Source organism: Cottoperca gobio, chromosome 11 (genome assembly GCF_900634415.1).
Source record: "Cottoperca gobio chromosome 11, fCotGob3.1, whole genome shotgun sequence".
NCBI classification, from domain to species: Eukaryota; Metazoa; Chordata; class Actinopteri; order Perciformes; family Bovichtidae; genus Cottoperca; species Cottoperca gobio.
In genome coordinates, this window is record NC_041365.1 from 15,362,717 (window position 1) to 15,434,049 (window position 71,333).

The 71,333-nt window shown below is 41.7% G+C and overlaps 2 protein-coding genes across 2 annotated transcripts in view; both read left to right on the plus strand.

The window, feature by feature from the left end:
* Positions 1-2,733, plus strand: part of pou2f2a (POU class 2 homeobox 2a) — a 71,305-nt gene extending 68,572 nt beyond the window's left edge. The window contains exon 16 of the mRNA XM_029442515.1: positions 173-2,733. Coding sequence (XP_029298375.1) covers positions 173-555 — 383 coding nt within the window. The 3' untranslated portion in view covers positions 556-2,733. The remainder of the gene's footprint in view (positions 1-172) is intronic.
* A 25,594-nt stretch (positions 2,734-28,327) lies between these two features.
* Positions 28,328-60,703, plus strand: erf (Ets2 repressor factor). Its single transcript, XM_029443039.1, has 5 exons — positions 28,328-29,146; positions 45,476-45,710; positions 52,186-52,298; positions 54,773-55,659; positions 55,821-60,703. Exons 1-5 carry the CDS (start codon positions 29,125-29,127, stop codon positions 56,433-56,435), a joined length of 1,872 nt encoding a protein of 623 aa, XP_029298899.1. The 5' UTR covers positions 28,328-29,124; the 3' UTR covers positions 56,436-60,703.
* Positions 60,704-71,333: the final 10,630 nt, after the last annotated feature.

Here is a 71,333-nt window from a genome sequence, read left to right on the forward strand (position 1 = left end):
CTTTCTCTTTGTCTCCTTTCTCCTTTTTTGCCGTGTCCCATCTCTGCACTTTATATCTTCTTCATTTCACACCGTCTTTTCTACCTCTCTTCATCATTTGTCACCTTGTATTTATCACTTTTAAAAAATCTTCACTGTGCACTCTCTTCTTCCTCTCTTCCATCCCTACCAGCCCTGGCATCCAGCAGCGGTCAGCTGTCCATCTCCAGCCTCGAGGGGGGAGCGGCCCACATGCTACTTGGGGGACCAGGGGGTCCCGCTATACCTCCTTCCCTCCGCTCCTCCCTCTTCCTCAACCACCCAGCCCTCCTCCCCATGGTGACTGGCTCCATGGTGACAGCCTCAACGCCTACCATGGCACTGGTCAGCGGCGTTGGAAGTGGTGTGTGCGGCCCAAGGCTCACTTTTCCCCACTCCTCGCCTCCTGGCGCCAGCAACCTCATGAGCCCGACCTCGTGCCACGAGGAGTCCGCATCTCCTTGTTCAAGTCCCGCCTCTTTCTGTTCCTTCAGCGAAGCCTCACCACCGCCCCTGGGAGGGGCCATGGCCGAGTGATCCCTGACTGACAGCCAAAGTATCCTATCAGAGGAGGACGAGGAGGAGGAAGAGTTAAAGGAGCTTTAAAAATCTAAATTTACAACCTCGCCTTTCAACCAAAGCCATCTCTCTGTCTGATCCATCTGTGATTTCGTCTCTCTCTTTCTCTGTCTCCCCACTGAAGTCTTCTGAAGCCAAAAATATACACCGATGGATGACAGGAGGAAGCAAAGAGAGAGGGAGGATGGAGAGGTTAGAGAGAACAGCAGAACAGAGGGGGGGAATTTGAAACCAAATAATGATCTACAGCTGGAGAGGTGGCATTGAGGAGTGTTTGTGCTTGGCATCGGGAAAACGAACAGCATGCTTTTTATCGGCTGGAGAAAAAATTAACTCGCTGAGGGCAGGGACGAGAAGCGAAACTGTGTGTGAGAAATGGGAGGCAAAAAGAAAAGACTTGTTTAACAAGCTTGGAAGGTCATGTGGTTGCAACCAAATAAAAAAAAAGAAAAGATGCTAGAAGAGAAACACATTTACTTACAAAGATGAAAACCAAAATCTCCAAATACCAAAAACTGTAAACCAAAAAAGACAAAAAAACAACAAACGGAGAGAAAAGCTTTAGTTCAAAAAGACTTTCTGATCTGTCCTGGTTCAGCTCAGTACTCCATCAACTTCATGCCAAACATTTTACATTTCACTCAGGATTTCCTTTATTCTCATTTTCAGTTTTACAAAACATCTATATTTATTTTATTTTGTATTTATCACTATTTATGCTACTTCTTGCCTAATGTGTGCGTTTAATGTTTTACAGCTGATCCCACATGCAGGATATCTACCTACCTCTCTCTTTACAGCTTTACAGCGAGGAACATGCTCACATTAGAGCAGACAGTGTTTGTTTTAACCAGCCTGGGGTGACAGACGGGTGGGGTTTACAACTATAATTACTAGAGCATCAGGTAAAAGGCCAATTCATGCACACTGTAGTTTAAAAATAACTCTCCTGTCAATGCCCCAGCTTTCTGGTATTCATTCAATCCTATTGTGTGGCAAAGCCCACCCTTCTGCAACGTGAATAGGATCAAACAGACACGCTCGTACCCAAGTAAATATATTGGTCCATTGTTTTGGTTGAAAACTTCTATCAGGATTTACATCACCATTATCATTATCAATGGTCTCATTGACATCTTTAATGTTTGCTCAAACCGAAGTATACACACTCAACAGTACTTATACTGCCTACAAAGAGGATACCACAGGCAGATGTGGACAGTCTTGGGATTTTATTCCGCATTATTTAGCTTCTTTTATTTATTATCACCCCCATACCATCATCATGTCATCTTCCAGACTGCTCATCTACCACCAGACAGTCGCTCTTGGATACCAAAGCATCGCCTCTGGCAGCGTTGTCTCTTGATTCGCCCGGGAGACGAGTGTCCAGACAAAACCTCAGCCGTGTCAAAGGAAACACACACACACACACACACACACACACACACACACACACACACACACACACACACTACAAGCATAAGGAGGAGTCCAAACCAAAAAAAAAAAAGAACAAAAGAAAGAGGTGAAGCACCGGCGTTCCCCTTACTGCCCCCAAACCCCTGCCCTCCATCCCTCCTTCCCATCTGCCCCTCTCCTTTGTCTCCAAAGATCAGATCAAAAGGCCAAAAGAAAAGAGGAGAAAAAGAAGAGGAGGAGAAGCGGTCAGGAGCGAAGGAGCCAAAGGTATGAAAAGCTGCAGGGGGAAAGCAAAAAGAAGAAGGAAGAGGAGCCGGAGGAGGTGCGCTCGAAGCGGCGGACCAAAAAACCAAAAAGTAACCCCAAACCAAAAGCTACTACTACTGCTACTAATTATGTATGAGTGACTGAACCGTAACTAAACCAAATACAAACAAAGAGGGGGAGGACGAGGGGAGAAAAGGGGGGAGTAAGGCCCTGTCTGTCTGTTTGTCTTTCGCTGTGATTGCTGTTCTTGTATCGACAGACAGAAATCATTCCCTCCCTCCCTCTGCCAGCGACCTCGGCTTTGTTCTCACTTTCTTTTTCCTGGATGGATAAAATATGGAATAACCTCAACAAACTGACTTTGAGAATATATATATTTTTGTTTTTGCTTTCCATAGTGTGTCTGTTAATGATGTATGAATTTGTGTCATTGCTTTCTACTTATTATGCGGCGGGAGGGAAGGAGGGAGGGAGGGAGGGGCGGGGCGGGGCGGGCAGGTGTCGGGGTTTTTGCGACGTGTTGCCTATTTTCATATCTTCTTGTCTCTTCGGTTGTGCTCCGGGTTTTTATTTTTCTTTATAGTTGGAAATAACTGTGAAAATGTAGCTTCCAAGATAAAAAAAAAATAATGTTTTTTTTAAGTTGATCCAGAATGTTGTGAAAAAGCCAAAACTGAAAACCAAAAGCAAAACCTTTTAAACATACAACCAAACCAAATAGAACAACCAAACCAATGCACAAGTTGTTCGAGAGGCTCAGCTGTGTGTGAGAGTGTGAACGTGTGTGTCTACGTGCATGTGTGGGTGCTTGTGTGAGCATGTGTCCGTATAAAGATAATTAAACTGTAAAACACAACAAGACACACAAACATGTAGGACTAAATGATATCACTAAAAGCTTATTTTAGACCGTTTAAAGCAGAACTCTGCTCATTTCCAACCTGAACCTGCTGCAGATCTCCTGTTGAAACTCATCTCTCACCTTCTAAAAGTCAGCTCAAATGTAGCTTTTAGTTTATTTATGATCAGATCACTTCTCAATATGTATACATAGCCTCTGAGGCTTGACTGTACGGTTGCTGTCATTCATATCTTTCAACAGATGTTATTTGACTATATGAAAAAGACTCTTTTGGCCACTAAGAGCTGAGTTTTAAGAGGTGGTTTAAAATGACATACATTAAGTGTCACACTGCCAACTATATCTTCCAGAGCTATACATGTTGTATTGTTTGTCATTCTTCACAGGCTCTGGTTGCTTTTCATTTCAGCCTGGAAACTGTAAACAAGATAAACAAGCAAATATATAGAGCTCATCATGATCCTCAGTCAAACCTCAAATCTGTCATTTCCACAAAGATAGTTTTTCATATGATTGAATCATGAAAGCAAATGTCTAAAAACAGGTGTTATACTTTGATAAATGATGACCAATAAAGTATGTTTGATTTTAAGTTAATGGTTAAAACATGTTTAAAATGCCTCTACAGTGAAGCATGTTTGTGAGAATTGATGGAAGAAACACACAAGGCCCAGGTTGAAAACAGAGTGAAGCTTTAATGTAACACACACACAGGAACTGAGGGCAACCAATGATAAAGATGATATGGTGGGGGGGGGGGGGGGGGGGTGTGACGTCTGACTGATTTAAGGCTTAAAACGTCCACTTTTAGAGGGAATGTATCCATTAGTTCTTCTAGGTTTTTGTAGTGGGAAATAATCTATGTTCAACTGCTCTTACTTGTTGCTGATGTATAAAAAGACTGGGACTATTATCCTTTGATGATGACGACCGAAGACCACGACTTGATTTAAGAACCAAAAGCTTTAAAACTCTTTATCTCTCACGGGCTCTTTGTTGGAAAATAATATTTGTATTTATTGTATGAGGGAGGTGTGTGATTTTTTCGGGGATGGGAAAAATGGTCCGTTTGTATTTTATTAACTTCTTTGTCTCTCACCTTTATTTATTGACTCTTTATTTATGTATTTATTGGATTCTATTTATGTCTTTCTGGATCTTTGTAATAGTTTTTCAGGGGTTGTTGTGAGGCTTGTATCTGCAGAGAGGGGGGTTCTTGAGATCAAGACAAGAAGAGAAAATGCCAAACGAATGTTTCAAAGCAAAACCAAACCTAAAGACTGTTGTAACCTGAGACGGAGCGAGAAAGTAGCCAGGAAAGTGTGACGGAGGAACATTATGTTTTTAAATAAGCTTTGTGGGGAAACTGTCTCTTGAACGTCGCTGGTCCATGAACCCGGAGTGTCTGTTACTGTGTTTAACTCACAGTTGGTGACGTTTACTTCCCTCTAACACTGACTTTATTTTTCATAAGAAGCATTTAAAACCTTGTGTTTCTCATTTTGGAGTCAGACTCATGTGGTCTTCAGCTGCACCAGCTCTTCGTTAATTCAAGCTAAGCCTTGTTAGCATTACTAAATGAAATGCTTCTGCCTCCCACAAACTAATTATTGGGTGGAGATCAGCATCACACCCAGTTACTGCCGGACGTAGCCGTTACATAGCTAACTGAACTATCTGACCAAGCTAGCTGATGTTAGCATGCTAATATGTGACCTGTTAAGTTTGACGAGTAAAAGAGCTAATATACAAAATGGTCGGAATAACTGACCGGACAATTGATCAAAATATTATAATTTTTTATTTAAAGAACAAAAATACCAAAATATAGCTACGTCTCATCACAAAACGCTACGCTAATAGCGACTAGTTAAAGAGCGTTGGTTAGAGTAGCACCACTGGATATGACTAATACAAATCTTTTCTTCGTGTATGAAGATATAAATTAAACAAAGTCCTACATTTACAAAGGATTGTCAGTTAAGTTTAATAAATAGATAAAGCCCCTAAAACGGATATTTCTGCCGGTTATGTCACAGCTTGTGATGCTAACAGGGGTTTCCTGATGACTCGGCGATACAGATGTTTCCTCTCAAACAAAGTCTTCATTCCTAAATTCTTCACTACTCAGACTTTTTATGGTGCAACCTTACTTAGTAAATCACTTGTCTACAAGTAGCTAGTAGTTTCTAAGAACTTGTATGGAAGCCCATTTCTGCCAAAGTGATTAAAAAATAGAAGATCCTGTAAGGATATTGAGAAACTTTCTCAAAATAATGACTTAGTATATACAAATAATGACTTAGTATATACAAATAATGGATTTTACAAATAGCTGGTGCTTCAGTCTGGTGTGCTGTCAGTCTTTGGGAAGTAAACTAATCTGACAGCTCAGTTTCACACACTCTAAAGTGATTCGCCTGGTCAGTGGGTGACACAAACTGAACGTTTGTCCTATGTTTTGGTTTAAAATCCAATATTACTGTCAAGTTGAGTGAGTTTCCTCCGTTCACGTCTCCTCCTCTGCTCTCTGAAAAAGCTTTCTGAATCCCTACGTCCCTTCTTCGGGGACGAGGGTCTTTTTACTCATACCTCTGCTACTCTGATGAACAAACCAAATAGACATTCAAGCTTTAAAAAAAAGAAAAAAATAACATACAAAAGAGACGTGACTTGCCTGAACTCAGGAGTGAGGGATGTAAAACTGGCACTAGCTAGTTTGATGGAGAAACAGTTGTTCTTATGGCTTTAACCTACAGAAGACACCCCCTCGTCCTCTCGCGCTCACTGTTCTCACGTGGTGCTGAGGATGTCGCTGTGTTTTGTAGAGAGGAAGGTGTGTGTACATTCATCACTGCTGTCGGAGGAAAACATTTGAACTGCGGGTTTTTACTCAAAATGTGTTGCTTGACCCTTGGGCTGTTAAAACATCCACTGCGGAGTTAAAAAAACTGTGTGGATGTCAAACTAAAACTTAAGAAGATACAAATTTATATTTTTAAGATTTGTGTTTTTTTTGTCTCCGACAGCAGTGCAAGCTCTGTCTGTTTGTGTGCCTGTGTAGTCCGACTCGGCTGTGGTGGACAGAGAATGATACCAAAGTTAAAACTACCGCAGTGAGACGCTACACTACAAACACAACACACACGCACACACACACACACACACACACACACACACACAGTTATTCCATGTGTATATAAACATTCAGGATTCTTGTTAGGGACTGTAACTGCTAAAATAAAAGCTATCCAGCGCCTGTCGTTAATATAATAACACTGTCAGATAATAAGAGCACTTCAGGCCTTGACAGTTTTCTACTGTAGTTCTTCTGTGGCTGTGAATGTTCATTTTACTACTCTGCTCAACTTTCCAAGTCACCGTGACACATAAAAGTCTCTTTTTTGGCCTTGAGAACACAAAATGTAAAACCTGACAACGGAGTGAAAACAAAAGAGAGAATAACTTCAGTCGATCTTGTTTGCCCCATTTTATCGTTTGTTTATTTAGGAGAACATTTAAAAGAGATGTTTTCCTTTCAATTTTTTCTACAATGCAGCTTAAATCCAAAGGTTAAGAGGACAGCAAAGATAGATTTTACTGCTAAAGAAAAAAACCTCAATAGTGAAAACCAAAGAGCTCCACTGTATCTTCTCACCTTGATTTTCTTTTTTCTCCGCATTGTACAACTCCCATGTTTTTATGATGGCTGTAATCTCCAAAAGTATTCTTTAATATAGCCTAATGATGATGATGGTGGCGATGAACGTAAAAGATGAAACAAACACTGCTCTGTAAGCTTTAGTATCTGTTTTTCGGGTCTTTTTTTCTGTTTTGAAGTATGCTTACAATATGCTGTTTTTTGACCTCCAGGCTCTCTCTGTCTGAGTTGATTCTATAACCTGATTCTGTTGGAAACGTTTGGGTTTGAAACTGTTCTCTACTGTCCCTGAACTCATCGCTATCTGTGTGCCTGTTGTTTTGGGGGCCAGGGAAACGGGGACAAAACCAACCTGTAAGTGTTAGGAATAAAGTGCGAATTTAGACCAAAGTCATCTCCTGTGTCTTTGTTGTTTTTTATTTATTTTCTTCTCATATTCAACAATGTCAACAAAGTATGTTATTTAGTATTTGTGTCATTTACTAGTTATATTTCTATTAAAGCTGCATTAATCAATGTCTTCATATTAATAATGAATAACTTGTAACCTACTTAAGTACTTACTGTACTTCCATTTTATAACTTTTACTCCACCATATTGTTTTGACAGTTTTAGTTACTTTGCAGTTTCAAATTATTAATACAAAATATAATCAAAATAATATATATCAAATATAATCAGTAACTAATAAATGATGATGTTTTATAATGGATTAAATTACAATAAGTAGTTTAAATGATCTCCACATTTACCAGCTACAACATTAGTGTCACACATTAATGCGTCACTACTAATAATCCAGTGATATTATGATTCTGAAATTAGACATTCTGCACACTTACACTTACTCCCACCACTGCTCTGCGGAGCGTTTTAGCCTCTTTCAGCTCGATTTTTGGTCTTTCCGTATAAAAATATACGTTTTGGTTCATATAAACAATAACTGAATGTGCCAACGCTTCGCCATTTCAGCTAAAGAGATAATATATCAATGTTGTGTTTCTGCTGCCCCCAAGTGGTCAAAGAATGACAAGAATGGGAGATTTTGGCATAAAAAAAGTGGAAAAAACCTCCGAACACAAAAAGGAGTTTAGAGGCCAAGTACTCAAACGGTTTCACATGCAGAGAATCAGAGGAATGTTAAGGTGCTCTTCAAGATGGAAAAAATAGTCCCAAAAAAAGACACATTCTTCAGGCACTCTTAGGCAGAGCGACAACAAAAGGTATATAAAAAGCCTTTGACCCTGATGCAGACACTGAGGTGGAAACCGGTCTTTGTTACACATCGATAATACTCTCAATAGAATAAAGAACAAAATGTTTAATATACTTTTTATCCTTAAGTGCCTGAGGAATACTTTTTTTGTTCGATGCCCGGACACTATCGTATATCGGCAACAAAAAATACTTTTATATGTCAAATCCCCAGGCGGCAAAGTTCTAGACCAAACTGTGTTTTTGCTTCCTGTTTCTTAACACTTGTATTATATTTGAACTTTCAGTAATTTTCTTATTCCAGACCAGCTCCACTAACAGGGTTAGGAGATTTGTGTCAGCTAAACATGCTGGTGTCAGTGCTGATAACAGACTCGCAGTATATATACACATCAGCACCATGTAGTGATATATACTGTATATATATATTACTACATGGTGCCGATCAGGTGGCCTGTGGGTGTTTTAGAAAAATAAATCCTTTCTCTCTCTTATTCCTACATTAAAACATTATCATTCTCAAGTTATGCTCCAGAGGTGGAAGAAGTGATTACATCTTTTGATTAAATAAAAGTAGTAACACTACAGTGTAAAATCCCCTGTTACAAGTAAAGGTCCTACATTCAAAATGTTACTTAAGTAAAAGTACAAAAAGTACTAGCATCAAAATATACTTAAACACATATACATTTCAGAATTGTATACATTATATTATTATACTCAAGTTATTTGTGCATTAATGTGTAATTTACCTCATTTTAATTACAGTCTATACTGCTGTTATTTTACCCTACAATTATCCCCAGAGATGAGAAATTCTAATCATTCATGGACAGTGATGAATAAAATGTACGTTAACACCGAATGAGTGTTATGTTCTTATATTATATGTGTGCCGTAAGTCTTTTGGAGCTTTAGTACCCGTGAAATCGCATGTGGCTTTGTGAAAGTGCCACTGACGGGTATAGCTTGTGAATTTCCACCGGAAGATCAAAAAGGTTTTATCCTCTAATAATACATCATAATTCATTTGTCGATTATATTTTCTATTAATATTCTGCAAAGTAACTAAAGGTTAATAAATGTAGTGGAGTCAAAAGTCCAATTATTCCGTCTGAATTGTAGCAGAAAAGGTCGTTAGTAAATAAGTAAAGTCTTTCCTCTGCACTGTTTCTCACAGTTTGGGTTTGTTGAGAGTTGCTGACATAGCAGGAGGAGTTTTACACACATGCACTTTACATTCTTGGAGTTACACATGTTCAGGGGGGCCATCTGGAAGGGAAGCCCCTGAATGATTCAGGGGGCCTGGAGCAGGACAGGGATTATAGATATTTCATGTGTTGCTGAGCTCAGAGGGGTCACGATTGTCTAGCGGCGCCCCTGCACGCATTCACAACCTATTTCTGCACGCATAGTACCAGCGTCCTCCACACTGTGTTGTTGTTGTTGTTGTTTAGGGAGAGAAGATCAAACTTGTTTTCTCTCCAAAAACTGCATCTTCTCACCCAGTTTCTACTTGCTTCCTCCTCGCCCTCGTCTCCTCGCCCTCGTCCCCCCGCCTTCTCCTTGCTCTTTTTTATTTCATGAGATGGATCCACAGTGGTTAGCAGCTTTGTAATGTCACACATCTGCCATACCAAAATCTCCACGGATCCTCCCATCTCCAGTAAATCATACTAGTGCATCCAACTCCACACACAGATAGCTGCAGGGTACAAATTAGTTTCCTCAGTTCTCTGTCCAGCAAATTACTGGGCTCTCAGACATACAGTCAAACCTATTGCACCAGTCACATAGTAATCTGGAAAACACACACTGTTTCATCTGAGACCTCAAATCAAAGCAAGTCATTTGGCTTTTTAATGTCACGATTTCTTTCCTCAAAGATGTTAAACCTCAGATGTTTTACGCTGTATTTAGTTTGACTTCACCCCAGAAACATTTTCTCCCAGCAGCTGCCAGCTGTGGTGAAATAAAAGCAGATATGAGGATTCTGTGTGAAACTGATGATGTGTAGTTTTGACATTCAGCCGCCTCCCTCATGAACTGATCTCATGAAATAATGATGCTGCTATTGGTCCTGGGTGGTTCAGATCTGGGTGGCCTGGTGTGTGTGTGTGTGTGTGTGTGTGTGTGTGTGTGTGTGTGTGTTTCCAGTCAGTCCCCGTCTCTCTTCGGGGAACTAACATGTTGTAACCCACAGGTCCCTGAGGAGTATCTTTGCCCGCTGCAAGGAAGAACCTAACTGTGTCTGTCTGTGTCTGACACACACTCCGTCCTAACTCCTTCTTCACTCTGTTGCTCTGTAACCGTGAATGAACCTCTGTGTTTGCACCTTTACACACTCTGCGTGCCAGATGTGAATGAGCCAAATGTTTGGGAACCGAAACTGAAATACCAGGTGTGAGGCAGCCGTGAAATGGGCAGCTTCACCCTGACCGGAGCACAGTGTAGAGACCGCAGAGCAGCAGGAACCACCGGCAGTGTATTCTTACTTCTACTACTATCTTGAGCATGTTGTTTGTCATTTTCATAATCTATTATGTTTTTGATATTCATTTACCCCCCCCCCCCCCCTCCCAACAAAAAACAAATCCACAAAAAAACATATATAACCAAGTTTCATAGGATATTAAATTCACAATAATGAATAAATACAATTTATATAAATAAGACCAAAACACATATTCTAAAAAAAAAACCAGAAAAAATATATAACATAAGGAAATGCAAATACTAAAATAATACTATAATACTGTTTTGTTAGTTTTTTTCTATTAGGGATTTTCCTTAAATTATCCAGATTGTTTTCATATGGGACAACTCATTGAACACACAGTTACAGAGAGGGAACTATTATTTTACAAATATTTTAATATTATACATTTTCAGTCAATATTAACCCTTCGTTTGAAAGGTACCACAATAATCTTATTTTAAATAAGATTTCATGGCGTCTTTTTTAAATGACTATAGTTTGTTTGTAATCATTTTTTATTGGCATTGAGCACTATGTTGAGTTGCAGTTTATCTCAGTCACCACTAGGAGGCGCCCGTTCACTATAGAAAGATCATGAAGCGACTCAAACACTTCAATGGGAACATGAACACTTGTTTTTCATTTTACACTGATGATGATCTGCAGCAGCAAAAATTCATTTAATTAAAATATTTGTCTGTATGGTAATATTTTTTTAATGTGGTCTTGATTTATAATAATTGATATGAATTCCTTGTCCTAGACATTACTCAGGAAGCACAAACAGATGCATTTCAGTAGCTGAATAATGAGTTAAAGAGTTAAAGAAAGTGCAATTCTTCATTTTTTCACTGCTACTTCAGTTTTTCCTTAATGTCTCATTTGAGACTTGGAGTACAAATTGAGATGTAAACAAAGAAATGCATGAAAAGTTTGACTTACCAGAGTGAGACAATGGAAGGGTTGTTTCTTTAGTAGCAGGAGTTCATGACAATGCCAAGGCTTAGGTAAACAGGATGTGAAGATTTGACAACCATAGATACTTGGCATCTTATCACAGTCAGAAAAAACTAAATCACTCTCTTTCATCTGCAAGATGAGAAACCTAAAACAAAAAACATCAAGTCCACTGAATCACTTTCCTTCTACAACATTTCTACTAAATCCTCTAATAGATTCAAAAACTACCTTTCAACTCTACAACTTCTTAGAACTGTTGTCATTTCCAAAGAATTGAATCTTTCTTAACTGCCTCACATCTCTGCAGGTCACTGAGGTGTGTTGCTGTGAAACAGGAGATGTTTGCGTTACGCAGTCTCAAGGAACATTTTCATCAGTGAGATGAACTCAAACCCGAGTTCTTGTTAAAGCTGTCATCTGTAAACCATCTATTCTATCTGCTGCCTCTGTTATAATAAACGGAGCTTGCGTCGAGGTGTTTTGCCACAATTCACATGTAGATTCTGTCTCAACAGTTAAACTGTCTGTGTTGTCAAACCGGTACAATGTCACACGGGTTTGATTTATGTTGAATACGTTTTAAAATTGCTGTGCAAACAGCTTCACGCGTAATGCTTTTGTGAGCCTGGACTGTTGATTTTGTATTTGTCTAGTTAATGATGTTTATTTAAGATGATCTTCAACTTATTTATGCTTCCATTGATAGCACTCAGGTCATGTACCACATATAAATGTACATGTCATAAAAAACTCCATTACAAGGAAAGGTTCTGGATTCTAAATTCTCCTTATGTAAATATTATTATCAGCAAAATGTACTTAAAGTATCAAAAGTAAAATGACTGTGACCCTGTGACTGATATATTGTCAAATGTTACATTAATAATTGTTAATACTGATGCATAAAGGTATAAGCAACATTTTATTCTTGCAGTTGCTTCAGGTGAAGCCAGTTTTCACTTTGCGATATTAAAAATGTTCCAGCGCTGTGTCCGCCATTTTTGTAGCCAACTCTTGGATGCATGCTTACGATCTGGCACCAGGTCGCTACGTTTTTATAGAAGTTATTGTGCAGAAACGTCCCAAACACAGCAGAAATAAGAAAATCCAGGCCGAGGGCTGCAGGGTAGGAAAATCCTACCAATTGTATAATACTTGGGTAAATGTACTTAGTTACTTTCCACCACTGCTCATGTTTGATGCAGTCAGAGCTTCACAGATCAATCTGGTTCAGATAAAAAGAGGTTAAATATAGTATAAATCCTGTGAACTCCTTTCTCTCCCGACTCTAATCTGTGCCTCTCTGCGCCCTCACATGGGGGTTTCCCCTCCTGGCTGTCAAGATGAGCCTCCTTATTTGCCCCCCAGCATTAACGTCTCTGCATGAGAGCACATGGCCACACGCCTAAAATGTAAACACGTGAGCCAACGTTACACCACATCTGCTTCTGACGTTTGCCTGTCTCCCACAATCCAGACACCTCCAGACACAGCGTCCCCCGGTAACCGCTGTGATGCAGACATCCCTCTGTAGCTATAGAAACAAAACTGAGCTCTCAGAGTGTGTGGTAGGTCGGCTGCATGGCTGGCTGGTTGGCGCGTTGTCTTGCTGGCTAATCACCGCAGCCCTGGTGTGATGTCTGTTGCCATCCCGCTCTTGGCTTCAGCCAGAAAGGAGCAGGACTCCTGCATATTTCTGGGCCCATAGGCTGCTTCCCGCCCGCCCGCCCGCCCGCCCGCCCGGCCAACCCCCACCACCCCCACCACCCCGGCCAAACCTACACAAACACAGTGCCAGCCAATCTCAACCCAACTCAGACAAACTCCGTCTCAATCCAAAGCCAACCAAGCGTAACTGTGTGCAGCCAAGCCCACCACACTCCACCCTGCCCTAACCCAACATTTGATATTTAATACTCAAGACATCATTTAGCCAACACTCCCCCTCAGAGCGACTTATAACTGCAAACAGTTGAAGAAATCATCATAATTGTAGGTGGCAGGATCACCCTGTGGGTTGAGCGGGCGTCTTGTATCTCAAAGGTCAAACACTTGATCATATCGACAACTGATTTGTCTGTCAGTCTAGTGTCAAAGTCTAAACCACAAACCACTCTGTGTTACTGTAACTGAGGATAAGAGCGGCAGCTAAGAGCCAAAGCCATGAATCACAAATATAAGAAAGACAATAATTCAAATGCAAATAAGTAGAGAATGACAGAGAGGTTTGGTCCGAGAGCTTAGGGAAAAATAAGCAGCCAAACCTTCTATGTGATGCAATTTCAGATTTTGTTGGACAGAAAACAGTCGAGTCTGGAATGTGGAACTGGAAAACAAAAGGCAGAATCAGTCACCCTAATCTCTCGGTACAGTAACTATAATTTGTCTCTGAGACACGCAGGTACAGACAAGTGTCGACATACAACAGGGCCTTGCGTGCCTGTGTAGTACAAGACAGTAGACTATACATGTCAGTCCAAATATATACATTATATTCAAACAATAAAAACAGGGAGGATGAGGGAGAGAAGGCTGCTGAATCTCCAATCTTCTTCTCTTGTCAGCAAGACGTGTAGAAAAGGAAACAGAGCAGAGAAAGGACAGAGTGACGAAGAGCAGAAGGAAAAAGGAGAGGACGATGTAGAAGAGGAAGTGAAGACATTTAGGAGAGATGAATAGGAGATAGTGAAGTAGACAACAAAACACACTACCAAGTTACACACTCTCAGCTTTGCATCCAAGCCACAGACTTTTACATCAACACTGAACCAAATCTAAGCACCTCTTAGTATTTTCATTGGCCTGTCGCTGGGTTGCTGCTGTCAACAGACAGTAAAAGTATGAATGAAGCTCTGTGAGATTCTGGAAGGCAAAAAGCCTGTTAGCCTCACTATCACTATCACTACGAAATTAAATTTGACATTTAATTCAGTGTACTCGGAGGGATTTACAGTCAATTTGGACGTAGACTAAGCATCCTGAATGGTGGCGTTCAAGGAAGCCTAAAAATAAGTTAACAGTACGGCGGATGTAACTTACCGGTGGGTTTTTTAGGACTCATTTTGTTACTTTATGGCATCATTTCTTATACTAATCATACTCATACTACTTCTTACTAGGTGTATCACTTCAATCCTATATCTCTATTTGTGTTTAACTGTTGTACTTTGTATTTCTACTTTCTGTCGTCTTAATTTGTCATCTACATGTAAAGCACTTTGAAATGTGCTAGCAACTTAGTCTTAATGTCTTTAGCATCATTTATAGTCGTGTGTCTGCTCACCGGGTGATTGTTAGTCCAAAATTCACTCTCTTTAGCGCTGTTGTTGGTCTCCACCAACTCCTGAGATAAAGACTGTGTCTTTAGCTGCTAAATGCTGCACTTTGTTCACCAGTTAGTCCATATTAATGTCTGCCGCTAGGTGCTGATCAGAGAGTGCTGTTTAATAAGAATCAATGTGGACCCAGAACCTAGAGGTTTACGAGCTTAAAGGCCAGTAAATATTGGAATTCTATTCATCAGAAAAACATGAAATACTACCCATGGTCGGCTGAATGTTTATCATGCGCTAACACGTTAGCCTCTACAACTTTATAAGGTTGGGTCTGTGTGTCCTTGTTGTGGAGTTATTCTGCTTCCTTGGGGCCAAACATGGATTGATGCAGCTATAAATAGGCCACATGCTAACAAACCAAACCAGCTTTATTTATATTCTGAACATTCCTCTACAACCCACCTGATTTAACTCCAAAGGTCCAAGCATGTAGAAAAGTAGGAGATCACTTTATCACTTTAAGGAAGACGATTGAAGATGTGCAGTTATTAATACACGGCTGCAGTTTTCCTTTGACTTTGCATGTTTCTATATTGACAGTTGACGGAGCAGTCTGGGTATTTGGGGAGAGTATTATGGGAGGAAGCGATGCATGGTGCCAATAGGAAGAGGAAGAGGGAGTTCCTCCAGAGATAGACAGAGGAGGCTGTTAACACATACACACTGAGCTCTATATAGACTGACACCGTTCCACACATACCTCAGTCTGACTGACTGGCTGCTACCCTCTCTAACCCCCCCCCCCCCCCCTCTCCCGTCCCCTTCTCCCCCTCTCTCCATCTGGCCAACTCACACTTCTCTCCTTCACTCCCTCTCGTCTGTACTTGGCCTCTCAGGTTTCCCTTACTCATGTTCTTCTGCTTCTTCTTCTTCTTCTTCTACTTCTTTTTCTTCTTCTTCTTCTTCTTCTTCTTCTTCTTCTTCTTCTTCTTCTTCTCTCCATTACAGACTTGGCACAGGGCCGCAAATAGGTCAAATATAACTCTCACATTCCTGTCTGCAGTCCCTCTTCCTCTCCAAGGACTCCACTCTATCCCTCTCCACATTTAAGCTTTATTGAATGAGACTGCATCGTCTCTGTGCACAACAGTTGACTTGCACCTAATTAAATGCTCACTTTTTTCATGTTCCCACCACTCGGCCACGTGGTGAGTGTTTCTGTGCGATTCATTATCCATCCATCCATCGTCTACCGCTTATCCGGAATCGGGTCGCGGGGGCAGCAGCTCCAGTAAGGAACCCCAATCTTCCCTTCTCCGGGCCACATCCTCCAGCTCCGACTGGGGGATCCTGAGGCGTTCCCAGGCCAGTGAGGAGATATAATCTCTCCACCGAGTCCTGGGTCTTCCCCGGGGTCTCCTCCCAGCTGGACGTGCCTGGAACACCTCCCTAGGGAGGCGCCCAGGTGGCATCCTTACTAGATGCCCGAACCACCTCAACTGGCTCCTTTCAACGTAAAGGAGCAGCGGCTCTACTCCGAGTCTCTCACGGATGGCTGAGCTTCTCACCCTATCTAAGGGAGACGCCAGCCACCCGTCTGAGAAAACCCATTTCGGCCGCTTGTACCCGTGATCTCGTTCTTTCGGTCATGACCCAGCCTTCATGACCATAGGTGAGGGTAGGAACGAAGATCGACCGGTAGATTGAGAGCTTTGCCTTCTGGCTCAGCTCTCTTTTCGTCACAACGGTGCGGTAAAGTGACTGTAATACCGCCCCCGCTGCTCCGATTCTCCGGCCAATCTCTCGCTCCATTGTCCCCTCACTCGCGAACAAGACCCCGAGGTACTTGAACTCCTTCACTTGGGGTAATGGCTCATTCCCTACCCGGAGTAGGCAATCCACCGGTTTCCTGCTGAGAGCCATGGCCTCAGATTTGGAGGTGCTGATCCTCATCCCAACCGCTTCACACTCGGCTGCGAACCGATCCAGTGACTGTTGAAGGTCACAGACCGATGATGCCATCAGGACCACATCATCTGCAAAGAGCAGCGATGAGATCCTCAGGTCACCGAACTGCAACCCCTCTCCTCCACGACTACGCCTCGATATCCTATCCATGAAAATCACGAACAGGATTGGTGATAAAGCGCAGCCCTGGCGGAGGCCAACATTCACGGGAAACGAGTCCGACTTACTGCCGAGTATCCGGACACAACTCTCGCTTTGGGCGTACAGGGATTGGATGGCCCTCAAAAGTGACCCCCTCACCCCATACTCCCGCAGCACCTCCCACAGTATCACCCGGGGGACCCGGTCATACGCCTTCTCCAGATCCACAAAACACATGTAGACCGGATGGGCGTACTCCCAGGCCCCCTCCAGGATCCTTGTGAGAGTGAAGAGTTGGTCCGTTGTTCCACGACCAGGACGGAATCCGCATTGTTCCTCTTCAATCAGAGGTTCGACTACCAGCCGAACCCTCCTTTCCAGTACCTTCGAGTAGACTTTACCAGGGAGGCTGAGAAGTGTGATACCCCTGTAGTTGGCACACACTCTCTGGTCCCCCTTTTTAAATAGGGGAACCACCACCCCGGTCTGCCAACCCCTAGGCACTGTCCCAGACTTCCACGCAATGTTGACGAGGCGTGTCAACCAAGACAGCCCCTCAACACCCAAAGCCTTCAGCATTTCTGGACGGATCTCATCAACCCCTGCGGCTTTGCCACTGTGGAGTTGTTTGACTACCTCAGTGACTTCCATCAGGGAAATTGACGATGATCCCCCATCAGCTTCCAGCTCTGCCTCAACCATAGAGGGCGTGTTAGTCGGATTCAGGAGTTCCTCAAAGTGCTCCTTCCACCGGCCGATAACCTTCTCAGTTGAAGTCAGCAGGGTCCCACCCTTGCTGTACACAGCTTGGATGGTTCCTCGCTTCCCCATCCTGAGGTGCCGGATGGTTTTCCAGAAGCACCTTGGTGCCGACCGAAAGTCCTTCTCCATAGCTTCTCCAAACTTCTCCCACACCGGCTGCTTTGCCTCTGACACGGCAGAAGCTGCCGCCCTTCTAGTCCTTCGATACCCTGCAACTGTTTCCGGAGTCCTCCCGGATAACATAACCCGGAAGGACTCCTTCTTCAGTCGGACGGCTTCCCTGACCACCGGGGTCCACCACGGTGTTCGAGGGTTACCGCCCCTTGAGGCACCTAAGACCTTGAGACCACAGCTCATCACCGCAGCTTCAGCAATAGAGGTTTTGAACATCGCCCACTCAGGTTCAATGCCCCCAACCTCCACAGGGATGGCTGAAAAGCTCCGCCGGAGGTGTGAGTTAAAGATCCCCAGGACAGGGGCTTCCTCCAGACGTTCCCAGTTCACCCGCACTACCCGTTTGGGTTTACCAGGTCTGTCCAGAGTCTTCCCCCACCCCTTGATCCAACTCACCACCAGATGGTGATCAGTCGACAGCTCCGCCCCTCTCTTCACCCGAGTGTCCAAAACATGCGTCCTCAGGTCAGATGATACGATTACGAAATCGATCATTGATCTTTGGCCTAGGGTGCTCTGGTACCACGTGCACTTATGAGCATCCTTATGTTCGAACATGGTGTTTGTTATGGCCATTCCATGGCTAGCACAGAAGTCCAACAACAAACGACCGTTCGGGTTTAGATCAGGGAGGCCCTTCCTCCCAATCACGCCTCTCCAAGGTGTCTCCATCGTTTCCCACGTGTGCGTTGAAGTCTCCCAGCAAGACTACGGAGTCCCCTACTGGAGCCCCCTGCAGGGCTCCATTCAGGGTCTCCAAGAAGGCCGAATACTCAGAACTGCGGTTTGGGACATAGGCCCAAACAACAGTCAGAGTTTTCCCCCCCATAACCCGAAGGCGTAGGGAGGCGACCCTCTCGTCCACCGGGATAAACTCCAACGTAGCGGCGCTCAGCCGGGGGCTAGTGAGTATCCCCACCCCGGCCCGACGCCTCACACCTTGGGCAACTCCGGAGAAGAATAGAGTCCAACCCCTATCCAGGAGTACGGTTCCAGAGCCAAGACTGTGCGTGGAGGTAAGCCCCACCAGATCCAACTGGTAGCGATCCACCTCTCGCACTAGTTCCGGCTCCTTCCCCCACAGAGAGGTGACGTTCCACGTCCCCAGAGCCAGCCTCTGCTGCCCGGGTCTGGTCCGTCGAGGTCCCTGACCATCACTGCCACCCATGTGACAGCGCACCCGACCCCAGCGGTTTTTCCCATGAGTGGTGGGCCCACAGGATGGATGGATGGGAGGCACCACGTAGCTTCTTCGGGCTGTGCCCGACCGGGCTCCGTGGCAAACCCGGCCACCAGGCGCTCGCTGTCGGGCCCTCCCTCTGGGCCTGGCTCCAGACGGGGGCCCCGGGCTTCCTCCGGGCAGGGTCTCTCCTTTCCTTTTCCTTTCTTTCATGAAGTCGTTTTTGAACCATTCTTAGTCTGGCCCCTCACCTGAGACCAATTTGCCTTGGGAGACCCTACCAGGAGCACTAGGCTCCAGACAACACAGCTCTCAGGTTCATAGGGACACACAAACCTCTCCACCACGATAAGGTGATGGTTCCCAGAGAGGGCGATTCATTATGCAGAGCAATAATCTGTGGTGGTTCATTAGCAACAAAGCTATTGTGTGAGTGAGCACAGAACATATTCAAGTGGAAATCATTCTGAGTGCAACAGATTCATTATCACAAAGTAGGTTTTAAAGGGACAGTTCACCCCAAAATTTAAGGTTTGAAAAACTTAAATTTTCGTGTTAGTAAATATCACTCACTGAAATAATAATGTAATAATGTATGATGAAGACCTCCTCTGCATTACTAGAGCCGGAAACTGAAAAACACCTACATTACACCACATTACATAATTATAATGCATTACATTATATTTCCGTCACTACATTGCATAAGGGGATTTTGCATCTAGCAGACACAGTAGTAGAGTATGCAGCCAGTCCCACTCGGACACAAACACTCTCTGTTCCCTTCTCCCCCTCTGCCTCCCCCTCTCTCTCTCTCTCTCTCTCTCTCTCTCTCTCTCTCTCTCTCTCTCTCTCTCTCTCTCTCTCTCTCCCGCTCTCCTCCAGCTGGTATTCACACATGTGTAATGGGATTAACACGCTCCTGAGGAGGAGAGAGAAGACAGAAATGGGAGGAAAGAGGGGAGGATGAGGCCATGGAAGAATTGGGGAGGACAGAGAGAGAGAGAGAGAGAGAGAGAGGGGGGGGGGGGGCTAAAGAGGGGAAGGTTGAGGGGGAGGAGAGAGTGGGGTTCCTGAAAAGGAAAACAAATGGGAAAGAAAGAGGGGCGGCAGAGCTCTTTCCATTAGCTTGTTATTAGGCTACAGGAGGTCACAGGGGACATTTCAGGCTCATTTGAATTTCGGGGAGGACAGGCCCCCGAGAAGTTCTATCTGCATACAGTCAGAGCAAGAAGTGTCTGAATCATCAACTGCAGTTATCAATAAATAACCATCTCATACAATAAAAGTGTCAGTCCTATGGAGTTGATAATTTGTGACGGTATATTAAAGTCAAAACTGAGCAACCTAAGTAATATCTCCTATCACACAGGTGTCGCCATTACTGATCACAGAGAGCAGATTAACCGGACTGTCTGTCCCACTCTTGATCCGATGTTGGTCATGATGCACACTATGGTTTTTTTCTTGCTTTTTCAAATAAGCCCATTAAATGTATCTATAGGTAGTGTGCAAACACGTGACAAAACTGTGTGATGTATGCAGTGGTGGGCCGTCAGGGCCGCAAGGCCTTCTCTGCTGGCCTAAACACTATCAATATAATTTTTATATATCAATAGTGCGGACGTCTGTAACTTAAAGTGAACGGAAACAAAACTGTGGCGTTAACCAATCAGATTTCGAGTTGGGGACACCGGGGCCAGCTAGCAGGCGTACGATAACGTCAGCACGTGCACGTCTTTTGATTGGATACGCACTATTGAGAGGCAGAGCTATGCAGAGCTAGCAAACTTTGAACGAGCTAATTTGTGTAGATTTCTACAAGCTGTTTTTTTTCAACCCACAATGGCTGAAGGACGAGAAGAGATCGATGTGGTCGCAGATATCATTACAACGCCATTTTCAAGACGAACTTTTCAAGAAAAGATAGACATTGTGAGAAGAGAAGACCAACCCCGACGCTAGCGAGCCTATCACAGCTGGGAAAAGGGTTTGAATCACTAACTACGAGCGGTACCCCCGGCTCACAGCCTCCGAGAGGCACTGCACATTGTACTGCTGGGAATGCTTGCTATTTACAACTAAATGTTTCGGAAATATTAATATAACTCTGTTGTTAGGGTGATGCAACGCCCGGTTATACTGCGTTTCTGTCCAAATGTATAGTTTATAGAGCCATGCCGTCATAATGATGGTATTAAGAGGTGGAATAATTCAGGTAGGACTGTGTAGGACATCACTGAAGGCCTAGGTGGGAAATGCACGGCCCGCCACTGGACGTATGCATGCGACGCCATGTTGGTTGGAAAACAAATCAACAATGCAAAAAAGCGAACAACAACAACAACAACAACAACAATACAACTCCGACTTCTTCAAAGTATTGTGACTCTCTGGAGTCCTCTGCAAAGGCAAGAGTCAGAGAAAAAGTCCAGATTTGCGGCCTTGACCCGTACATGCTAAAGCCGTCGGATTATACTGAGGATTTAGATTCATTTATTCAATATCCGGATATCGTGAACTACAAACGTCGTGGGCAACCAACGCACAAATGAAGGCATACAAGAGCTTAGATGCTTATAATGTCTTTGTTTCTGGCTGGGTTGGTAGTCTTCTTACCAAACCACTGAAAGATGACAGGGTGCTCGTCCATGTCCGTGTAAATCACTCTCAAAGAGCTCGAGATACACCGCTCAAGCCGTGGTTTGTGAGTGAGAAGAGCGTCGATGTTATCCTCGCACACTGTGGTTGTATGGCTGGATTAAGTGAAGCATGTTCTCACATTGGTGCTTTGCTTTTCGCAAGTGAAGTAGGCTCAAGAATAAGCCAAACAAAAAGATGCACAGAAGAAAAGAGCAAATGGCTGCTATCATAAAGCTTTGCCGCTTCTCCTAGTCACGAGAAGTAAGGTCTTACAGTGTTCGGGTATATCATAAGCACAAATGTTTAACGTAAACATTGAAAACATAGCTTTAGCATGAGCTCTTACCAGATATAAAGTGGACGCCACACACACGGGTGAATTTTGCTTTTTCTTCTGTTAAATCCTCACGAGTTATGTTGCTAAACCAGCTGACGGCGTTCAGTAGACAGTAATTCATCCCTCTTTTGTGGATCGTTGTTTTTGATAATTGTAGGAAATCTAAAGAACCGTTTCCCTCGGTCACGACCAGCGTAAAAGTATACACCGCGCACACGATTGGCATTTTCTTTCAATCCTAGACGTTTAAATACAAAGAAAATGACGAAGCGTTGCAGCAACTCCCACGCGAACGGCCGCAGTCTTGGTTGTGTATACCAACCAACATGGCTGACTTCCAGGTTGGGAAATAAGCATGACGTCACATGCACACGATCTATAGTGCTATTTATCAATCTAGGTAGTTTTGTTGTGAGTTGCAGTGTTATGGAGATATCGACTGTAGAGATGTCTGCTTCTCTCCAATATAATGGAACTAGATGGACTCGGCTGTGGCGCTCAAAGCGACAAATTAATACATTTGAAAAACTCAACATCAATGTGTCTTTCCAGAAATCATGACCCAGTTACTCAAGATGATCCACATACCTTGTTGTGAACAGTTTCATGTAGGAACTATTTTTATTTTTACCGAACTATATTCACCAACAGTATCATCGCGCAGAAGGAAGCGTCCCTTTGTGGACGAGAGGCTCGTGACAGACGTTAACATCATTAGCTCAGGTGAGCATCTATTGATGTTACAATTGGCGGTATAGTTTGATAGAAAGAAAATAGTTCCTACATGAAACTGCTCACAACAAGGTCTTGAGTAACCGGGTCATGATTTCTTGAAAGAGATATTGCTGTTGAGTTTTTCAAATGTATTATTTTGGTGCTTTGGGCACCACAAATGAAGCACCATCGAGTTTCATCATATTGGAGAGAAGGCAGACGTCTCTACGGTCGATATCTAGTAACTGTAGTTGTCAGATAAATTAATGATATATCACTCATCATATTATATCATACAAGTATAAACTGGTACAAAATGGAAATACTTCAAATTATAGCACAGTACTTGAGTAACACCACCACCAGGATTTGAGAAGGAAAAAGTCAAATGCAATTGTATTCACACATAAGAAGCACTTGTTTGGACTCAATTTGGACTGAACGTTTTCTTCTGCTGACACTGAAACTCAATTGCCCAGGATCTCATTTTCCAAACAGTTATAAAAGACGATTTCCGTGTTTCAGGTGCTTGTGTTGGTCTGACATGACCCAGCTCCTCTTTGTGATTCAGGGCCGGTCGCTTGGATGTCGGGGAGGCGACGAGGACGGCAGCTAGACAGTTCAGACAGGCCCAATGTGGCTCCTGAAGAGTTCAAGCGCCAAGAAAATAAACAAGCCTTTTGATCACAAAGGGCCCATTCACTCTCTTTCTTTCTTTCTCTCCCTCTCTCCCCCTCCCCCTCTACTGATCCGTGGTAGTTTCTCCTCAGCTCTCCTCTCCTGACCTCTATTTCTCCTTCTTTTAAAACCTCTCCACGTGTCTCTTCCATCCATGTTCCACCTTATCTGCACATCCAAGGCTGGCCTCCTGCTTTGACTGAAAAGCAAGAGCAGCAGAGAGACAGACAGACAGAGATCATATGACCAGCCAGCGGGCAGGCGGACAGAAACACAGACAAGGGGCTCCTTATTCCACAAACATACGGTCATGGTGCAGAGCGCAGGAACACAACATGGAAAATGTCTTCATCACGCCATCTTTAGCACAAAACACGAACAGGCAGAAACTTTCCCCTTCGGCCACTGAAACGTTGTCTGCTGTCACGAACACACAAACTGCCTCATTTTGACCTGACTGACTGTGTGTGTGTGTGTGTGTGTGAGAGAGAGAGTGTGTTTTCTTATGCATACAGATGGGCTGGCGTAAAAAGGCCTCTCCCATTACAATTTTGTTGTCGAGAGTGAGTGCTGCTCACTCTGGGTGTGGCTCAGTTACCATTTGCCCCCTCAGGCTTATTTTCCATTTTAAAAACACACCAGATTTCCTCGGAAAGAAAACACTTACCTATAGAAAAAACAAAGACATGCATGTAGCTCTATTTGGGGCTTTTCTAGTGGGGCCAAATGTAAGAATAAATACCGTAACTTCACACTGTAAGCCATTAAGCAAGCAATTAAATGGTTTAATTACTAAACATGAATACACTGAATAATGAGGATTTTCATTATCGATCATTTTCTAGATTAATTGATTAATGACAGAAAGAGGATGTATTTAAGTGTCCTGTCAGACCAATCCCAAAGATATCCACTTTAATACGATGTGAAACAGAAAAAAGCAGGACATCTCCATATTTGAGCTTTTTCTGATATTCTGCATGAAACACTTCAATGATTTATTCATTCATACTCATTTGTTTCTGTTACGGTTTATTAATTAGTGGTCTAATCATCACAGCTCCAGTAAATATGTGTATATCTTTTTGTGTGTATGTGTATACTTTGAGGTTTTGAATATGCGAATACTTTTTAAAAACTTGTGTATCTAAAAAACCTTAGTTTGAGAGAATAAGCCAACAGTGATATAAAAACATTCACTTAAACTGGCTCAAAACACCCCATTCAAATCAATTCAAATGAGCCCAGTGTTGCATCAGAGCTCTTTTGACTGCATCTAATGTACAACAGCAGTGAAACCACATAAGAGCATCATCACCTAATCCCCACTGATCACACGTTTTAAAATAAGTTCATTATTTGTTCATTTGTTCATTGATCTTTCAATTCCTGTATTTCTTCACCATTTACTAATATGTGGTGATTGATTACTCCTGTCCCCTGATGAGGGTCATTACCACGTCAGTAATGAACTGGTGGTGACTCTGGTGATCAATTAGTCCCAATCACCCCACCAATTCACACGTACGCAGCCGTCAGATGCCCCACTGAGCTTTTGTTGCCGTTGCTTTGACATGCGGCCTGCAAGTGTCTGCATCCCCCAACCTGCAGACACTCTGCTCTGCTCTCTCCGGTTTCATCAACAAACTATTATTTATCGTTTCAAGCCGGTGAGGACACAGCCTGACATAAAGCTGCCGAGTTGTGTGTGAAGAAATTAGAACCGGTTTTGAATTTAATGCAGAAACTCAACGTGTTGGCAATAACAAAAGCTACAAGGAGCCACGTCGTATGTCTTTGATTAGGCAGAACTCCTATTATCCATAATCAGGTGTAATACAATTATTTTGTCACAACACAAACGTCATCAACACAACATTTTGAGAAGAGTCAGAAGTACGATGAGCATTTAAGAGGATGTACTTCTGATTCTGATGGATTTAAAGTGTTCATTAAAGAACTGACACTTTTATTTGCAGAAGAACTGTTTTCTTAATGTTTGGTGAGAAGATCGATTTGGATGCAGATCTTACTTAACAAACTGAGAAATGTGCATTATATTATTATTTACTTTAGTTCTGCAGTTGCAGAGTGTACAGTATTATAAAGTCGGACTCTCTCAGGACAAAACCTTGTTCCTGTGTGTCGGACATAAAAATGTTTAAATGCTAAATTATTTGTCCAGACTGTAAGAGTGGAGTTCAAACAAACCTGTCAAACTTCCTGATGTCGTCATGCTGAGCAGAGCAGACACAACGAGATCGTTCACACTTTCTCAAGGTGTTTGTCCTGACATGTCCTCAGGTGGAGCAAAAGGTCGGCAGGAGAGCACAGATGAGCTGAAACAGTTAGTCACTTTCTCACAGCAGACCTTTGGATTGTAATAGTTACAAATTACTACAATGTTTCTGTTCTAAAGTTTCCCATTATGCACAAAACCAGGACTGTGAAACTGATGCAGCTAAATGGAGTTCAGCCATTATACATTTTATTATTTACAAGTACTTTTGCTTCTGAGACATGTTAAAATGTCTTTTTTCTTCTTCTCAAAATAGATTTATTCGCTTTCTTGCCAAGAGTTTGACGAAAAAATCGATACCGCTCTCATATCTGTCCGTTCATTATGGAGCTGGAGGCAGCAGCCGTGTTAGCTTAGCTTAGCACAAAGACTGGAAACAGTTAGCCTGGCTCTGTCCAAAGGTAAAACAAATCAGCCTACCAGCACAAGCACAGAGACAAGACATGACATGAAAATATATATAATGTGTTAAAGGGATCATTCAGATAGTATGAAGTGAGGTTGTATGAGGTACAGTCAGTGTCGATGTCGGTCAGCACAACCCCCCAAATGTAGAGAAACACACAGAAGTAACAGCACAGAAGCAAAGCAATGTACTGCTGAGTGCGGGGTGTCTTGCTCCCGTGGAGGAGAGGTGGTGGGGCCTCTTGCAAGTCTGTGCCCAGGGGTCTCATAATCCGCCCATGTGTAGACATGACTGTTAGACGTTTTGTGGTGTTAGCGAAGCATCATATGGAGGCGAGCGGGGGGAGATAAACTCAGGTGAAGAGAGGAGGAAGTGAGGTGAGGAGAAAGAAGAACATGAGGGAGGTAGAGAGAGCAGGAGGAGAGGTGTAGGCAAAAAAAAGAAAGTAGGAGGTGAAGTTACAAAGGAAGAGGAGTATGAGTGTAATGTATGGTGGCAAGGAGAGGAGCTCACAGGCGAGGGAGCGATGTGACAGCAATAAGAGATGTTTTCTATTGTATGGTTATGGTGTCTCTGTATGTGTGATTGTGACAATGTGACAATCACATAACATACTTCACCCACTGGCTGGCCTTCACCTCCCACACACTGCCACTCAAAGTAAATGAGCAGAGCAGAGGAGGGACGGAGAGGGAGAAACAGTGGGATGACTGATTGGGTAAGAAAGAAGAAGAAAGAAGAAAAGGCTCTATCTACAATCCACACACTTATTCTTCTCCACTTCATTTCCATTCCATCCGCTCCTCAGCTCAGCCTGCTCCTCGCTCTCCAGTTCAGGCTCTTGAGTAATTACTGCTACTTTCTTTCAACTCCCTCCCTCTCTGCTGCCTTCTCAGAGCTGATGTAAGTGCTGAAGGGGCCTTCATTAAAGGAAGAAAGGAGTGTGGGAGAAAATATGTGAATGTGTGTGTGTGTCCATAATGGTAATAAGGGGCTTGCCAGGCGATGTCCTCCTATAATGGATAATAGTCTATGTAAATGTCAGTCTCTCCCGGCCACCATCCACTGCAGGACAACACACCTGTTGATTGGCCTTTCCTTCCTTCTCTGTGTATAAATGACGGATGGCGACTTGCTGGCTGCCTCGCTGTCGCAGTTTACAGGTAAACACGGCGCCTCTCATCACCCGCGGCGGTAACGGGTCTCCACAGCAACGCTGTGACGCGCCAGCCGTGAGCGAGCGGTGAGACAAACAAACTGGAACGTCGGCGGCACCGGGCGGCAGCCAGCGACCGGTCCTCATCGGAGATCATCTATTGAGATGCTGAGTGTCTCATAAAATAAACCATCTGCTGTAGACATGTTCACATACACTGTCTGTATTATTAATTAAACTATTATTTATTGAATTGATTGGGTTGTTATTGTCAGCATAAAAAATAGCTAAAGACTTGATTACTGAGTTAGTGGTTTGAAACAAATTAGTTGTCAACTATTTTGATAATCACTTAATCGATTGTCCTTTTTAATTTTTTTAAAGCAGACAGTGTTTTCAGCTCATTAATTGTGAATATTTCCTGGTATTCTTTATATCCTATGAATATCTCTACATTTGATGTTGTATATTAATAAATTCATTAATAGAGAAAATAACCTTCACATTAATCATGTAAGAAACAGGCCTGTCATGGTAACTCATTTTGTTGGACAAAAATAAGTGCGATAAACCAAATTATTGTCATTTTAGGAACCTTTAACGCCACTGGTATAATGATAATATAATAACATAATAATGCAAGTACAACCTTTTCAAAGAACAGGCTGTAACACCAAATGTGCAATGTCTGCGCAATGGCCAACACGTAGTATGGTAGGGAAAACCCTGCTGTTTATTCTGGCATCATGTTGGTGACATTCTAATGTCTAAGGTCATGTCCATATATTGTACGATAAGTCGATGATGTAAATATTGTGACAGGCCTAGTAAGAAGATTATCATTAGTAGCTCAACTTGGAAAAAAAGCTAAATATGATGCAGACTGAGAGATACCACAGACTTCAAAAATACATATTTCACATGAACTTTGACCAAAAAGTAAGTGATTGTGACAAAATCATATTTTCTCCTCTGAATTTTTCATGGTTGGAATAATAATTAAATGTAACTTTTAGCTCAATTGTGTTTGTTGTTTTGCTAATGTGTCTAATTAATCATAGCCTACATGTGCTACTGTACCTTTATAATAAGAATTATTTGCACTCCCTGATTTTGTTTTTCCTCCCAGCTCACTGATGGACTGAAACTAAACGTGAATCTTTCCAAAACATAGACGATCTTTGGCAACAAGTGGGCGTTCAGTTTCTCACCACCTCCCTCCCTCCGTGGGTCAGCGTGGGCGGCCCCGTGTGGCAGGAGGAGAGCGAAACACGACACCCCGACAGAGGAAGGGGGGGCTGTTGAGAGAACACGAAGTGAGTGAGTGGAAAAAGAAAAAGTCTGTGCCGGAGAAAGAGAGGGGCAGAGAAAGAAGAACAGAGTTGGCTTTGGTTTTTTTTGTTCCTTTCAGAAGCGCCGCTGTTTTAACTGTCGGTGAGGATGATGATGTGGAGGAGGAATCTACCATGCGACATCGTTGCAACAAACGGGATGAACATTTAGACTCGTTGCATTCCGCTGCTCCAGCACCGACCAACGGCAGCACGGCTCCTCCAAACTTCGTCCTGCGCCATTCAGACCCGGGCGACTGGATTTCCCCCCCAGAGGCTCGGGGCAACTTTTTTCGCATCAGACGCTGCGTACTTAAAACTTAAAATAACCAAGACACAAAACTTTTTTTTTTCAAGAAACGCCAAGGCGTCTAGATAAAAAACGCAGAAGCTCACGAGAAGTTAGTTAGTTTTCATCTTAAAAGCGAGCACATGATCGCTGCAGGTTCTTTTCTAACAAGCCACTTGTGAGAACAACACCGGAGGAAGGAGAGGGGTGTCACTGCTAACTTCGCTAGCCGCTAGCTAACAAAAGTCTAAAGTTACGAGTCGACGGAGAAAGTGACTGAAGCAGCACGCCGAAGACTACAACAAAGATGAAAACCTCGGCAGACCCGGGTAAGTTGACGGCTTAGTAAATAAAACTTTTTTTTTAGATGCCGTTGTTGTTCTTCACATGAAAACAACAGCGCCTAGCTTCGGTGGCTAGCTGGTTAGCACGCTAACAAACTTTCCGCTCCAGGGGGAAAGTGTGACAAAATGATGTCGCTGTTATGGTTTCAACCCAACTATAAAAGTTAGTTCCACTCACGACCGTGTTGTTTTTTCAGATACAGTGGATCGATGCAACCACAAATGCTATTTTAAACTTATTTCCACGATATTTAACTTGAAGCTATGCGGAGCTTTTTACAGTGAGGACAGTGGAGTTAGCATAATTTCCCGGATCAGTGGTAAGGAGTCGGGGTCAGGGCCAAAGTGCACCGACACGGGCTGCGATAGTGTTACATTTGTGATTTAGTTCATGTCCCAGTACTGAACGACTCTAATTCAGTGAAAGAAAAGCTTCTATGTAATTTAGCTTTTAACCAACACCACATGTAGTAACTAGTGAGAGACTGATAGTGCACCAACTTCTGTCAAAAGAGAGAAAACTATATATCTTTTTATTTATATTACAGAGCAACCATTCAGAGGAGATGGTATTTTTCTGTGTGAAGTAGCTGCATGTAAAACTTACTCAGCTATATATATTATAGTATATATTTATTTTAAGGAAGTGACACAACTAAGTAAGTGTTCTTCATGATTTTTGTTCATGTTTTTTTTTTTTGCATTTCTTTTTTTTATTTCAAACTGGGGACCATTTATCACAGCCTACAGGGAAAGGTAGAAAGTGGCTGCGTGATTGGATTGGGAACCTAACTGCTGATAAGTCTGAGGTTGTAGCCGAGGTTATCTGAGATCCTGATAACGAGCTGCCTGGGTCGTTTGTGTGAGATTCTAAAATTCAATTGGGAAACATAGTTTTTCCTTTTTTTGTTTACAAAATTCTGTGTTTTCTTTGCTTCCTGTGAAGCACTTTGTCAGTAAACCTGCTTGACCCAGTGACACATTGTATCCAGGTGGATTGTTTTACCAGCCTAGTTAACGTCTTTACTAAGCCGCTTCAGGAATTCAAACGGATTTCAACTATTTCAAATTCCACTCATTTCTTTGAGCTGTTTGTGTTGTCTTTCAATGATTATGATTTTCCATCTATAACTTCAGAATTCTCCTCCATTGTGCTCTTATGTGCTCCTAAACGCAGTTTAGTACAGTAATCTTGGGAGAGAGATACAATAGCCATAATGGATGTTTAGGAAGGGAATGCCGCACCACAACACAACATCATAATTAGAAACTTTTAGGTCTCTGCCCTGCTTCAGATAACTTTTTATATCACAACAATTATGGGAAAACTCAAGCCACTTCTTTCACAGAGAGAACTTTTGTCAGAGGTTCTGAAGCCGGGTGTAAATATGTTATACTGCGGGGAAATAAAATGCTGAAATGAGTTAAATTACCAAAGTTGGCTGTTTGCTGGCATGTTTTTTGTTTTCAAGTTGCTTATGGGTGGCACAGCCCCACGTTACTTGATTAGAACGGAACGCTGTGACCCATAAAACCATCTTTTTCTGATCTTACACATGGAGCTCGTCATGGAGAACATTTTTAGCAGGCACCAAATGCCAGAACAAATATTTTTATTTGGATCATAAACATTCTGAAATTCTTAACCATATTTTCTTTTTTCTTGAGGTCCGACCATAATCTTTACAAATTATATTTGAGGGTATTCTGAATATGCCACAACCTTAAATGAAGCTGTGTAACATTTACAGTGACATCAGTGTGGTGTTGGTCATTTCACTTTGACTAGACTTTCTCTTTTTGTGAGGACGCCCGTGCTAATATCAAAGAATCCCATTGGGTAACCCTGATCTGTAGCCAAATTATATTATGCATTGAGCCACACAGACCCTTTGTCTGTATTTCCCTCGGTGTTTGAGCCTGTTGACTACTTTATGTATATATGGGTCAACCTCCACTCCACTCTTCCTATCAGGAAGTCAGCAGTCTGGCCCCACCAGCTCCAATTTTCCACTTGTGTTACTCCTTATATCAACACAGCGCCACATGTGAGACGTCACAGCTGTAGACGGCGTGCGTGTGTGTTTGTGTGCGTGCGTGAGTGTTTGTGTGCGTGCGTGTGTGTGTGGTGAAAGGAGCCATACATGAGCAATTAGCTGGTGTTAAGTCTGGTAAGGGCTTGGCTGCTGTTTATGACTGTGAGTGTATTTATGTGTTTGTGAGTCTAAATGTGTGTGTGCGCACATGTACACCCATATGTCTGTCAATTTGCAGCTCTACCTGACATTGATGTGGTCACAATAAAGTGAGTGTTTGACCAAATTGCTCTTGAGGAAGACCATTTGGTTTTGGGCATTTGAGTCAGCCCATCGTAATTACAGGAAGAACAACTAGACATCATTATGCAGAATCAAATAGCTCTAATAACACTGGTTAGACCAAAGCTAATGAACCACAGGCTCATTTTGTCAAAAAGAATGACGCTGTTAGTTTCCTTTGGGAAGGACTCTGTTGTGTTACTGTCTCACCATTATACTGAATTATGCTGTTGGCACCGGGAGCAGCAGAGACAGCACAATTACACTACAAGTCCAAGCTGTTTGTCTCAGGGAAAGTTTGAGAAGAGGTGCTGGCGACTTAACTGTGCAGTGATTTAGGACACCCTGTCTCTCTGTGACTTAGTGGAGATGCTGTAGTGTCCTGTGTAGGCAATGGGTTGATATGAAAATGTCATGTCATGCTTATCATGGTCAAGATGGACATTATTAATTACTTTGTGCTGTCGTGGAACTTGACCGTGTAATGTAGTTCAATAGATGATATGGAGTTCTACTATTAGTAATATTTTGTCATTTTTTGGCAAAGCCCTTTTGTTTTCCAAAAGAAAGTGTATATTGTTTATATTTTAAAAATAGAAATACCTAAAATCGGATCACATTTTTTGGCAGGTCAGGCCATAAATATACAGGTACAAGCCAGGTTCATGTCTCTCCAATAGATACGTAGTCATGACAGGATCCCTTTTAGGAGAAAAATGCCACAACGAAAAATCCCCTAAATACCAGTGTTTCTCACAGGATGTAACCTTTACCCGGTTTTCCTGCCATTATGTAATTACTGTGAGTGATCAGGTCAAAGCAAAGGTTGACTTGATCACATTCCTGATTACTACTGAGCCAAGCCGAGCCCAGACAAGCAGACCCTGGAAAAAGTACCACACAGTGACGTCAGCATTTCTCTGGTGTGTTGTCAAGTGGTGGCCCGGGTCAGTGTTGCTACGATCATCTCTCGATGTTACTGCAGGCCTCTTTTCCTGGAAGTGTGTATGTACAGTGGCTTTGGTGACCCATACAAAGCTAAACGAACAGACAACAGGTTGCACGAGCTGGGACATGCTGGTCAAACAAACAGTGGGGCCTCTCACACAGGAAAGCATGGCAATCAGTCTGAGAGGTGAGTGTTGATAGATATCCCTGCCTGCAGCTTTATTATTAGTTTTAATTATTAAGATATCCATGAACCATATTGTGAAAATGGTGTGATTATACCAACTAAAGAGTTGCATTGCCAGCTGTCCTGAAAAGTGGATTCCATTTGGTGCTATTCATCAGTGGTTGTAATTTTCACTGGATATCTATTATAATCGTCACACAAAGTGTGTTTTATTTAGCCACACTGAAAATATGAAGTTGTATTACAAGCAACATTTTTAGGGCTGTGGTTGTTTTGCTGTCTCTACTGGTGGATATTTGATATACCAAATGAGGTTTGTATAATTAAACAAATATTTAAGCATGCCTACTTGGAGGTTTTAGGATGTCAAGTGCCTTGCCTAAGGGCACTATGGTGGTTGTTGTGTAGCAGCTCAGATATTACAAACATAATCCATCCTCTTTGTAGTGTGAAACTATTAGGAATCATCCATTTGTAATGTTGCACCACAGTAGTAATGTATGTGGTGAAGTGTGCTAATCTTGGATGCTGAACACCTAATATTAAGTTTTGAGTTGAGAGGAGCTCTTGCTCTTTGATGTTAGAAGCTGACACAACCAGACATTTGTTTATATTGTAGACGGCTGAATCATATTTCATTGTGGTGCCACATGGTCTACATTTGGCCAGTTATTCATAAGAATGATTAAAAAAATGTTTTAAAAGAAGGGGATACAAATTGAATTAATCTTTCTGTGTCATTTTTGCTAGAAGGAATTAAATTTTGGAGCTCTCAAAAAGCAGGAAGACAGACTGAGACAAGATGCTTTTTATCCAGTCATTTGTAAAGTGCATGCACCACCACTTTTTTAGTCCAAAGAATGTCCTCATCATCTTAAATGTCTCTGTCAGCCGTCCAGTTTGCTTTTGGTATCTGTAAGTATTTATGATCGAGTGAATCTGTGTTGGCTCCGTAACAGTCGACCCCCAGCAGGGCAGATGAAAGGACAGAGCCGGTCAAGTGGAACCAACGACTCGCTTCACTGAGCAGATAAGGACGGATCTCTCTGAAACACCTGACAGGATACCCTGTTTCCGGCTTCAGTAAAGTTCGGTCAGACACGTACAAATCTCTTTTGTATAAACTTTTCTTATGCCATTTAATCAATGTTTACAGGTTGTATACAATCTAGATATATTTAGAATATTTTAGTGATAAAATGTTGAATAAAGCTCTGTCCTCCACCATTTACCCATCAGACTCGTAGAAGTAAACCTTCTGAGTTAAGCTTGTAAAGCCTTTGTTCATCAAAAATGCAGACAGTTTATTTTAATTGCCCTTGGAGCTCTCTTGAAGGTTTTTGAATCAAACCAAGGCTGAGAGAGACACAAGGTGTAGAGGTAGGATTGTGCTTTGTCTGAGGCTGTTTTGGCTGGAGTCATCCTAACTGAAAGAGGTGTGCTGTGTGTTATGGCTATCATCTGTGGTTCGTAGAGAATGATTTGGTTGGTTTTGGCGTCGTGTATGGCTAAAAGGATTGAGGTAGGCCAGAGTCTGCCGTCGACACTGCAGAAGGGATAAGGGGACAGACTAGGTGTGGTCCTGTATGGCTCTGTATAATACTGCCCACATTACACAGGTCCCTGCCACTGCTGAAATTGTTACAACCAAGTTGCTGTCAGAGCAAAAATGTTCAGCAAATACCATATGTCTTTAGGTAGTCGTTTTTAGCTTTGAGGAGCAGTAAGATGTAGTATGGCAGGTTATGTTCAGGCAACTAGACACCTACAGTAGGTGGCAACATCTAGGTTCTAACATGTTTTACACTACTGTGGCATCCATTGGCAATTCATCGCGATACCAGTGGAAAGTCTTCAGTAATAAACACATTTCAGTTGATTTTAGAAACCAGTTGTAGAATTATGCAAAAATAAATTGGATATGTTTTCTTAAAAGGGACCACCTCAAGAGCCACTGAGGAAAAAGGCTGCCAACAGGTTGCAGAGAGAAAAAGAGGCACAGTTTGGGGATTTTGTGGTTGTTTGGACTGAGTTGATCCAGCCCAGACTTTTCCTGCCCGTACACTTGTTGGCATTGCACCTGGATTTTTAGCCCACACTGCTTGATAGAAAAGGTGAGATGTCCAGCTTTCAAAAATACCAAGCACAATTTTATTCATATTCTCACAAATATGAGCCTTGGTACTAAATACTCCTTTATGAAAAGGCAGGGGTAGGCCCAGCTACGAGCATCATTGAAAGCAATTACAAGTGTTTCAATGTCTCTCAGTTCTGTGTGGTGTTGTGCTAAGCTCAATAGTAATTACTGCCCAAGATGGGGCCGACACTGATTCAGATGACAGCTTATTATTGCCCGTGTAACTTCCTGTATTGGACGTGCACATGCTTAAACTAGTTTCTTAAGGAGTTTTTACAAGAATGCATGTGCATGACAAAGAGATGTATCAATGTGGCAGCAGTCTGCAGGTTCAAAGGAGAGATCGTTACTTGTTAAAGTGTCCTTGTATCTAAAGCAATTAAATACAAAGCATGTGGGCTGGCTCTTAACAGTATGAAAGGCATATTTCTTGCATATGGAACAGACAGTTTCCTCCCGCTGATTTGTATTGATTCCTAAAGTACTACAGAACAAGATGTTTTTTTTAGTACCAGGAGTTACCCTTAACTCACACTTTATGCCCATGTCAAGAGGCAGCTGCTGCCTGTAAGCTGGCATGCTTAGCTTTTCATCAAATCCCATGTGTTGGCGAGATAAAGATGTATGTCCTCCCCTGGGTTTTAAACTATTATCATACAATTTACAAACAGGTGCCTATCAGTTAGTCAGGGCTAAACCAAAGCTTTAAATAAGTACACTAATGGCAGGTTCATGCAGTAATTGACCAATGTTGCAGGGTCACCATGCTCACAGTGTGCACATATATGTATATACATATATGTGTGTCTAAGAATGTGACTTCAAATCACTTTACACCAGGTAAATGCACTTCTATCGCTGAGAAGAACTTAAAACAGCTGCCGATGCATCTTGTTAGCTGCTTCAAAGGGAGGCCATAAATTACATCAGTGATAAGAATGGCACTATTTGATCGGCACCATCAGTCTTGAAGTTAAGTTTGTCCTTTCTTTATCACCTTCAGCACACAAAGCCAGGTAATGTTCTTCATTTCAACATTAACTTAAAGCTGAATTCTTGAAAAGATCTTGGCAAACTAAAGGCTTTAGGCCTACGCATACTTGAATGATATGATGAATCACATGATCTGACTGAGAAAACATGCTGAATCATTAACTATTTAATAGGAGTTTCACTTTACATCTTAAATGTATTAAGTTGAAAGAGCTGCCCTCGTTCATTTCTTCACTCCATAAGAAGGAGATGTGTGATCCATTTGCTGTTCCTCTTGGTTGTTTGAAATCCCCCAGGCCAGTGGCAGTGATGAATGAGTCAAGTCTGTTTTTTGAAACGTTAAAGTCAGTGAGTCCCTCAGACAGACAGACAGACACTCACTCATCTCGTCCAGTCACAGCATTCACACTTTATTAGGAGGGCCCGGACCCCCCACATGCCATGAAAACGGGTGATGTCTGTCTTGCATTAACACACACATACATAGGACACACTCTTTTAATTTTCTCACTACAGCTAGTGAGCGTGGCTTGCTCATTTGGGCTGCCATCTCTCTGCGGTGACGCCGTCGTGCCTCCGTCTTTAATGTTTTAACACAGGGAGCGAGCCACTCAGTCTAGAGACTGAAACATCGAGCTTTAATGCAATAGACTGAGGAATTAAGACTGCGGTGGCTCTGCCAATGAGGAAAGGCTGACTAACGCAACCAGACATCACACAAGTAGAAAAGTCCCTCGCTGACTGTTTTACATTTTCACGAACAGTCATCCAGAGCGAATTACTGTGATTGTACTATAAGCTACAAGTGGTAAATCAACAACATTATGAGCCAATGTTGAAGAGTGGAAGCTCAGAAACAGTGTTTGAGTTCAGAAGAAAAAGTAGAGAGTTTCTTTGTATTCAGTGACGACCTTCAGCTTTGGCATGCAGAGCTAAGAGTCTCTACAAGGTGATGGCTGTCATGTTCAGCAGCAGTTTGAGGTAAAAGGGTTTCGGTTTGAATGTTGAAGTGAATCTAATTAACAAAGAGAAGAGGCGGTTAATAAGGCATGTATTTAAAGTATCGCACATGATAAATAGCCCTTTCATTGACTGTGGAAGAGCTCATAACTCACCAATGAACTAACAAGTTGTTCCTTGAGCATTGATCTATACTTAATATTAAGTGGCCATAACGTGTCAAATTTAATTCTTCCACTATGAGGTGTAATCATTTGGTCACAGCGGGCTACTGACTCTGTTTATAGTACCACAGCAGTGAGATATACAGATTTTAAATGGGTATAAGGAGAGAAAAAGTTAGGTGCTTCATGGAATTCTGTTTCTCCATATTGTACTTGAGCTACAGCTCATTCTATGTTGTACAGATTGTAGAGCCAAAAACTACACTATTAATAACATTTACCTGACTTCTCATTACCAAGATTGTTAATCAGTGCACAGATATGCACATTCCTGTCTGATATTTGCTCTTGACACACTATGTGTTATTCTGCTGGAAGTTTTATGACTTCAGGAGAATTTAGATACACAACAGTTTGTTTGATTCTCTACTACTTCTTGTTCTGTCACATCAGTCATATCCCTAAACTTGTGCTGGTTGTCCTACTGGTTGTAATCAACAGTGGAGCCTCTTTGTCTGTGTGGAAAGATGCTGAAAGGAAAGCAGCATTGTGGAAAAGAAGGAGGGGGAGGCGAGAGGAGGAGATGAAATTTGATTGGCAGGGAGTACGAGAATGAGTCACTCATCCAGCTCCCTAGATTTGGAGCGACAGGCCTATTCTGGGCTGTGGTGACACGTGTGTGTGTGTGTGTGTGTGTGTTAGTGTGTTTGTAGTTGTGCGTGGTAGTGTGCATGTACGCATGCACACCAGTGTTCACATGGCTCATTCCAACATCTAAAGTTGTTGGCCTAGCCACAGCTCGTGTGTGTGTGTGTGTGTGTGTGTGCACACGCATGTGTGTTGGAGGAAAATGAAAGTTGTCTGGAAACCAAACCACAACACAGAAGCCAGATTTATATGCAGATATTTATCTTCACTCTCCTGCTCTGAAGTCCCCTCTACAACCACACCCCTCTGCAGATCACTGCAACGGCCTCCATCAGTTTCTGACAACTTCCCTTCTAACTTGTGTTTGTATGGATTATTTTCCATTGTTAGTTTTCTCTTGTTACTGACAATGGTGCAAGTACAGGACACCTTATCTTATTGTCATTTAGTCTTCATGCAAATACTTCTGTGGGAAAGCATTTTAGATTGATTTAAACTGTTTCCCTTTAGTGAAGAGAGATTCACTTTGTTTCATCGTTCCTCTTTCCAGATATATTGTGCTTTCCCTTCCACGTGAAACCAGGACTTCACATCTTGCTTGATGACTTTTCAGGAGGCATGACACATGTGTCTCAAACGTGTACAAGTTGGGTTTGTTTTTGTGTGTGCACATGTGTGAATTCCGAATACGTAGTGCCTCAGTGCTGCATGGAGTCAATAGTCTCCTGTGTTTTTATTTCTCTCAGTCTGTCTTCATTTCCTACTCACAAGCATTCACACATTTGTACACACAAACACACACTGCAGTGCATTCGTACCAGATTCTACCCTGACTATAGAAACCTCCAGCGAGGCTGTCAGGTAGCCAGGAGCTCATTACAGCTGAATGTTTTACAGGGTTGTCATTTTCTGGAAGGAAAGCACACTCAGACAGGTTTCAGAGCACTTGTACATGCATGTATGTGTACTTCTTCCTCTCTGGGAATATGGACCTGAATCTGTCTCCAACCAGGGCTCAGGTGCTGCACATTAGGAAACATATTGTGATTGTTTATTTTGTTTCCCATTAATACAACAGTGATGATTCTTTCCTTCGAAGATTGCCTGCTTTCCTGCATTTAATCCGCCTTTTTGTCTTCCACACAATAAATGATATTGTCGAGTGACCACAGAACATGACTTTGACATCTTTAAATCAGCTGTATAACCATGAGGGCCCTGCTGAACGCTACAGGAGCTTCTCCTCATATCGGAGTATAATAAGTGACTCTTGAATGTGCGCGCACATAGACACACACCAAGCCAGGGCTGGCTTAATTACAGCCTTGGCTGCTCCGAGGTGCTGCAGAGCTCTCCTGGATGCGACAGGTTTCTGTCTGGCGATGTTCAGGCGGCCGCCATGTCACAGATTAGAGTGGTTTCGCTGTCTCAGTTGCCGAGATAGTTTAAACACTTAAAGGCTTCGCTTTGCAGACCGAGGCTTTACTGCTGTGGCAAATGGTCAAACTCTGTACTTTCGACTGCGTCTTAACTCTTTCTCTGCAGACTTGAGAACACATCAGTGCAGCTGCCTGTGCTCTAAAACTGCTCGTCCCAAATGCTGAGGCTTTGTTTAGTTTGGATTGCTAACGGTCTACGGGAAGCAGCGTGCACAGCACAAGCTATTTGGGAGATTGATTACTGAGATGGAAAGCAACCACATCATCTCTAAGAGAAGCAGTGGGCTGATTTTAAGCCATACAATGCCACTTCATTGATGGCTACTTAAAGCTCCAGCGGTGTTTCCAAGTCTGCCACAAAACTAGCGTGACTCATTATTTTGCACAAATTTAAGGCATTAATAACAAATCCTCTCTTGGCAGCTCAGTTTATAAAAAAATGATGCCATTAAAACACGCTCCTATAGAGCAATTGTATGTATTACAACTTCTGTTAAAATGATATTTAATCTTGATCAAGTTTTTTGTAGACTTTATCTACTTTTGATATTCCGGCAGCTTTTCTTCCTGTCGCTCTTTCAGTTCCTCTATTGAATACACTCACGTTCACGCATACATGCAAGCACATGTTTTAGCCTACATCTGATATCTCTAGCATAGGGTTTTTATTTTTTTTATCAAGACGCATATTTCTGTTTTTATCTCTGCTCCCTAAATCTGACCCCGTCTGCCCTCCTTCCTCTCCCAGTCTGTTTCTGTCTATTCATCTGTCTCTCTGCAAGCTTAATGTAATGGAAGGATCATGTGAGAAGGGAGGTGAGGGTTCACGCCATGCACAGGAAGGCAATTCTCCTTTTCCCTTTGATCTCTGCTGAATTGTGTTTCTTTTTCCCCTGCTGCACTTCTCTTGCACTTTTCTTCCTCCTCCTCTTCTCTGCCTTTCCACCTGATTTCCTCCTCGTCCCGTCTGTTCCTCTGACTCCTCCCTGGCTTTAAGCCACTGGCTCCTTGGATCTAAACTCCATCCTTAAAGGGTAATTATGAGATCAACTCAATGAGGAGCAGAGTGTTTTTAAACGGTAGTTTGAGGCTCCTCAATGAACCAGTGTTAGATTGTCTGTTGTAAACTGGTTGTTTACGCATCAAGGCAACAATTAAAACCCAGACAACCAGGTCTGCAAGATCGATAGTTCTTCAGCTGAAACTAAAAGTTAACCTTACATTATAAACTGATTGTATAAAGTGCAGGATTTCAACAGGAAGGAATCTATGACAAGATGATTTTGTTTCTGCACATGCCAGTGTCGTTAACGCCCAACAGAGATTCCCCTTTTCCTGCTCTGTACCCATTTATTTCCTGCCTTTCTGTGTTGTCCTGATCCCATCCCTGAAGAAACCCCATCCAGAGTTCAGTAGTCAGCCAGCCCCCGGCCATTTAGCCTGGCCTCTTACCTCTAAGCGTCACTTTCCGTGCCCCTGAATCATTACCCTGCAGAAAGACACACCGACCTTTGCACAGCTAAATATAGTCCCACCAAAGAATAGAAGGAAGGGAGGGAAAAATAAACGGGGGGGGTTAGATGGATAAATGGAACAGCATGTTAAAGTAAGTTGTTGGGGAAAGCACATAGAGTAGGAGGCCATTTGTGTTTAGTCTTGTGGCCTTTTGGACAATACTTCAATGATGGCTATCTTTTATTAAGAGCACGGTTACAACTGTGGTTGACGTCAGCGTCCTTAAGAAAAACAGGCCTGTGTGTTAAAGCCCCTCACCCATCAGCTCTGGCTGTGTTTCTCTTGGAAAGGAGAACGCAGGTGGCTTTGGACTGCAGGCTAATAGTAAATTAGTTTTCCTACCCTGTACTTGGCTATTTATAGAATCAAATGGCCTGAAATGGTGTGTTTCACCTCCGCCTGACTATCAGAAATGATTTCTGTCTGGAGTAGAGCTCGCCAGATCGTACAAGGGGCTTTGGGTTTGTTTGTCTACTCCAGTTTTCCCTAACTTGTGGCTCCTCATCCACATCTCTGGTGCTGCTGATATAATTTTATATGTACAATTTTTTATATGCAGACCTAATACAAAAGGCTAGAACTACTAATTAAAGTGTGCCTTAACCCCAGATTTCCCTTTGACAGATTTGACAATTTCAAGGCACAGGCTTCTCTACATTTGTTTACATGTTTGGAAATTGGTCCGACGCAAAACTAGAAAACATCTGTCCCTCCACACTGAGGACGAGATCACAAGTCATCAGTTTCTCGACTCGTACATTATATATTTAGTCCTGTGTTGCCTCGTCTCACAAGCAAAATATCATGCAAGCTAGTGGCTGTTTCGATAGCAGGCCTGTCATCTTTAAGTTATTATAATATCATTTTGTATAGAAGCTGGTAGCTACTATTAAAACATGACGCTCTCCCACGGCCCAACATTAACCGACGGCCGATAATCAGCTTGGTGTGTCACGGGCTTAAGGGCTGGGATAAATAAACATGGTAGGTTTCTTGTAGTTATGATAGTTTCTACACAACAACACCATTTGGCAGTTCAGCCCTGTTTTTGTCTGTCCTTGTCCCTCTCCCACTCTGTCTTGCTTTCTGTCTCATACTTCTTATCTGCTCGCTCTATTTTTACTCACAAACAATCAGATGCACCTCAGATGACTGGACCCTCAGCATTTGTCACACCATCAGCTGTGCTGTCTGACTTTATGTATCTGTCTTTATTGCTATCAATGTCTCTGAATCATTTCAGAAGAAAGATCCTGATTGTGAATGAACTCCAGAAGCTAAATGATATTAATATACAGTCATTTATAGGGCTGAATCCTGAAAGTCGACGAGTTAAATCATCAGTATTTCTGTTTGTTTTTGGTCAAAATTGAATTGAAAATAAAATGTGTTAGATGGCCCAACCCTAGATGGTTGTAAAATAATGCTCCTCCAGTGCCTACAGGACAGGGCAAAGAGTGCTTTCTGTTGTAAACGCATTGTGACAGCGCCGTAGTCTCCACTGGTCAGCCAGCCTTAGACAGATCACACCCTCACAATGTAGCTCTCTGGATCGGAGCCCAAACTCAAAACTCTTTTGGCAACTTTCTGTAATTTAATCATATTTTGTCTTGTCCGTCGTGACTCTGCCATTTATTTTTAGAGCTAAAAGCTTTTGTTGCTAGGAGACGGTGTGTCTTAGGAGAGGCTGACCGAGGGAGGGACAGAATAAAAGAGAAAAGAAAGAGATGGCAGTGGTGTTGAGGGGGAGAAAGGCGGAATCTGTGAAAGCTGAACGACGAACGAGCAAGCTATGAGTCAGCAGGGACATCTGCAACACACACACACACACACATGCAGTGGGCATGGTTGCTATTCCTGTGTTCTTTGTCTATGTGCTCTGTGCACCCACGCATGAACCCACTTACCTCTCCCTACTAACCTGTGTTGTGTGTCTGTGTACTTTGTGTGTGTGTGAGGGAGATATTAACTCGCCGACTTTAATCTACTCCTGCCGTGTATTTTATGCGTCAGCGTGTGTCCGTGCATGTGCTTATAATGAAGTGTGCACATGTATATTTTCCCCAGCATTCACCAGTATGTACCCCATTATACAGCAGTGTGTTGTGTCTGTGTCACAACGCCTAACCTGTCCCTGCTGACAAGAGCCTTATTGTCTGGTGTATGAATCATATGCTCGTACCCGATTAGTAATCTGCCTTCAAATGGCTATTATCAACTATCACAGCCCAGCTTGTCTGTCTTTTGGCTCATTCTCCGAGCACCATAGGAGATCGGGTAGCAGCATGTGGTTTATTAGTCAGCAGGAGTTTTCAGGATATTTTGTTCTTCTTAATCTCTTTTTTTCTAAGATTTCTGTAAGTGTCATATTCAGAAAAAAAATAATTGCGAGGTTGTGAAACTAAAAGCCACCATATTTGAAGATTTGCATTGTTATATATTAAACTCTCAATGTTTCGTCTGTTTCCGATAAATGCCCCATGTCATAGAATTAGCTATAAACACAGCATGTATATTAAATATAATGAGACACCACACTCCTCTGCCTGCCTGCCTGCGTGCGTGCGTGCGTGCGTGCGTGCGGTTAGGTCTTTCCACTATTCCAACAATCTCCAGCTCTGGTTTGGTCAAAATAAACTCTTAATTCACAGAGTTAGATGTAAAAATATGCCGACTCTACGAGCTGTTTTCCCCGCTGTCTCTTTCTCTGCCCTCTGAGAAGCGGCTTTCACTCACTCTTTAGAGACAGACCATTAAATTAGTTAAATAAAATTCCCAAAAAACAACAATCGGTAATGTACTCAGCCGATATTTATATATCTCTGAAATATTCCCATGACTTGCAAGAAATCAGTATTTTTCATTGGAGAATTATGAAAAATGGAAAGAAAGTTGAGAAAAGAAAGGATGCAACTCTGCCCCACTGTAATCCTTGCAAAATGTGGTGTCTGTTGGACACTCACGGCTTGATTGCTTCCTATAGTCTACTACTACTACTACTACACGTTATTAAGTAACGTTTGCAGACACAAAGCTTTGCACACCTGATGGTGTACTTTTATTACATCGTGTCCCACTTGGTTAGTTTTTCCATGACTCACTTTGTCTCCATTTACACCTGCTATTAAAATGTCATCTGTATCTGATTAAGGGTAAACACATGTTCATGCCGGCTGCAAATGCACAGATCATTGTGGTCAGAATTTGATCCAACATATCAGCGATCGTTATCAACAGTCAGATATTTGTAAATGCAGTTCACTACAATTCAGACGATGTTACTCTTTTATTTTTTTCCGAAAACACCACCCATGTAGGTAGGAATGTCGTGACTCACTCTGGAGTTTGTCGTCTCAGCTTCACAAAAAGACTGATGGTTTTATTAAACTGACACCTGCCATTTTTGTTTTGTTTACTTACCGGTTCCCAACCTATATTTAAATGTGCACACAGTGCAGAAAATAAAAGCACATAATGTGTAAATGGAAAAGTCATAATTGATTTAATTACCATCTGGGCACCATATCCAGATGCAGTTCACTTTACCCTGGGATTTAGTTGCCAGGTGTGTCTTCCCTTTTTCAACTCTTTTACTACTTTTCCCCCGTGTTTTTTTTTTTTTTTTTTTTAAACGTCGCCTCATCTGTTCTTTTGTTCTTTTGTTTAGTTGTTTTTGTGAGTTATTGTCTGCTTTTATGGAGCTGCCCCAAAGCGATTTCCTATCAAAACGTTGACGGGGCAATAAAAGTACTGATGAATTTAAACAATTCAGATTAGTAGGCCTATACACAGATACATTAGACCCTGATCACATACTGTATGATGCAACAAATTTCACTTTATATCAGCAAGACTGTCTCATGTGCTGTCACTGCAACTTAAGTTAATAGGCAACATCAAACCGGTATTATAGTCCGTCAGCCTTGAGCATATCCTTGTTAAAAGGTCACTGTCACTGCTATATAGATATGATGGACTTTGTAGAGTGTGGGAAACTGATTGTAACCTTGGTATTTAGGATAGTGTGTTTCTTTACAGTTACATAAACACACACATGCACACGCAAAATTCAGCATTGTTATATTGTGCCCACATGTTTCCCACCCTTTGCATTCTCAGCCTGATTGCCAAGACACATCTGGTCCTAATGAGGTGTGTGTGTGTGTGTGTGTGTGTGTGTGTGTGTGTGTGTGTGTGTGTGTGTGTGTGTGTGTGTGTGTGTCACTTACTTTGCCTTCGCTATGCAGCCCTTCAGCCTGGTGTGTTGAGTCTTTGACTGCCACCCACTCCTTTACAACTCAAAGCCTATACTTTTAACTGTTGGATAATAGTGTGAGTGTGTGTTCTGATAGTAGTTATAAAACCATCGCTTGTATTTTGTCTGCACATATCTCAAGGCCTGTTAATCTGTTATAACAGTGCTGGTTTTTCAGCTTTGATGGCGATAGCAGAGAGGTTTTGATATGACTGCGATCTCTGGGAACAGGTTAATTCCAAATACTCATCACCAGCCTTCTTGGAGGCACTAGATCCACTTTGCACCAAAGCCATAGACAGAAATGTTTCATCGTTGATTCCTGACAGTCTCATGTCTTGTAACCTTTCACAAATGCTCCACTCTACTAATTGCTGTTTACTATTTCTCCTCCCATATTATCTATTCTTCTTTACCAAACTCTCTTTGAAAATCGGAACCTGTTTACAGACATTTTATTGCCTTATGTTTATCTCCAAAGAGACAAAAAAACAACCTTCAAGCTCAAAAAATGGATGCCAGTTGACTTGTTTCTTGCAAAATGTAACATGCCGTCTAGTGCCAAGTATTGCCAAACACAGTAGTATAAGTAATAATAATATAATAGTATAAAGTCCTGACTATTATTAGTTGTAAACACAAGTCATTATTTACTTATTGTGTCGACCCTGGTACCAAAACAACCCACATTTTGAATACGCCTCTGTTCATCACCATCCAGCTGTAACACCTCTCTCCTCTTGCCCCCAGGGTTTGCATTCCCGGATTGGGCCTACAAGCCCGAGTCGAGCCCGGGCTCCAGACAGATCCAGCTGTGGCACTTCATCCTGGAGCTGCTGAGGAAAGAAGAGTACCACGATGTCATCGCCTGGCAGGGAGACTATGGAGAGTTTGTCATCAAGGACCCAGACGAGGTGGCCCGCTTGTGGGGGGCCAGGAAGTGTAAACCGCAGATGAACTACGACAAGCTTAGCCGAGCTCTAAGGTGAGACTAAAGCCTTTGAAAAATGGTGAAAGAAAAGAAGGATGATGCAATGCAAGATTTCAAATGTTAAAAACACTGACTTAAGGAAGAACATGCACTCTCATCAGTCACATTTGTTAAAACTCAAAGAAACTCGAGCACTGGCTTTTCCTGGGTCCTTGCTCCAGTCTGAAAGGTCCCATCCTAAGTAAGGCAAGTCTGGACTGATGGTAATATTTAGCTTCATATTTGGGTCAAATGTTCTTGATATCAACACCAGAGGAGTCGGATAATGGCAAAGAGCCCAGACTGGTCAATCTTAAATTACAGCAACTGGAATCGTGTTGTTTTGAACTCTAGATGAACTGTGATAAATTAAATAAGGAGTCCAAGACTTTTTTTTTTAGGGGTAAGACGACAGTACAGCTAGGGTTAGATGACAGTACAGCCGGGGTTAGGGACGTTAGGGATAACAGTATGTGCATTCAACCTCACCAGAATTTGAACAAATCTTCTTTTTATAATTATTCTCAGCCTTTTTTCTCTCTCTATTCTTCATACTAAATGTCAGACTCACTCTTCAACTCACTTGTGTGTGAAGCGGCGTACTTCTTTTTGCGTTCTTTGCTAGTGTTCCAAGTAACTATAGCCGAGCAAACAAAGAAAAGAGCGATGACTACAAATGACAACTTCAAAAACAAGTGCTAATCCAATGGTGCCAACTGACTGGTGTCACACAGACGACACCGTTTGGTTCTTTGGGATGACGCCTGCATTTACCGTTAATGCCATTGATGCCTTATAAGAGAACGAAACGGAGATCTTTGAGATTGTAACTTTAAATAACGACTCACTTAAACTTTCCTCCATTTCTATTGGTTGTGTGTAATGTTGGTGACCTTGACGTTTGAGCTTATTTCTCAATTACTGGGTTTGTTTGATCTTAATTACAACGTTATATATCAAATGTGTAAGTAAAAAAAAAGATTAGTTGTTTTGTCGTGACTGAGCATCTGCACTTCGTGCTGAATCTCCAGGGTGACAGCAGATTTAGAAACGCACACGTTCACCCGCCATGGAGCACATGTGGGATGCTGCACAGTTTTATTTAGCCGCCATTCTGTTCATACACACACACACACACACACACACACACACACACACACACACACACACACACACACACACTGCGAGTCATCAATGTCGCCTCCTGTTTTGTAGGTTGGTGTGGGTTATAGTTTGCCATGGTGATGACTAGTTATACTGCCTCATCACCACTCACACACACACACACACACACACACACACACACCCACATGCACACACATACACTTAACACTTTGTTGTATGTCAGCCCTCCTCCAGCCCATCTGTGTCTTGTTTTTTGCTTTATTTTGTCTTTGACTGAGTCTCATATGAGTATTTAAAGACAGACAACTTTTATGAACTTGGAAAGAAATATATTTAACACATACAAGAGTTGTGTATGGAGCTGACGTAATACATTGATTTTGCTGTATATGTTATTTGTTTGCTAGTTAATTTAACAGGGACAATACAATACATTCAAAACATTGTTCCATACAGAGAAACAGATGTAATGTGTATAAGACGTTTTGAAAAATACAATTCAGAAGCATTTTTAAAGCAACACAACGATTAAAAAAAATTGAGAAACGGGGGGATCTTCTCCCCGGGAAGCATATTTCACCATCGCCGCTGCCAGCTCTAGGCTCAGGCTGAAGGCGGCTGCGACTCCGATCGTGAGCTTTACAGCACCCGTCGCCCGGACCGGGTGAGGGACAGGGCTCCTAGCGAGACCGGCCAGTGGTTGGACTGTTCTCAGTGCGAGGGGTCTGCAGTCGTCTTGATACACGGACCCCCGTCTCATTTATTATGCTTTGTGGGTGTGCCTTTCTACTCATCACTCACCACCATTCTCACCATTCACCATCTATACAAATGTATGAATAAATTGTACTATAGCTCAAACTTGTTTATAGAGCCAGCCTCCTAATTCTGCTCTCAAAGCGCACCAGCTTTATGCATTTAACTTTAAAATGTACACAGTTTGGGGTGAATTCTGATCAAAGTTAATAGCTGCGATATAATTTGCTTTTAACTGAAGAAATATACTAAGAAATGTTTGATTTCCTACTGTTTCCTGTAGTTTTTAGTTGGTAAGAATTGGGAGTCCCTTGCGCGAGCCGCAGTTATTTGAAACATAAACAAACTTGTCACCATTGCACAGAAATAGCCCAAAAATGAGATCTCTAAATTAACACTAATTGGCTTGTATGCTTGAAAAGGAGTTAAGCCCACAAAGGTTTGACAGTTACTTAACAGTCCATTTGATACAGGAGCAGTGACTTTCTCTCTTGTCTCAAGGACCAGCTGGAGCGAAACTTTGTTGTGATTGTCTTTTCTGTGGTTTGTAAAGCTTTTATATGAGCGAACGGCTGTAAAGTAATTCTGAAGTCTTTGGAAAAAAGTTCCCTCTCTGTTAGATGTTAAATCTTTGGTTGATGCTAATCTGCATCTTTTGAAGTGCACATGTGTGTGTGCTTATTCATGCATACACAGTGTATGTGTGTAGAGACATGCATGCATGTGTGTGTGCATGTGAGTTTGTACATCATACACATCTACGTGTGTGTTTAATACATTGAGGCCTTGTCTATACAGTCCTTTCTAGTTTATTTGAAGGAAGTTCAAATGGTCTTCAAAGAGGTGTGTGTGTGTGTGTGTGTGTGTGTGTGTGTGTGTGTGTGTGTGTGTGTGTGTGTGTGTGTGTGTGTGTGTGTGTGTGTGTGTGTGTGTGTGTGTGTGTGTGTGTGTGTGTGTGTGTGTGTGTGTGTGTGTGTGTGTGTGTGTGTTCCATTCACATGTATGTGCCTGGCCTTTTCCACCCCGACTCGTTCAAAGTGCCTTCCATCTATCCACATGTCTGTGAACATTATGTCCTTCCAGCTTTACTGCACATAAAGGCCTGATGTTGTTAACACCACTCACAAATACTGCCGTTTACCTCCGAGCAGTGGCGGGCCGTGCATTTCCCACCTAGGCCTTCAGTGATGTCCTACACAGTCCTACCTGAATTATTCCACCTCTTAATACCATCATTATGACGCCATGGCTCTAGAAACTATACATTTAGACAGAAACGCAGTATAACCGGGCGTTGCATCACCCTAACAACAGAGTTATATTAATATTTCCGAAACATTTAGTTGTAAATAGCAGGCATTCCCAGCAGTACAATGTGCAGTGCCTCTCGGAGGCTGTGAGCCGGGGGTACCGCTCGTAGTTAGTGATTTGAAAGTGGCGGAAGTGACAAACCCTTTTCCCTGTGAGAGGCTCGCTAGAATCGGGGTTGGTCGTTCTCTTCTCACAATGTCTATCTTTTCTTGAAAAGTTCGTCTTGAAAATGGCGTTGTAATGATATCTGCGACCACATCGATCTCTTCTCGTCCTTCAGCCATTGTGGGTTGAAGAAAACAGCTTGTAGAAATCTACACAAATTAGCTCGTTCAAGTTTGCTAGCTCTGCATAGCTCTGCCTCTCAATAGTGCGTATCCAATCAAAAGACGTGGACGTGCTGACGTTATCGTACGCCTGCTAGCTGGCCCCAGTGTCCCCAACTCGAAATCTGATTGGTTAACGCCACAGTTTTGTCTCCGTTCACTTTAAGCTACAGGCGCCCGCGCTGTTGATTCTGAAGGCCTCAGGGCAGATTTCGTGGACCCTGGCAACACATGATGGCTGAAATATGATTGGATAAAAGCTCTAACATAAAGGCCAGCCCTCCACATCTCCATCTGAGGCTGGAAGCAGCGCAACCAAGAGGAAAGCTATGAAATGAAGAGAATAGACTATGGGGAATAATTTAATACATATTTGTGGAATAAATATATCAAAATTAAATGTATATTCTGATGATGTTTAGGCCAGCAGAGAAGGCCTTGCTGGCCCTGACGGCCCACCACTGCCTCCGAGAGTGTGTGTACTATCTTTTTTTTTTTTTTTTTGCACGCAGGGTGTTATGTGTGTCTGCTTTACATGTAATGTACATGTGTTAACAGTTTTTACCTTTTTGTGAGTCTTCATACTTCACATTTACTATATTTCAGAAGGAAATAATGTTCTTCTTTTAAAGCCCTTTTTCCAATTTCAGCAATTTCCCTCTGGATAAATTAAGTTTTATCTCATCTTAATTATACTTTGCAAAATGTCAAGCTAAAAGAAAGTGTGTGTGTGTGTGTGTGTGTGTGTGTGTGTGTCTGTGTGTGGTATTTATTTAAGTATTATTTAACTTCAGGAATAATTTCATACTAAAATGACTAAAAGGACTTTCTCCTATTGATGGAGTATTATTCCCTGATTACTATCAGGGAATAATACTTGTATAATACTTGTATGTTGACTGATTGTCACTCGACGGTTGGAGAACTTTCTCCACCACTGCAATAGGTTTGAGTTGATTGCCACTGTGTGAACACTTTGCTCTCAAATAACCACTCTTAATTTGTGTTGTGTGTGCTCAGTAGTTTTGTCATTACTTGGATATGTTTTCTGCATGCATTGTGTGTGTGTGAGCCTGCTGTAGATCTGTCTGCTCCTTTTGTGTGTTTGTCTGTCTGTAATATGGGTGTGTGTAGTAGTCGTCTATCCGAAGAGGCCCTTCACTCACACACACACACACACACACAAAAGGTGGAATTTAATGTTGGGTTGTCGTTTTTGTGTCACTTCACAGATGTGTAATTATATTCTTTATTTACTGTTATATTTAATTACTGCAGTTTTACCTGTACAGTAGTAATGGTGACCCTTGTGTGTTTATATCATGTCTGTTATTGATGTTAGATGGACGATGGATATATAACAGTTGCCCTATCTGGTCTGATTTTACATTTAGCCTTCAATTATAACTTATTGACAAGAAGAGACATGCTTACAACTTTGTGTTAAAGCAAATCCGTATTTTTATGTACACGTTTACGGGAAATGATGAATAATGTATTACTTTTCCAAGAATGAAGTGGCCAGTCTCGGCTGAATGAGAGATACTGATTTATACGTTTCTTTGTAAATAAATATGAATGTTGTTTGGTCCTGAGGCTATCAGTGAGTCACAGGGAGCCATTTTATCTTTTAGATGAGCTGTCAGCAGCTTGCTATTCACTCCTCTACATCGCTCTGGGTATTGACAATGACTAATGCACCCTTACTAATGGAGCCGCCTGGTTAAGACTAAATCAGAGCGGCTGTCTCACTTCCTTAAGTAATCACAGTGAGATTTTTAATCTAACCATTTGTTCCCATTGTGAGCATCTTGTTTAATTATGCGCTGTACACTGAGTAATGTAGAATTATGCATGCAGGTAGTGCGTTGTACGGCGACATTGTGGTTTCTGTAATATTACATTGTATTGTATCTTTTATAGCAAACACCAGTTCCGTTACATTGAGCATGAAATCTCAGTGAGTTCAGTATCTTTGGCAAACTCACGATTCAACTTGATTCTGATTCTTTGTGCGACGATTCAAAATAGTTTAAAGAAGATTCTTGATTCAATAAAAAGAAAGGGGGGCACTATATTTAGGCTCTTACTCCAGTGCATTGTAAAGACACCTTGAAGAAAGAAGGCAGAGTGCATTCAGGGTTGGATGCTAATATTTTCCAGCACTGACAATTCCCCCCCAACCCCCCCCCCCACAGGCCACCAAGCCCTTAAATGTGGCCGTACAGAAAATGAAATGTAATGCAACTTAACACAGCCTTCCTTCACTGGGACACTTTAATAAATGAAATGCCAAATGAAAATATATAGTTATTTATTTAACTATAGAAAATGTGTTTGGGACAAAGAGATCTTCCAGGAGACGCTAATCAGCTTCGCTTTCAAGCAAGCGACGGGAATAAAACAAGTGTCCGACAAAAGTCCAGCTCAAAACGAAGCGCAGCGTCCAATTCCAATAGAAAACAATGCAATCAAAGTGATTTTGTTGCCGACCCTTGCTCTGGTCGCATCTGTTCGGACACAGTAACACTGTAATCTCATCGGGCCATGGTTAATGCTGAACCCTGCATTGCTGTGTTGTTAACGTTTTGTCTACAGCCTCTGGTCAGCCTTCGTTATCTAAAACACTGCGGACGCAGCGCTCAAACTTAACCTTATTCTCTAATACCGCTTATTCTCTTTTAGCCATTAAACACGGCTATGCAGAACTGCTCACATGCAGTAATTACTTCACATTGGTAGGGTTGCAGGAAAGTGCACATCTGATTGGCTGTTGATGAAGAGTGACCCTAAAAGCTGTGGCCGACCCATCCACATTACTAAATGTTCCCACATCCCTACTTCGATTAATAGTTTCAGCTGGAAAAAAGTGTCCATGGTTTTACACTTTTAGATGTTTTGGCTAAAACAAAATGTATTTAAAAATGGTAACTCACTGGGAGATAACACTCTGTTTGTCCTTCTCTGTTTAGATACTACTACAACAAGAGGATCCTCCACAAGACCAAAGGGAAGAGGTTCACTTACAAGTTCAACTTCAACAAACTGGTGCTGGTCAACTACCCCTTCATCGACATGGGCTCTGGTACGTACACATTTACATAATGTGTGGGTGTGTGTGTGGGTGTGTGTGTGGCATCAGGCACTAGTGACTTTAAGATGCATTTGTTTTTGCACTTGGTTTTTAAAATCATTGAAAGCAGAAACTTTTATTTTTAGTGTTTTTTTACCACCACTTGTAGAGTCTGAACTTGTGTCTAGCCAATTCCTTTCTTTTTCTACCCTGAATGCGTTCCCTTAGCAACTGAAATTCATGGTTATTTTTCAATGAAAATAATTAAATGACACTTAACAAGGACTTGTTCAAGGAGTGTAGGCTCGTGGACAGACAAAAAGGTTTTGGCCTTCAGGTGTCAATTTGGGGACCTTGTGTGTGAATCCTTTTACTTGACTTTGAGATTGAATTGCTTAAAGCTGTGACAGAAAAGGCCTGTAAAGTATAATTCCAATAATTCCACTTATAATGCAACAGCTAAACAAAGTTGGTGTAATAGTAGATGTTCCTTTTCCCATATTGACGCTGTTGGCAAAGAACAGAGGTTTAGATGCTACTGCACTTACTTTATGTAGCATTACAGCGAGCCAATCATAATCTGAGATGTTGCTCTGATTTAGATTCAAAGTCATCTGCAAAGGCAGCAAGATCCAAAATATTGTATATAACTGAGACATTCAAATGTTATTGTCTGAGAGGTTTTCCAGTCACTGTAGTGGGTGACTTACAAGTTTACTTGCCAAAGATAAATGTTATAGGTACAGACTGGAAAGGTTTTGAGGCCCGCCCTGGTCACAATGGAAATACTGCATTTAATATAATCCAATCATTTTCATATCAAGTATGTTCACCCCTAGTTTTACAAAGAAAACTCAATCGGATACCATCCGAGTAGAAGTACAAGTCATAAACGCAAACTGATTTTGAGTGTGTGTGTTCTAAGGCATCAGTGTGCCACGTCCCCGTTTATCCCTTTCCTCCTCTCCTCTGAAGTCTTCTCTCGTTCTGATCCCGGCCACCCAGTGTAAACACAGCCCATATGGGAGCGCTGGATACTGGGTGACATAAGTGCAGCACGAAACTTTAATTATAGCCTCCGTGTGATGTGGCCCACACACTGACATGTTGTGATATGATGGTTTCATAAGACGGTTACACACGCACACACATGCCCACGTCGATCTGGATTGATAGGCAAGCAGAGACGCTCACACACATGAGGTAAACACACACGCAGTTATTTCTCCTCATCGTCTCTGACACACATGGCTGTGAGATTGTGTGCTTTTTAAATGGAGAGACCCACACACACTCGGTGGTACTGGGAAAAACAGAGGAACCCAACCCATGTTTGTGATGGCAGTAAGAGCGACTTTTCCAATATTTAATTCTGGCACGTGCACGGATGCCAAGAATTTATTGCAGTGCCACAGTCTCACTGGCAAGAGAGGGAGAGGGAGAGGAGGGGTTGAAAGAGAAGGGAACTTGTGGCTTTGTGTAACCCAGTGTTTTCTTTCTGTGTGCCTGTGACCCTCTGGGTAAAATAGTTGGAGTTATGGGAGACGTGACTTACTCTCATTAGTTACTTTTCCCTTTCTCTTCAGTTTAAAAGGCCGGTTAATGTTTCTCGCTCGGCCCCAGTGTTATCTAGCCTTGCAGATAGTTGATAGTAAATGTTTTATTTGTCAAAGTTTTGAGATGTCTGTCTTTGGGTGTCAATGACAGTCGCGTCTCCTTCCACTATCCATTCCATGATCTACTAAACCTGCTGTCAAAACTGCTTTGCTGACACTATGTTCTATGGATAATGTAAATTAACATAGGCTTTAACAATATCAATGTCTGTTGACTTTCATTACTTTGAACACCATAAATAACATCCAATATAACCTCCATTGCACATACCCAGCAACCAGTAGAGATGAGGGAGAAAATACTGTGTGTTCCTTTTTATTATTTCCAGAGAGCACAAGTTCTAACGTCACCTCTGTGTTTGCCACTGTTTAACTAGCGTCTGTGACTCAATGCAGTCTCTCATCAAAGGTTTCTTTTATCGCTCCTTCTTGAGAAATAAGGCGTTAATACCAATGTCAACGAGATTTTGAATGAGGTTTTTGTATGTTTTTGGTATTGCTTTGGCTCTCTACAAGATTATGAGCCTGGTTTCTATCCCCATTCTTTTTTTTTTCAATCATTAAAAGTTAACATCACATTTTTTATGAACGACAGCAGTATCAAGCTCACGGAAAAGCATATTGCATTTCCTTTGACTCTTTCATAATAAAAGTCAACGTGTGTTTCGTCAGTTAAAAGCTTTTAATGTGAGGCTGCAGCAGTAGGAAATATTCGGTTTGCATTAGCAGTAATTCAATACAATATTTTATTCACTTCATAATACTGCAAATAAATGAATATTGCAATACTCAACAGACATTTATTTAAATGAAAACCTTTTGTGTTATTGCTTTAACTAACTCGCCCCTTACCTTTGTTTTCCCTCACAGGTCGAGTCCCTCAGAGTGCCCCTCCAGTGCCAACCGGAAGCAGCCACTTCCGTTTCCCCCCCTCCACGCCTTCAGATGTGCTGTCCTCCAGCGAGGAGCTGCGCAGCCCCGGCATGTTCAGCAGCGTGGCTCGCCGCATGGCCCGCGGCTCTGTGAGCGACTGCAGCGACGGCACCTCCGCCAACTCGGAGCTGGAGGAGGCCGTGGGGGCCGATGAGCGAGGCATTGGGCCTGAGAGGATTTACAGGGGGCTGCTTCCTCCACGTCTGCCGCACGATTCTTTCTTCAGGATCTACCCGAACCCAACAGGGCTTGGCAGGCATGGCCCCAGGGTGCACCCAGATTCTCTGTCTCCTTTCCCTGTCTCTCCCCTGCCTGGCCCCGGGGGTATTCTGGCCCAAAATCTGTCCCCAGCCCTCTCCATGACCCCCACCCCCCACCTGCCCTACACCCCCTCTCCCTCCATGTCCTCTCCTATGTTGGGCTCCCACTTCTCCTTCAACCCGGAGGACATGAAGCACTACCTGCAGGCCCACACCCAGTCCGTCTACAACTACCACCTCAGCCCCCGAGCCTTCCTCCACTACCCGAGCATCATCATCCCTCAGCCCCACCGCCCCACCCCGGAGAAGCCAGCCGCCCATCACCTCCACTGCCCGCCCCTGCCGCTCTCTCATTCGCTAGGCCAGCAGCTTGGAGGCGGGGACGAAAGGGAGCAGCACCCATCACCCTTTAAGTTCAAGCTGCAGCCGCCGCCACTTGGGCGCAAACAGAGGGATTCTGGGAGCTCATTGGCTGCTGCTTCTTCCTCCAGCCAGTCCTCGTCATTCACAGGGTCTAGTCAGATAATCAACTCTCCCTTGGCTGCAGGGCCTCCTAAGATCAAGGTGAGACTGCTAACACACACACACAGACACAAACTATGTGATGTTTCCAATTATGGAGAGTTTGTGGTTTTGGAAATGCCTCTCAAACATTTCGAGCATGAGTAACATCTGGCCGGAGTCATAAATATAATGTCATATTGTAAAATATGCTTCTTCTCCAGGTGGAGCCCATATCAGATATCGAGTCAGATGAAGAGGTGGAGGTGACTGACATCAGTGAGGAAGATGAGATCTATCACAGTGACAAGGATGAACATGATGACATCTTCACCCCGAGAGCTCATCACTATCATCAGCTCAACAACCATCACCAAGCTAACGGAAATGGGAGCAGCCTTTCTGCCCCTCCACACAGTAACCCTGATGAAGACCCCGATGATGACGAGGATGTCTTTAAGACTCCTGCCACTCCTTCCATCAGCAGCCTGACATTCCCTCTGATCAACCTAAAGAGTGAGCCGGGTCAGGCAGCTCCCATCAGCCCCTGCATCCCGCTCAAACTCCGCTTCAAACGCCGCTGGAGCGAAGACCAAAAGATGGAGGCGGACGGAGAGAGGGACGAGGCGGAGGATAAGAAAGTGAGGGCTGAGGCAGAAGAGGAGAAGAGAGAGGAGGCCGGCAGGAGCATGGGGGAGGCAGAGAACGGGGGAGGAAGAGCAGGAGCAGGAAGTGTTATTTTGGGGTTGATGCTGCCACCGCCTCCCACCCAACGCAGGGCGAGCTCAGAGCTGCAGAGGGCTACAGCCCAGCTGTCTCTGGAAAACACTGGCTGCTGAGCGCACACACACACACACAAGCGCACGCACACACAGGGTATCCTGCTTAGATACAAAATTCACACCTCTCTGAGTCTAGTCTACAAACTTAATAGAGTGCAGCAGGAATGAGTCAGAATGTTTTTGTGTTTTTGGTTAAGAAATAAGGTCTGTAGTTAACACAAGCTTAAGAGATTTTCAAGTTTTGTCCTACAACATAAAATATGTTAGTAAATACCCCCTTGTGAATTTTAAAGCTTTTACAACTCTTAAAAAAGGAAACTCACAAGTTGATTATTGAGACGACTAAACGTCATCACGCCGAACACGGGCAAACTCGCCTACTGTGGAGGTGATGTGAAAAATCTCATTGGATTTTGTCTAGGGAACCAGGCCCACACAATACGTCTTCCCTGCAGCACTCTATAGTTTTAGACCATAATGTCTTGTGGTTTCTTGGCAGCAGTAGTGTGCTTAAAGGTGATTTATAGAAACACACTTAGATGTTGTCTGAATATGTATATGCATCTTATGTAGGAAATTGTGTTTTTTGTTCAATAATTAAAGTGGTTGTTGGGCCCTGTTAACTGTCCCAAAAGCTCCTTAAATTACCTAACATAAAACAAAACGGTTTCCCTGCATATGTTACACCTACACTTTTACAATAGAGTAAAGAAGAAAATGTTACCATAAATACCTCTCAGGCATCACTGTTTTCGCAGCATCCACACTTTTTCCTTTGCACCTTCCTTTGCTCAGCCACCAGACATTATGGCCTGTGTTAAACCCTAAAACCTGTGTGTGTGTCTGTGTAGCCTTTAATGCACGGCAAGGCAAGCCCCACCAAACATGAACACAGCAGACAGTATTTTTGCTGTGACTGACAACATTAAGAGATAATCCAATTTAGTCTATTCTGACCCATTTTTAACATTAGAGTCCTACAGAGAGAGAGTCTACTCTTAATATCTTTTGGGAATTTCACATTGCCTTTTCAACGCCTCCTCGCCCTCATGGCAGCAGTTACATCTGCCTGGCATCACACCTGTGCCCAGATTATGTCTCTTCATTGGGTCTATTTGTTTATCTGGTGCAGTGAAACAAATCCCCCTAAAGAGTGCAAAGGCAGCCTCAATTGTACAGCAGTAGATTTTCTCACCTTGAAGGTGGTGAGCCCTCCTCCTTACTTGCCCCCCCCCCCCCCCCTCTCTCCTCATTTGTACAGACAGATCCTAATGTTACTTAAAAAAAAAACACTTTAACAGCCCTGATAGAGATTACAGAAGTGCCTCTTTGTCTGCATCCATCACCAAGCAGTCGTTTACAAGGGAGAAAAGAACTTAGACCTTGCTCCGATGGATCTTACAGACTGAAGAGGGTCATTTAGAAAGAGCTCTCCAATCAGTCTTTTCACTAGGAAACAACTAGGACACGTTGAGGCCGCATCAGGGCCACACTTCATTCACTACCGTGTATAAAGACATGAAATGAGGATGGAATTGTACATCTTGAGGACAGTCAAACTAAGCCTGTGTGGCAGAGGAAGATTGTGATGAACTGGCTTTAACCTCCTGACCTTTAACTTGCCACACAAGACGTTTGTTAGCCAGCAGATGGAAGTGGTTTCCACTGTACAGAAGAAAAAAAACACCTTGGTCTCAGAGGAAAGAGCCGGATCTTTCTTTCCTTTTCTCGTCACTTGTTGAGGAAATGAGGAAGCAGCTACTAGAAAGGCTGTAATTACAGAGACACTTGTTTCTGAATGTGTGTACGTGGATTCAAAGCTGGTGTAAAAAAAAAAAACCCACAATTTTTGTGTCTCTGTGGGACTTCGCTCGATCTTTCGAGGGGTTTGGAGGTTTGAGGGCATTCGTGGTGTTTTCTCCCTCTAACATACAGATCAGCAGCTCTCTTCTGCTTTCCCCTCGTTTGTTTTTTTAAAGACTATTCTTTCTGTCAAAGGAGTCGTGTGCCTCTAAAGAACATGGACAGTATTTTAGGACTGAGATATCGAGACAAGCTTATTTTTATGACGTTTTATTTCAAAAAGAGAGAGGGAAAAAAAAAGACAGTGCGCCCATTTTAACGAACAAACGATTCCAAATAAGATTGTGCCTTTTTTAAGCCAACAAAGAGTTTTATCACATTACCCCCAGCAAAATGTTTTTATCACACACACAGTGCCGCCATGCCTTCTGCTTTTTGTAAAAAAAAGATAAAAAAGATACAGAATAAGTAAATCTACACATATATATTTTATTCAAATATATATTGAATTTAAATATTATATTTCAATATGGTCATTTGATACAAATCAGGAAAGTCCTACTATTTTTAAAGGTAAAGATATGTATATATTCTAAGGGGCATATTATTACCAGTATAATTCAGCCTTTGCCTTCTCACCCTTGCCTTCTCTTGACCGTTGAGCTGCAGTGACAAAGGCCACCGGTATCAGAGTTTTATATTTATATTGTAAAAATAATCAAATCAGTTATTGTGTATTCAGGGGACGGGATGAGGATTAATGAGTGAGCAGAAACGTTTTAACCAGACCTGGGTCAAACCATATTTACCTTGTTGGTGGACGTGTTTGTTTTAACATGCCTGGAGTTGCACATTAGCGTTTACCACATGAGGCCACCGACAGGTGAATTAAAGGTGTCCCGCATGGTAAACCCCCCCCCACCCGCCCTGTAACTAAACACCTGAGTATTCAGCAGCCACTGTTTGACCCCGATCTGTTTAAAAACCGCGGAGGCGCAGGTGGTAGCGGGGAGCTGGTGACGGGACAGACCACGGTCCAATCAGAATCATCATGTGCGCTCTGAACACGTGATGATTCTGATTGGACGACAGCAATTTTTCTGTCCTGCGTCGCCTCGCAGGACCGCAGCTGCTGATATGACTGAACTTTGGTTTGAGCGTGGACTCTGGACTCGACCGGCTTTGTATGAACCGGGGTGTGTATGCGCTCGTCTGAACCCTGCCCACACACACACACACCCTGTCCTGGTTACAGTGAGGCTTTACTGTGGCTAGAATAAAGGGAAACATGACATCACATGTGACATCAGACGCCCTCACAGTCTCTCTGGAGTAGACTGCAAACCAAAGAAATTACACACACACAGAGGAAATGGCATCACGAGACCTCAGAGCGGAGTGGAGAGAGAGGGACTTCCCATAACCTGACTCGCTCGGTGTGTACATGCACATGTGAATGTGTGGTTTCTATGGTTATGCCATCTACACACACACACACACACACTCCAACACAGCTTAGAAAAGACTGGCCAGATGAAGTCTCGTCCCGGGTTATTTAGTCCCAGTGTTCTTGTCCAGATTGTCCAACCAGCTCCAGTCTCGTGGGTATCTTATTTTGAATTATTTTCTTCACCAGGCACAAAAAAAACTACATCTCACCTTCTAATTTTTAACATTATCAGCATTAAAAAGAGTCAAACCTCCTACTTTCTGTCATAAACTGTCAGGGGAGATCACTTAAAGTGGCAGCAAAAAAACCATTGTAGTGGTCCGAAAGGACGTAGATGTAGCAGTTGACAAGTGTGTCTGGTAAAGAAGAATCCGAGCTCCCAGCTGTACCTACACTGTTGCACCTGTGCTGCCTTCAAACAGAACACAAGAGAATAACTGTTTCCCCACCGGGTCGATATTTTCACCCCTCGATTTCATCGATGCTGTTCTTATCATTTTCTTCTGTATTTTTTCAGACATATTACTGTTACTCTTGTAATTATTATATTATTAACTTGACTATTTTTGATTATTTTGTACCCTCTTGCCCATGGCCCGGTCTCTTCTCCATGAAGTATGTGTTTGTTCCAGTTTTCACTCTTTCCCATTAACTTCAACTAGTTGGCTTCAGTGCAGTCTTTTCTTTCTTTTTACTTGCTGATTTTATAACCATGTTACTATGGACAAGAGGAGGGTCACATAATCCCCACATGATATACAGCAGGGGAAGAAACAATTGTTTTCATTTTTTATGTTGTATATATTTTTTTTTCCATTTTGGAAGATTGTGTAAGAAAAAAAGCTTTGTACTGTTTAACCATTGTATTATTTGAAATGCACCCTGTCCTCTCTGGTCGTCTCCGTTTGTCCTCTCATGTCCACCTGGACTGTGATCTGTCACTCCAGAGGAGAGACGGAGACTTTTTGTTTTTGATCATGGAGGAACCACCTGTACTAGTTTCTCTTCTATCTGTTCATCTTCATTTGTAATTAAACAATAATCAGGGTTCATTAAAAAAGGTAAAAATGGATGTCAGTTTCTGTCTTTCTTTCATTTATACAACAACCAGTAAGTAGTTGAATATAAATTAGTATATTTACTCAAGTATGTATTAAGTATTTAAGCATATTTGAATTTGATTACTTTTGTATTAAAACTCAAGTTAGATTTTGAATGCAGGACTTTAATTGATTTATTGATTTGATTTTATAACACTATTTTTACACTGAAGTTTTGCTGATCTAAGTACTTCTTCCACAACTGCCTTCTTTAGTCCTTTAAACTTAATTTAGAGAAAAATGTAGTGAATAATATTCATGTTCTTGGTTTGCTGCCTACTTTCAGATGTTACGTTCGAGTTTTAATGTGCATTTTACAGATTTAAGAGGACATTAAATTGTACACCGTAACAAAAATAGAATTATTAGACATGAAGCTGAAAAGATGTGTCCATTATATATAAATATAAATAAAAGTAAAAGTCTGTCGAGTTCAAAATGTCAACTTGGGCTTCAGAAAAGTGTAATGTTTTGTTTTTTTCTAACTTTCTCTGACACTTTATAGACTTAAACAAATCCTTATCACTAAATAATGAAAATAGTAGTTAGTCGGAGTCCTATTAGTCTCCCAGATGAGAATTTGGGGTTAGTTTTCAATTGGTGCAAAAATAACTTGCACACATTGGCCATCCTGTATTAAAGAGTCAGATCTCTTTGCTTTATGCTGGTGGTTTTGGTCATGCAGCTGGTTTGTATTCAACAACCTGCATCCTCGCCTCTCTTTCAGAACGCTTCATGACTCAAGTCATGTCAACAACAAGTCAAGTATTCTGTACTTGTCAAAGTCCTCGCACAGTTTATGAAAGAAAAGCCATCCAGGGATAAGCGTTCTCACTTCTGCTCACAATAGGCCTGTGATGGATTTTTTTTTTGTGTCTCCATCGGAGAGACGGCTGCAACAAAAAAGACCTTGATGGGATTTGAATATGATGATGGGGATGATTCAGTAGGACGGAGAGATGTTTGTGTGAGGCCGACCTTGTTACTCTTAGTTCAGGTGCAGGAAAGTATAAGGAAGAGATTTCTAGTCTTTGTTTAACATTTTTCATTAGATTAGTTACTCTGCAGTTTATATTCAGATGAGAGAAATGTTTTGATAGTAGTTCAGCTTTGGGCTAGTATATTAGATGTAAAGATGATATTCTTTTTTACAATTTACTCCAGATTTTAAGCGTTAAGCTGATGTTCTTGAGTACAGAAGCAGAATCATTAGTATTAGTCATGAATACCCTGAGGACTTTAATAATTATGATGCTAATTGTGTCCCAGATGAAACATCAGCGATCCGCCCACCTCATGTTTTTATTTCTGCTGAAATGGAAGTTTTAATTACTCACCAGACTTGCAAATCTCTTCCATACACGATGCGAGTTTATCTTCTGCTTCGTCTCATGGTTTGAGTCAGACTCGTGACTCTGGGTGCTGCTTGCTCCGGATCTGATTAGAAGGTCAGAACTTGTGCTCTAGGGTTTGTCTTTTAATGCTGGTATTAAGATTTTGCTGATAATGCTGATGACGTTTTTTATTTTGTATTTTTTATAGTTTTTATAGGGACTGCAGTTAAAGGTTCAGTGTGTAAGATATGCCAGAATTTGAACTTAAAACAATGAACTAACATTATCAACAGTGAAGAGGTAACAGTGTTGACGTTAAAGACGTCTCTGTGTTGTGTTGCAGAGATATCTACTGAAGTTAGCATGCTAACAGCTAGCTGCGCTCCGTCCAGTCTGTAATACCACGTGTTCCTCTAGAGGTGATAGTGAGTCAGTGTAGCTGCAGTCTGCCTCAGTACAGAGGGAGAAGAAGTACAGCTGTCTGTCGCTTGTAAATATTATATGGGTGATTCTTCAACTATCGTCATTTTTGTGTCCCTGGCAGAAATAAGAATAAGAAATATTTTTTTTATTTTTGGGACACTCACTTAACACCAAAAGGAACATACAAAAATGAAATCATAGACCAGTCATTATTTTTATTACATAACAAGTGACCTTTTATATGTTGTTCTTGCTGTATGTATATGTTGTCCCTGGGCCTGATTTTGGATATTCAAACCTGCTATGTTTTGAATTTAATATTGACCTAATATAAATGTTATGTACAAATGACACATAAATGGCCATTTCAATTACATGTATCATGTGTTGTAAGATATATTAGTATCTCATGTCTTTTTTTTTTGTTATAACATTTGACCCTTGGGGTCCCTGTCATTTCCATCACGCCATGCAAAATGTGAATTTGGTGAGTTTAAAAAAAAAAGTTTTTAAACTTTCGTGATCACAGCCATAGACATGAGAGCACATGGCTGCAGCACAAGGACTGCAGCACAAAGACAGCTCCATGAAGGGAACTGATACAAGATAAAATCAAGGGAAATATTTGGTAAATCGAAAATATGTTTTTTGGCTGTCATTTCCAAATAGCTCATATATTATTTAAATGTAGAAATAATAAGAATAACAACTTTTGGTATTGTCTATTTTGTGTTTATTTAATGCTAGCTCTAAAGAAGACGTTAGCATGCTAACATATTGAGATTATTTTAAAAATGTGACAAAACGTCATTTCCATCACTTTGATTATTGTGATAGAAAAGACAATTTGAGTGTTATGGCTTATATCCGTGAAACGTCGTAGCTTCAGTTAACAGTTAGCTGGAGTTCAGTCACAGCACCGAGGAACTGCAGACTCCCTGTTGCTGCCGTTACACAGGTCCAGCAGCTGTGACTGCAGGGCTGGGGCTTGATCTGACTGAGCTCAAGTCTCTTCAGGTGCTGATGGGCTCCTTTTGACGGAGGCAGCGGCAGAGTGCCGGCTCTGCCAACCTCTCTCCTCCCCCGGCTGCTCTCCTGGCTGCGCCGTCACTGGGAAGGCAAGACGAATATTCGGGTCGTTTTCGAGTTTCTCAAACTTTGTAACTTCTCGTAACGTTACACGGACTACAGCCCCGGGTAACATCAGTGCCCAGTAAACACAGATGGATCAGCCCCACCTGAAGATTATAAGACTGCAGAGTTTTCTGACCGGCTCTCACAGTTTTAGCAGTTTGGTCGAGAGATTGTATGGACCCAGTTTAGAGGTGAAATACTGCCCACTATTTCTTTGGAGCAGGTGGCTCAGAATTACACATTGAACCTTTAAAGCTTAGATTCAGTATTGATTAAATCAACTAGTCATATGGCCTATTAAATGTCAAAAAGCAGTGAAACTTTCCCATCACAACATCCCAGTAGGAAACAAAAAGCTTGTTTTGTCCAACAATACATTTTTTTTAAAAACATTCAGTGTACAATCACAGAAAGGTAAGAAAACCAGCAGATGTTCACATTTGAGAGGCTGGGACCAATGAATTCTAGCTTTAAAAAATCTATTGTGAAAATAGCTGTAAGGTCTCGCCAAAACATCACAAGTTCACAGTTTACCCTCAAAATGCTCCCCTACGGGTCTTAGACTGCAGGTCTAACACAGTACAATAAGGTTATTTATAAAGTTGACTGTTGTATCTACTCTTCTGAGCGTTTTACCTAAATCTCGCTCATACTTCTCCAGTCACGTTGACAGATTTTGAACCATGTCTAACTGAAGAACGTTTTACCCATCCTTTTTATGTAAAATAATCACTAGACAACCTCTAAAGACTTCTGGAGATAAAGCCTCCATTTGATTTCTCTCCTGGTCTGTCACTGAGACTCTGGCGCCCCCTGCAGGCCCTTTCTTTCCTCTCCCGCATCTGCTCTGGAGATTCTCGCGAGACTTGTCAGGAAGTCGTCAGGTGTCATGTGAAACCGTAATGGTTTGATAATTGAGAATTTGCCTGAAGTTTGTTTACATAAAAATGTAAACACACATTTATGTCTAGACTGATCCATCGTGCATGACAACTGGTGCTGAGGGAAAAGTCTACATTATGGCAGTAATGGAAATATAATATGTGCACTTTAGCTGTTTAATTACTATAAATACCAGAGTTTGGTAGGTCAACTGAGCTTAATATATATATATATGTATATGTATGTATATATATGTATGTATATATATGTATGTATATGTATATGTATATGTATATATATATATATATATATATATATATATATATACATGTGTGTGTATATATATATATATATATATATATATAAAAACAACACTGCAATTTTATATATTTTACAAACAATATAATACACTGCATAAAAAAGTCCATTGTTCAACACTGAATTGGATTGTTGAATAAAACAACTCTCATGAAGGCTAAACATGAAGCCACAGCCAGCTAACCTCCCAACACCTCTAAAGCGCACTAATTCACTTTTTATATCTCGTTTGTTTAATCTGTTCAGAAACTAAAGCAGTGGTGGAAAGTAACATTGACTCAAGTACTGTATTTAAGAACAATTTTGAGGTGCTTGTACTTTACTTGATTATGTTCTCCTTTTACTCCACTGCATTTATCAGACAGCTTTAGTTACTCTTGTACAGAAACATATGAAAATGTACTACAGCTGATACGATTATTGATAGTTGCAGTCCAATACAAAATAGTTCAAAATTAGCTCCACCTCAACCACCTACAAATCAAATATAAAATCTTGCTTCCACATTAAAGTAATACTATTGTAATGATAAATATAATAGTATAACAATCACAATTACTTAAATACTTTACTTAAGTACATTTTCCTGATTATACACTGAATGTACTTAGTTACTTTCCCCCTGTGGCTAAATGGCATTCATGTAGCAGATATGTGACTGACAGCAGCACCACCTCTCTCTGCACCCTACACATGTCATTTTCTATACTTTCCTCACTTTCACAGTCTCTTTGTGTTTTCAGTCTTAAAGTTCTGTTAATCATTCCGGTATTTGTTTCATCTCTCTCCTCTCCACCTCTCAGTCTCCCCCCTCTCTCCTTGCGATCTGATTTGAAGCATTCATCGACTGCTGATCTCAACAGGGGACGGGCCGTATTAAAAGGAGGCTGAGTGACGGGCTGTTTGGCCTCCAGCGGGGGGTAATTGTTGTCTGGCTGTGGGACGAGGTCAAAGGTCACAGTCCAGAGAGGCCGAGACAGAAACCAGATCACAACAGAAGGCTAATTATCATGCATTGTTGCCAGGCTCCTGCTGGGACTCCGCCTTCACTTTCACCAGCAGGTCACAGTGAAAACTCTGCAGCTCCAACATTTAAACCCTGGTGAGACACATGGTTAATATTATTTTTTTTATTATGTGACTTATATACTGACTGTATGTGTTTGTGTATGTGAATGTAAAGGGGTGGCACAATAGACAAAAGATAAGCCGAGATGTACTTTGCTTAAAAAACAAAGTTGGTCTCTTTAACTCTCTTTGTGTAAATGTATGTACTAACTCATCATCCGGGGTATCATCCCCAGAGTTTCTGTGTCTCTCATGTGGCAGGTTGCCACTGATAAAGTTTACGTCAGGATCAGGAATCGTGACTGCGCCTGCTGACCTGGTCCTGCTGGACACCAGGAAGCCTTTTTGACATTTTCCTGGATTCATCCAAACTTTCTCTTTTTTGATCACAACATCATTTTCTGTCAAATGTTGTGTTTGTACTATGTTGTTTATCCTGTACACACGACACCTATTGCACGTCTGTCCGTCCTGGGAGAGGGATCCCTCCTCAGTTGCTCTCCCTGAGGTTTCTTCCATGTTCCCCCTTTAATTATGGGGTTTCTTTTAGGAAAGTTTTTCCTTGTGTGGTGCGAGGGTCTAAGGACAGAGGGTGTCGTATCCTGTACAGTCTGTAAAGCCCACTGAGACAAATGTGTAATTTGTGATATTGGGCTATATAAATAAACTTGATTTGATTTGATTTATTATAGGAACTGACAAATAATTTTACATAAAATCAGATTTCAAATATTCAAATGTTTTAAATGAAATATATTATATATATATATATATATATATATATATATATATATATTGTATATATATTATATATATAATATATATATTTTATATATATGTATATACTTTTTTGATATTTTCGATTATTTTTAATATGAATAATTCTAATAATTCTTTAATAGATTCTAATCTAAATGAATTTATATATTCCTGTATATATATCATTTTTAAAGAAATCAGTTTTGAAAAATATTGAGACTAAATAAGTGAATTGTTATTTATTCTTTTTTGGACCTGCAATGTAATATTTATGTTTCCTTCATTAGTATCCATATTGAAATATGTTAAAAGAAAGTGAGCTGTAATAAGTGTAATAAGTTAGATATCTCTCAATGGTCTCCTGATGTAATAATGAATGTGAATGAGATTCACTTTATTAAGAAGTCATCTTTTATTTATTTATTTTCTCGATTATAACTGCTTTCTCTTAATGATTAGATGTCACACTATTACGCCCACAACTGTTAGAACAGGATGAGCTGGAGGCTATGAACACAGTAAGGACATAGTTAATGAAGATCACAGTAAAGTATCAAAGAAATAAAAATTAAAGTTTCCTGCCACACAGAATTCAGTGGAGACGGGTTGACTTTGAGCAGGTAGTCAGTCAGTCAGTCAGTGTGCGTGGAGGATTACAGGCTGACAGTACTTGTGCTGCAGCAGCAGGTGTGCGAGTGTATTTCTGGAGGCAGATTGTCCTCGCGGCTCAGAGAGCCTGGCAGAGCAGCCTCCTCAGTATTAAGGATTCATTATCTGTGGGAGTCACGAGAAGACAACGTCCACTAGCTGCTGCTTGGATCTGTTGCCTCGTCGAAATGTTCTCAATCCTGACAGCTTCGTAGAACAGCTGGAAGTTTATTTCAATAACCCTTCATCACAAGCAATGACTTTACCTATAATATACTGGACTGGTCAATCAAAACCAAGCTCATGACTCAAAATAACATGTGAAATGGTCTTGTGTGATTATTCTAGAGATAAAGTTATTCTAGTATATCTTTATATATTATATATATCCCATATATCTTCATCATTGAAGTTACTTCCACTTGTTTACAAAGTGCAAATGTAAAATACCAACTGAAAATTACCATAATATTACTTATGGTAATGGAGCTCCCTACTTATTAGCCTGTGAAGCTGACGTGTCAAATATATCAGTTGTGGTATTTCTAATAGTTGCAATAAGCATGATGTCACACAACCAACACAAATCAGGAATTTACAAGATTATTATTTTATAGGTCAGTGCATTTTAGTTTTAGGATACAGCGCCATCTACTGAGCAACAGAGACTGTCACAGGTATTGTAGAATGAAACTATATCTATCTATCTAGAACAGGGGTCACTAACTGGCGGACCGCGGTCCGAGTCCGGACCCAGACGCCGACCTATCCGGACCTATAATCAATAAATTAGAGGCGCTTCAATTTTAACCGGCGCAGCTTTTCTCGTATTTACGGCACTGGTTTAGCGGTTCAGGACACTCACAGACCAATTGCATTTGAGTTAAGCCATCCCACGTGATGCTACGCATCCAATCAAATCTGTGCATTCCAGGCGGCAAGCATTGCGACTCTGAATACAGACAGATGAGAGGCGAGAGGCGCGTGACAGACGGAAAGACGAGTTAGCGATACAGAGAGAAGAAGACGGAGAAAGGGAGAGAAACACAGACTAAGAGATGAGTGAGCGACAGACAGGGAGAGAACAATAACTTCTCATGGCGCTCTCCAAGAAGAGAAAAGTCAACAGAGCTTTTAACCCAGAATGGACTCATTCATGTTCATCCTTCCCACTGGAGCACAACACCAGCGTCTATGCTCAGAGACCGTGGTGCTCATTAACAGTGGTGATGTGAAACGCCACTATGAGGCAAAGCACAACGATTTTGACCAAACATACCCTCTTAAGTCTGAGCTGAGGGCACAGAAAATAAGCACTCAGAGCTCAATATGATTTTGATTTGTGACGAAATAAAGCAAATAGGCCACCTGTCAGCATCATCAGCCACAGAGAACAGTTTAACCCAGGATGTGCTAGCCTGGGTTAAACTGTTCAAGTGTTAAGATGTGTTGAGACTGATTTATTCTAACATTGGTCGAGAGTTAAATCAAGATGTGAAACAGTTAAAGAAAAAGGGAAACTCAAGCTGCTGCTGCTACACTTTATTTTATTTTTCTAAGATTAAGCACTTTATTTTAAAATGCACAATCTTTCAAAACCTATTTTATTTATTTTCTCAATTTTATTTTTAAATGAAGCCCGAGAAGAACATTATACATATCTATAGTATTATATATATCTGTATAGTTCAATGTTAAGTGACAATAAATATTGTCTAAATGTTTTAAAATTGTACTTTTTTTATTACGTGCAGACGTTGATACAGCTACCAGGCTACTTCAATATATATCACACTAATTCATAACGCAAGTTAGAGATTATGATGCTCCAGACCTTTGCTCGTGGAAATTTTCTCTAACTGGACCTTTTAGAAATTTAGTTTAATACCCCTGATCTAGAAGAAGATTAATCCCTCAAGGGGAAATTACATTTTCACTCTGTTCTTATTTTCTTTACAGATTACACACATTTACACGGGATACACACACATGCACAAACAGTATCTATACACATGCATTAATGGACACATGTCAGAGCGAGGGGGCTGCTGTGGTTACGTGCCCCGAGCAGTTGTGGGTTGGGTGCCGTGCTCGAGGACACCTTGGCAGTGCCCAGGAGGCGATCTGGCATCTCTCCAGCTTCTAGCCCAAAATCCGTACTTGGTCTGTGCGGGGACAAAAACAAAATGTAAACAGTTTGAGAACAATACAAATAAAATAAAAGTAAAATAAATATAATAATATATATAATATAAAAATAATATAATAATTCAACAAATGTTATTATAAAAAGTGCAAAAATGTACATATGTAAAATTGAATGCCTATTTTCAGTCATGTTGGAAGAGGACAATGTTATCTATAAAACAATGGTTGCAATGTGGTCTTAAGATAAATATTTAAACTGAAGTAAAGAAATTGGTGTGTTATTACTTGATTTGCAAGTCACAGTGGAAAAGTAGCATCAAAAGTAACACTTTGTTTTTTGAAGATGGTTTCCAATAGTTACAGGTATCCATGATGGAAGAGAGGCAAGCATACAAATATCGCATGTGTGTCCTCTATTTCATACCAAACATAATTTCTTAAACTGACAAATACCAGCTTAAAATCGCCCAATTTCTCAGTCTGTTGGTGGACACGTGTTGACCCTCAATGCAATGTGTAACCAAAAGTGGGAGCGAAAAAAACCAACTCATATCTCTGTTGTGTGAAAAGAGATGAAAACAAACTTATCTACAAGTAAGAAATGTTTTTATATTTTTGCATTAATTTACATATATGAATTGGAGCATGAAAGTACAAACTTGTTTTACTTTAACCCTACGTTTATCTCACAGTTATAGCTACGATGACTTTGCAGACTTTGCAAGATGTTACTTTTGATACTTTAGTGGCTATGATCGATATCTTTTTATAACAACAATGTATCAAATGAAAACAATGTGAAAAGGGTTACTCGTAGTAATGAACCGACAGAGAATTTCCACCTGTAGCTGCAGCTCCTCTCGGATTTACAGAGCTTTATAGTGGGTTTCAGCTCATTGTATACAAAAACTCACAGTACACGACCTGCTCAGCACCTAACAGCAGACAGACAAAGTTAAAGACTAGCTGTGAACACAGTGGAGCATTTAGCAGCTACAGAGCCAGATGTGGAGTTGGTGGAGACCAAAAACAAAGCTAAAAGAGAGTGAATATTGGACTAACATTCATCAGGTGGACACAAACGAATAATCATGTTGCTCTATAACTGCTGGATGTGTAAATAAACTACTGTTAGCTAACAAGATCACCATATCATCTTAAAGCTAGTCTTCCACAAGCTGCTAGCTTTGACATCTGTGAGTAGTGACAATAGCCGTGTTCCTTGTTTACGTTGGAACGGAAAGGGAGACCTCAAGGGACAGTCTGTAGGTGTTGACAACGTGGCGCTTTCTCACTAGATTTAGCGACATTTGGAGCTAGTGCTGCTAGCTACTGCCCTGGGAAAATAGTTGGCATCATTGGGCTGGCTTTTTTGGTTGGATAGTTTAAAAAATCCATTTTACTCCTGCTGGCTTCGCCGATATTACCTACCCAAGACGGTTCATTCTTGACCTTGGAAACAGCACATGACAACACAGTGTCACCTCAAGGGTCCACTTACTCGCTTGTTCTGTAGCTTTGGACTATGTCAACCACTGAAGTTGTGGAATTTCAAAGTAATGCCAGACATGCTTTTCTGTATACTTTAAATGTTACTACACAGTATACAATTTATAGTATTTGTATAAAAATGGATTTGGAACCTACTAATCTAACACCAGAAAGACGTTTAAATACAAAATCACTCTGCTAATTATACAGGCAGTTGCTACGAGTGACTGAACACTCATCTCAGATTTCATTATTCAGGGCAGGTGCAGGCTGTTAAATCTACTGTAAATCTATTCAACCTCAAAATGTCGGTCGGGGTGCAGAAGAGTAGAGTTGGACTCATCTGGTCCATCTCTCACTCTCCATTTGTTCTTTTTTTAAAACACACACACTCTTG

Bases quoted from the DNA above. Each gene is read 5' to 3' on its own strand.
- erf (XM_029443039.1), top strand. From the start codon at position 29,125: ATGAAAACCTCGGCAGACCCGG. The intron at 29,147-45,475 runs GTAAGTTGACGG...TCTTGCCCCCAG, and splicing joins GAAAACCTCGGCAGACCCGG to GGTTTGCATTCCCGGATTGG. The intron at 45,711-52,185 runs GTGAGACTAAAG...TTCTCTGTTTAG, and splicing joins AAGCTTAGCCGAGCTCTAAG to ATACTACTACAACAAGAGGA.